General features: G+C 35.8%; 6 protein-coding genes across 7 annotated transcripts; 1 reads left to right on the top strand and 5 right to left on the bottom strand.

The window, feature by feature from the left end:
- Positions 1-10,095: 10,095 nt before the first annotated feature.
- LOC21396912 (brefeldin A-inhibited guanine nucleotide-exchange protein 1) lies at positions 10,096-24,288 on the bottom strand. Of its 2 annotated transcripts, XM_024161917.1 has the most exons (11): positions 22,972-24,288; positions 22,309-22,626; positions 21,438-21,771; positions 20,801-21,223; positions 20,167-20,459; positions 14,080-14,353; positions 13,328-13,830; positions 12,856-13,177; positions 11,958-12,306; positions 11,147-11,823; positions 10,096-10,891 (listed from the first exon to the last, which is right to left on the bottom strand). In XM_024161917.1, the coding sequence occupies exons 1-11, from the start codon at positions 24,006-24,008 to the stop codon at positions 10,283-10,285; spliced, it is 5,139 nt and encodes a 1,712-aa protein (XP_024017685.1). In that variant the 5' UTR covers positions 24,009-24,288; the 3' UTR covers positions 10,096-10,282. The 2 variants fall into 2 exon arrangements, with proteins under 2 accessions (XP_024017685.1, XP_010090724.2); XM_010092422.2 differs by lacking the exon at positions 22,972-24,288 and having other exon boundaries at positions 21,438-21,781; positions 22,309-22,423.
- Positions 24,289-24,829: 541 nt separating this feature from the next.
- LOC21396910 (glutamate--tRNA ligase, chloroplastic/mitochondrial) lies at positions 24,830-29,300 on the bottom strand. Its single transcript, XM_024161904.1, has 13 exons — positions 28,988-29,300; positions 28,786-28,904; positions 28,356-28,477; positions 28,086-28,268; positions 27,535-27,653; positions 27,324-27,372; positions 27,122-27,223; positions 26,821-26,923; positions 26,608-26,671; positions 26,219-26,333; positions 25,825-25,925; positions 25,250-25,407; positions 24,830-25,123 (listed from the first exon to the last, which is right to left on the bottom strand). Exons 1-13 carry the CDS (start codon positions 29,239-29,241, stop codon positions 24,894-24,896), a joined length of 1,719 nt encoding a protein of 572 aa, XP_024017672.1. The 5' UTR covers positions 29,242-29,300; the 3' UTR covers positions 24,830-24,893.
- A 2,185-nt stretch (positions 29,301-31,485) lies between these two features.
- LOC21396909 (protein THYLAKOID ASSEMBLY 8-like, chloroplastic) lies at positions 31,486-32,622 on the top strand. The gene is made up of 2 exons (XM_010092419.2): positions 31,486-31,886; positions 31,981-32,622. Exons 1-2 carry the CDS (start codon positions 31,572-31,574, stop codon positions 32,392-32,394), a joined length of 729 nt encoding a protein of 242 aa, XP_010090721.1. The 5' UTR covers positions 31,486-31,571; the 3' UTR covers positions 32,395-32,622.
- Positions 32,623-33,087: 465 nt separating this feature from the next.
- On the bottom strand, positions 33,088-34,854 carry LOC21396908 (expansin-A20). Its single transcript, XM_010092418.2, has 3 exons — positions 34,180-34,854; positions 33,738-34,056; positions 33,088-33,631 (listed from the first exon to the last, which is right to left on the bottom strand). The coding sequence occupies exons 1-3, from the start codon at positions 34,307-34,309 to the stop codon at positions 33,328-33,330; spliced, it is 753 nt and encodes a 250-aa protein (XP_010090720.1). The 5' UTR covers positions 34,310-34,854; the 3' UTR covers positions 33,088-33,327.
- A 1,952-nt stretch (positions 34,855-36,806) lies between these two features.
- Positions 36,807-39,455, bottom strand: LOC21396907 (receptor-like protein 9DC3). Its single transcript, XM_010092417.1, has one exon. It carries the CDS (start codon positions 39,453-39,455, stop codon positions 36,807-36,809), a length of 2,649 nt encoding a protein of 882 aa, XP_010090719.1.
- A 16,928-nt stretch (positions 39,456-56,383) lies between these two features.
- LOC21396905 (receptor-like protein 12) lies at positions 56,384-61,352 on the bottom strand. The gene is made up of 5 exons (XM_010092415.2): positions 61,202-61,352; positions 59,443-59,677; positions 58,460-58,953; positions 57,310-58,184; positions 56,384-57,136 (listed from the first exon to the last, which is right to left on the bottom strand). The coding sequence occupies exons 1-5, from the start codon at positions 61,350-61,352 to the stop codon at positions 56,384-56,386; spliced, it is 2,508 nt and encodes an 835-aa protein (XP_010090717.2).
- Between the last annotated feature and the right edge of the window lie 358 nt (positions 61,353-61,710).

Genomic DNA, 61,710 nt, shown 5'->3' with positions numbered 1-61,710 from the left:
TTCATGCTGTAGGTAAGAAACCTATCAGCAATTCTTGAAGGGCAATGGCAAGCGGCGGACGAATGGTGGAGATGGGAATGGATACCGCTCACGCAGTTATCTTCCGCAGTAAGTTTAAGAAAAATCATGTATATGTATATATGATTTAAAGGTTTCAAGCATGTATGTTTAAAAAGTATAGGTACATATGTATGTTAAAGAAACCGAGGTTGTAGCTAACAACCCTCGTTTTGAGTATTTAAGTTTTAGAACGTTGCAACAGAGCATGCAACAAATAAATAAATTTTAAACATGACGATTTAAATGATTGATTTTAAAAGGGCTTTAAGATGTACTTGAATTTAAGATTTCTCACGAAATCCGTTTTAAAGTCAAAATTAAATGGCCCGATTGAATTGGCTAGTTTTAGAAAGACTTTTAAAGAGCATTTGAAATAAGAGTTCAAATGCTGCTCTGTTTGAAAGATATTTTTAGAACGTTTTATCTTAACTGAAATTAAGAAAAGCTTTAAGAAATTTAGTGATTCACTTATTTGAAATTATTGTTACAAATTATGAAAGTATTCTTTCTTATATTAAAAAAAAAAAAATCGTCACAATAATAATAATTCTCACATTAGAAGAAATGAAGTATCGGCGTGTTTGAAATTGATCCCGTTTTTTTTCATGTTTTTTGAGAAAGAAAAAATGAAAACGTTTCTAAAACGGCGTTTGGTGCAATAAAGATAAAAAACGAAAATGAAAATGATTTTTTGATTTAGTGTAAAATGAGAGAATAATAGTAGCTAGTAACAATAATAAAAATAATAGTAGTAATAATAGTAGCTAGTAATAATAGTAGCTGGTAATAATAGTAGTAATAAAAGTAACTAGTAATAATAGTAGTAATAAAAGTAGCTAGTAATAGTAAGATTAATAATAGTAGCTAGTAATAGTAGTAGTAATAATAGTAGTCAGTAATAATAATAGCTAGTAATAGTAGCTACTATTAGTAGCTAGTTTTAATAGTAGCTAGTAATAATAGTAGTCAGTAACAATAGTAGCAATAATAGTAGCTAGTAATAATAGTTGCCAGTAATAATAGTAGCTAGTAATAGTAGCTAGTAACAATAGTAATAATAATAGTAGCCGGTAATAATAGTAGTAATAATAGTAGTAATAATAGTAGTGGTAGTAATAATAGTAGCAATAATTAATAGCAGCAATAATAGCAGCAAATATAGCAACAATAATAGCAGCAATAATAGTAGTAATAATAGTAGCAATAATAATAATAATAATGATAATAATAATAATAATTCTCACATTAGAAGAAATGAAGTGTCAGCGTGTTTGGAATTGATCCCGTTTTTTTTTTCATGTTTTTTGAGAAAGAAAAAATGAAAACGTTTCCAAAACGGCGTTTGGCGCAATAAAGATAAAAAAACAGAAATGAAAATGAATTTTTAGTTTAGTGTAAAATAAGAGAGAAATGAAAAACAACTTTTAGTCGTTTTTCATTTTTTATTTTCGTTTTCTCATCTCTCGAGCAGAGAGAGACAGAGACACATTAATTGATTTTTTTACATTGAAAATAATCTCTTGATAAAACTACCAAACACATTTTTAAAAATAATTTTTGTCTGAAATTAAAAATGCTTTTATTTTCATATAGAAAATAAAATTATTTTAAAACGAGATCTAAACACGCCCGTCATCTCTTACAAAAGGTCCCAACAAAGGAAAGAAGACATTACTGTACAAACGCTTAGCTGGCAAAAAGATTAAATCCAATGATGCAAAATGTAAGAGTGTACTCTAGCGTCAAAATAAAATATTTCTAAAAGAAAACATAATAAAAAAGAAAAAGAATGAAAAAAATTAATAGTTCGCAGAGATCCAAAATCATATTCATACGTCAGAAACTTATATATGCCCATGCCTTTGTTTCTTACTTCCTTTCTTTCTTTCTTTCTTTTTTTCAATTTTTTTTTTATCTGCAATTGTATCCGCGGGTAGGACAACAAAATATTGGGGACACTTTTCTTTTTGTTTTTAGTTTTTTTTTAAGTTGTGGTTTAATGATAAATGTTGATTTATATTGTAACAAATAAGCAGCAAGAAAAGATGCATTTTAACTGTTATTCCTTTTGTTTTGGTAGTTCGAATTAATCATCATAAGTACTCTAGTTTTTAATATAACATTCTTTTGCCAAAAAGTTAAATTCAATTTTTTGTGTTACACTGTTTTTTTTTCACATAAATTTACTTTTAAACTCAAATTCTCAATTCAAATCAGATAAATAAACGGGACATGCTTGGAAGAAACATTTTCTATTGTCAGTGATGAAGCTTTAATAAACGCCCACATGTGGAGGCACTCACGAGTTGATTCAATTTTTATAAATTATCATTGTTTGCATTAATTTTTTCGGTTAAATATGTTTTGAGCATGAAAGAAGAATGCCAATTACTTTTCATGCATCTAACATGGATACCATTTCCTAGTTTATTACATATTTTAATCACATTCTGCAGTAGCTGTAAGAGAAGTGCTAAATTCAGTCTCTTTTATTCTAATCTCTTTTCGTTACTTTAGAAATAAGGAATTTAATTCTACTCAAAAGATAGGTTCAATTTTTCACTCAGTGCCGCATCGGCGTGCGTGAGTTTTCAACATAGCGTATACACACACACACACTAATAGACCATAAATATTGGATTAGAATCTTAATTAATTAATTAGTTACCTGATCACTGGAAAGGCCAAGTGTGTCCTCTGCAACAAGTTTCCATTTGCCATTAGAAGTACTAAAAGGCTGTACATTGCCACCCCAATGACTCCAAGATCGCATCTCCTCCTCGGACGGCCCTTGATACTCAATGCTAGAAGCTTTGGTGTTGAACTTTATGTGCTTAAAGCAAATCGAAATGTTGAGCATACGACACAATATACTCAAATACTTGCTGTTGGTCAGGAAATTCCTCCATCGCTGAGGGTGGCCACGGGAAATCGGAGAATTGGTACGACTCTTGCGGGGTCTGAAGCTTCGTCGTCTTGATGGTTTTAGTCCAGACGCCTCCGACGCCGCTCTGGGACTCGAAAACGATCGGACGGAAGCCGATTGAGAGGGTGTATTTGCAGGCCAAGAGGCCACTAATTCCAGCTCCAATAATGGCCACCTGCTTTTCCCTGTTATTGTCCTTTCTGGGGTGTGCTCTTCAAATATTATTGTCACTTATTGCCTATATTTATAGTGGTACTATATAATTGCACTTCTGCAAGTGCTTTTCACCATAAGACGGTAATCGCTCGCCAGAGCAAAAACCTTTAAAAAAAAAAACAAAAACAAAAGTAGTAGTTCAACTAAAGGTGGGAGAGCTATGAAAATGGAGGTGAGGTATGATATCTTAGCTACCACGCATAAATAATAAATGATAGTGCACTTTTAACATCAGATTCCTTCTTATAGATGATCATCAATTTTATTTTTGAATTACTTTCACGTGTACTCCTTGAAAGTCATTCTTACTTTCTCTTCGGAATTTTAATATCTTTAATTTTTCCTCACAAATTTTAATTTAGTCATACTAAATTCCTTCCATTAGAATTTCCGTTAAAAACAAATGAAAGAAGAGAGGTATGTTAGGTCCTGTGGTCTTTTTCCGCTTGCTTTTAACATAAAACATAATGGGTTAAGACTAATTTTTTCTCATTTTCTTGTCAAATTTTTTCATAAAAAGTTTAATAAAGAGAATTACATGGTACTAATTTAAATTAAAAAATTAAAGTGAATGAAGTTCAAGATATGAATTCAAAATGAACCAAAATCAAGAGCACGGGTGAGACTAGTCCTTTATTTTTCAACATTTGGACAGCAGTTTTCTTTTGAGTTTTTTTTTTTTTTTTTTTTTTTTTTTTTTTTTTTTTTTTTCTTTTATAGTTTTGGATTCAAATCTTAGTGAATATACACACATATTCACGCGCCTATTATTTGAGCTAAGCTCAAGTAGTATTAAGATTTTATTATTTTTTTTGTTATTGGTACCATTAGTTCCTAAATTCTTTAATATATGACAGTTTAATCTTTAGTTTCTTAATTTTAACAAAACGGTTTTTAAACTCTTAAAATGTTAGCAATTGAAACCTTTCCGTCCAAAATCATTAAATTTCTTACAGAAAGTTGCATGTGATCATCATGTGACTCTTTTTTTTTTTAATTAAAAGCCAAAAATACCGTCAAAAACTAACACAAAAAGAGAAAAATAAAATAAAATAACAAAAAGAAGAAGACAAAGACAGAGGAGGATGTATAGAAGAAGTAAAAGGAAATCATTGGGTGTCTGAATTTAATGAAAGTATTGTACTGTGATGACGAATTAAAAGCAGAGGTTAGAATGTTTATGGCTAATCTAAAACTAGGTGTTATACTAAAAAAAAAAAAAAAAAAGGGAAATCATGGGGTGTCTGAATATGTCGTTTGTTTGAGTTGATTGTTTCGAGCTTGGATTTCACTTGTGGTTTAAACTGAAAATTTCTTTATCGTTTGTTGGGGACTATGTTGGTCTAATATAAACAATTCTTCTTTTTCTTCTTCTTCTTCTTCTTAGTTTGTTGTTCCATTATCAGAAACTATTCCATTACTATTTATCCATTGTCTCAAAAGCTCTATTCTGATAAAGAGCATATCTGCGAGCATTGTTTAATTCAAATTTTATCACCACTGCCAGGCGCCAACCCCACAGCCTTTACCACCATCACCGTCTGTCTCTCCCCCATCATTGTCACCATCAGGGGTAGGTACTCCCGACGACCCCTGAGGCCACTCCCCTTTGGGAAGCCATCGCGACCTCCCCCTCCATCACGCAAGGCCTATCTCCATTGCTATGGCCACATCTCTGCGAGCCCAGAACTCCGCCTACCGGATCTCGTTAGCCATCGGAAGAAGCAGCCGCTCAGATCTCATTGATTTCCCCTCCCCCGTCGCTGCGAGATCGAAGTGCCCTCCTCCTCCGTTGTGAGATCTAGGTCCCTTCCCTTTGTCATCGCGAGATTGTAGTCACCCCTCCCTGCCATCGCAAGATCGACGCTGCGTCCCTCCGCCCATGGTTGTGCCTGCCCTTCCCTCCCTAACTTTCTTTCTCTCCCTCCCTCTAATTCTGGGTTTTTTTAAGTTAAGTTTTTTTTTCTAGATCATGTATGCAACTTTTTTTTTATTTAAATTATAATCTAATATTATTATACCAATATGCCCTTCCAAATTGGAGCACATGTTGTGCACGTGATCGTTTCTGTTCCAAACTTAACAGAAATAGACAGAAAGGGTTTAATTGTCAACTTTTCAGAGTTTAGAGACCTTTTTCTTTAAATTAAAATAAAAAGGGATCAAAATGTCACCTACTAAAGAGTTTAGGGACCAATAATACTAATTATTATTATTATTATTATTATTTTCCCACTTACTTGTCAACTCACTTTACCATTGAAACCATCATTTTTTGAAATTAATTTATGAGTAGCTTTTAAAGTCACTTTCTACAGCCACTAAAATAGCTTATTTGCTATTAGCCTCGACCCCCACGTGCCTCGGTTCAATGATCATATCTGAACCATAACACAAATCTTGCCATGTGATTAATTTCTGTAGAAAATTGAACGCATAAACGAGGACAAAATCTGTGATGAAAATTTTACATGAAATTGTGAAAATCAGGACAAAATCTATTATGAAAATGAGGGCCAACTGTCATCGTGCATGTGTACAAAATCACAAAAATAAAGGATTGATCGTTATTCCAGTATGGAGGGCATGAAGCCAAGATTTGCTTGAGCGCCACATAGGGATCTACAAAAATATTCAGAAAAAGAGAATCAAACGGAGGCCTCACCTGCCTCAACTTATTTTATTTTTTCGATCTGCTTCAATAATAATGATAATTAATTTATTACCCATTTCATTGGAATATATATATATTATCATTGTAGAGTTGAAAAGAATCACCCTGTGTAGAGTAATATTATTATTTTTGTTACTTAGTGAGACCAGTGTTTTGTATAGACACCAAATCAGATCATATATCTTTTTCTAAAGCAAACGGTTTGTAGCTTTTCTGTAGGAAAATGAAAAGATTAACGTGGTGATCGTTGGGATATCTATTTATTTATTTTATAGACATAATCCAATGATCAAAGAGATTTCACATATTTTTTTCCTAAAGCAAAAAGTTGGTAGCTTTGTTAGAGGAAAATTACAAGATTAACGTGGTGATCGTTTGGGATTATCCATTTATTTTATAGACATATTCCAATCAAAGCGAATTCAAATATCTTTTTCTAAAGCAAAAAGTTGGTAGCTTTTTCTTTTTTAAGAAAATAACAAGATTAACGTGGTGATCATGGTTGGGACGTCTATATATTTATTTTATGAACATAATCCGATCAAATGAGATTTTTCATATTATTTTACTGAAGCATGTGCTTATTAAGAAATTGGAACTCGCACTGTTAACAAATAATAATAAATAAAAAACCCCTCCTTTCTAGCTTAATTTCCAGCTCATACTGACTTAATGTTATAAGTCAAAATTAATTATTCCAGCGAATGATGACGCTATAGCTTCAATCCGATTAATTCTTAACAAATTAGTATTTGCAATTTGTGAGGGTCGTTCTAGCTATATACGAAATTCTTGATTAATAATAAGATAATAATAAGATAAGTAAATTATTTTTGGAACTCCATAGAATAGATTTATTGAATCGCACAAAAGAGATAAAAATAACTGAGGCTATTATGTGATTAGTTGATATTCAAAATATACAATTCAAGTAGGCAAGTCGAAAAAGAAATGGTTGAATCAAAATAATTCCTTTTAAATAAAGTTCTATTTCTTTCAGAGGCGGGATTCCTGATTATTCAGAATTTAATCGAATCTTAGATACGGATCATTCTAATCTCATATTTCCTTCTATTCTCCACAAGGATTCTGATTTATTTTTATTGGCAAAGAGGCGAAGAAATCGATTCATCATTCCATTCCAATGGATCCCCATCCCCGCGCCTCCTAACATTATTCCATCACGCTTTCATCTTCACTTAAGGCGAAGCGGGGTCAGAGATTTTTTCATACCCGTTTTATTCTCCACCTAATAAAATAACACACTACAAAACTATAGCAATCTCAAACAAAAGTCAATGGTTACACAAAACAAACTAAATTCTAAACAGATGCCCACTAAATCTTAACACAAAAACATTAAGAGAAAAAATATGTTTTAAAAGTCAATATTACACATTTTTACTATATATATATATATTGATGAGTTTTCAATAGTTACGTTTCTATCAATGGTTACCAACAAATATAGAAATTTGATGACGTATCATGATAATAATCTAATTTCATTAATTGTCATAATTATTTAGTCAATTTTTTAATTTATTACAACCGTCGGATCAATATCTTATAGTTAAAAAATAACGATAACCATTAATGGATAAATAATGAAGTAACTATTAAAATCACACACATATGCAGAGACTGGTCAAGTGCTTCCCTCGTCCCCACCCGCGATGACTCTTCGGGACAAGTTTTTGTCCCCATTCCCACCTTCATCCTTAATTATTGTCCCTCATCCCCGTCTTTTTCGGGATGGGTTCACGCGGGGCCTTGTCCCCATAAGGAAAATTGCGATCTTTAGCAAAGTTTTTCTTTGATGACCAACAACTTATGTAGTATAATTTTGACACAAGAATTGTTTTTTTTTTTTTTTTATAAAATTATTCCTTCAAAAAAACAAAAGAAAGTACGAATCAATGGCATAGATATAAGAAAATAGAGAAAATATTGCTAAAATTCATTCCATCTGATTTTATTCTGTGTTAATATTCTACAATCTACTGAACAGAAAAAACATCTTTATTCTTTGCTTGAACATTTGCTTGCAAAGTCTTGTACTCAAACTATATAATTAGATGAACAGAAACTTTGTTTTATGGTCGCTTTCTTATCTTTGGAAGATGTTCATTGACCTGCCTTTCCAAGGACACAACCTTTTGTTGTAGGTAAGTTGGCCACTGGTCCTTGATGCAAGATTCACATAGTTTCAGAAACTCAACTCCATTCTCAACCAGCACGATCTTTCATTCCACGTTTGAGAAGTTCCATTGATGGTGCTGTACCGATTATTTCAGGGCCAGTTAAACCCGGAAATCTTACTCCTCCAATGCAGACTTACTTTTCGAAATCAATGTTATGTTTTAAAAAAAAAAAAAAAAACATATCAACCAATAATAATCAAATGTTAAACTAAATTTATCATATGTTATATTTGGTGTAAATTTGGCACAAGAAATGTCACTACATTTGAGAGTATTAAATTCGTCATCGGCACATTAATTATGGCATTCCATTAGAGATACTCTAAATGTAGTCGTTTTCGAGCAAAGAAAAACAAATGTAAAATTTGTATATTATGCAACATGTTTAATTGTTTATTGCAATTGTATTTCATATATATGAAGTAAGCATGTGCATAGTGTTTTTTAAATGGAAAGTTTTCAAGTCAGAGATTTTTCTTTAAAATTTTAGCACAAGCTGATAAAATGACTACTTCTAATGAAATACTGGTGTGAGACTGCAAGATTGAATGGGCACCGGAGGTGGATAGAACTGGTGGACAATGGAGGGTAGTAAATTTTTGAAGTTGAAAGACGGAGATACAAAAGTCATATCAAGTGAGACTGGAAAGCACATTAACTAAGACCAATGTAAATTTATAGTATAACTGACTTCAACTTGATGTTACTCACTTACTTGTAACGTGCGTTGATTTGATTTGCTTTGGATGCAGATCATTTGATTCTGAGTACGATCCTCTCAGTCATAGCCGCAAGGAAGACAAACTAATTTGGTCATTTCGAAGCTCGACGTTCTTATTCAGTCAGAAGTGGATATAGACTAGTGGCACTGCAAGAGTACGAAGGTAATCGGAGTAGTAATTCCGTTGATTAAAATTTTATGTGGAAGTCTTTCCGTGGGAGCTTGCCACTGCAGAATTCTTAAAATTAAAACAGAGGAATCAATCTGCAACATGCTTTCGTCGTGAGGAAGAAAGTGAAACAGATATGCATGCACTACGTCAATCTTTGCCCGAGCGTGTCCTCCGCCTGGAGCTCAACTCCCTTTTTCTACTTGTCTCCATGATTTTGCTCATCAAAGTTTGAATTGTGTCTTGTTGTTGATGAAAGATAGAAATTTGAATTATTTATAGTATTCTGTGGTTTCTAAGAACAAAATAACGCACTTATTCTCCAAGTAGTTAGTAGCTCATTCCATGCTCCAAGACATCCAGGAGGCGGCTTTGCAAGTTTTTGGGTGTAATGAGCGTCAAAGGCAGGTGGGCAGGCAAGAACCCGGTGGCAGCCCCCAGAAGGATTGGAAAGGAAGCTTAATGTGGACGCCGTTGTTTACCCAAACTCTGACTGACGCAATAGAAATTGGAGAGGTAATTAGAGACCGACTCTGACAGGTGTACTGGCTTTTCCGGCGAAGAAGATTGAAGGCAAATTCAGCGTTTCCAAATTTCCAATCCCAAAGCTGTATCGTTTTATTGTACAACAAATCAGCTGCGAAGAATTACCGTCGTTTAGATGTGAAAATAACGTTCTCGTCTCTTATGGTAGACGTACTATCTATTAATTTAATCGTTTATTGGAAACGACAGATCGTTTCAGTATTATACAAGAATACCGTACTACATACTCGTTATTTTATTTATAGATGTTTTCTTTGACGCCGTTTTTAAGTTTGTTTGTTCTGGTGCACAGCTTCTCTTTCCCAGATGGACTATGCATGCCAATTGCCAACATAAATGAAATTTAGACACTCAAACTTTCTGTTCCATCATCACTTTGCGCCACTGTCTGTTACACAACACTATCCGATGAGATCCATCATAGAACTGAATTTACTGATTAGTTAAAAATAAAAACAAATATTTATACATTGACATGCACTGTAACTGATCAGTTAGTTTTTGCGGCCTGCTGCACTTCTCCCTCTTATACAACAATCCTTTGGTCACAAAAAATAAAGAATTCTTTGAACTCTATTGTTAGAAAATTGGCTCATACATTTCTTTAAAATGTTACAAAATCCAGAATGAACTTGGTATATTCAACAAAAATAAAACTATCACTTTGAGCTTCAGGCTCGTGGACCAGCCCAGCTGGTGAAGAAAAGATCAGAAAACAGAGATACCTAATGATGATGGCAACTGTGTATATCACAAAATAATAGAATCATTCCATAACTATAGGGCCTATACAAGATTGGAACAAGTAGCTTAGAACACGCTGAACTTCCCCGGAACTGTGTTCACTGCGCACGAGATCTACCAATAAAGGAAAGATTTGGGAGACGTACCTCTTAAATGAATCATTTTCTAAACCACTCAATACCCGCAATGCAGAGACAACCAAAGAAGTCCTGGTTGCCAATTCTTCCTTCTTTGCTGAACCCAGAGGAAGAATCCAGTGAGGAACCGGTTGATCAACTAGTCTCTGCTGTGCAGAAATGGACCCAGTGCAACTAACGTAAATTTGCAATATTTTTATGCAAGCTGTGATGAGTTCTGCTTCAACATTGATCTCCTTGCACAGCGAGGGATTATTGGCAAGTATGTTTTGGAGGAAGTTGAGGTAGTTCTGATGTGATTCATTCTCGAAATGAACCATGGGTGGTGGGGTGAGCCCCAGTATAGAGCAAGCTTTCTGCAGTTTCTTTTGCAACAATGTCTCAGAATTCAATTCATGCGCATGTGAGGCAATAGAGGAAAATAATTCCAGAATGATAGACGTGTTCGCCACTGATAGGGATTGTAGGTGCATTTTTAGCAAATCAGTAGTGACCTGAACAAAGAACAAAAGAAAAGGAAATGAGATTCGATACCAAAATTGAGAACAAAATACACATTCTCCATGGTCAATTAGGGCATGACAACATATCTTGGTTTTCTTCTCCCCTACTTGCATGTTCTAAATCTTTGTTGTATTTAAAGCGGATAAAACCCAGATAAACAACTACCTAGCAGAAACTTCAAAACATGTGCATACATCAAGAAATAAATCCGTGTACGAGGGGACAAAAGGTACAAATCAGAGAACCTGTATAATGAGAAGCTGCATAGAAATATGACTCTTCAATCTTGAAACTATATATGCTGCCGTTTGCAGATTATCATCCTCAAAATCATCATTTGTCAACTCATGGTCAGACATGTCCATGTCATTATATGATTGTGAAATGCCTGGCACATCGATGTTATCCATACTTTTCAAGACCTTCCTAACTCCAGGCGTTGCAGACGTGGTTGCCTCCTTCAAAGCTAGAAAAATCTGCCTCCATTCATTTTCTGAAAGCCTGCTGCCTAAATCATCAACTAAACGAACCAATGCAGCATACCCAGTGCTAGCCAGACCCTGAACAGGACTTCTTATGAAGCCTGTAAGTATGGACACAACACCAGGCAGTTGAGACCTCAGTACATCAAAGAAACTGACAATCAGATCTATAAGACATTCAGCTGCAACTGCAAAAGTTTCAGAATCCCATGCACTGCCTTCTGCATTTGACGATCTCGAAGTGGGTGAATTTTGGCCATCTCTCCTTGTATCTCTCTTGTCAGATACAGAATCGAATATGGGAAAAACAACAGAAGTGAAAACATCACTCCAAAATTGGCATGAGAAGAGATGGCCGTGATCCTTTAAAATGTTGAAAAGAACTTCCAAAGAACTCTTCCTGATAGCTGATCTAGGATCAGATGCGAGCTTTGACAAACCTGAAACATCACAATGTTTATGTTGTGAAATAAAAGTCGTCAATCAGTTCTTAAAGAGAACAACCAATAAGGTATTTTTATGCATATTAGCATCAGCTAAAAAAATAATCCATTTTTGAAGAAAAGCAAGTTACCTGTCAGCAAAGGAACCCAAAAGGACATGCTATCATCTTTATCACTGGAAGTGTCAACAGCCTTGTTTACTTCTGGAATGGAATCATCGACCACACTCTTATTGTTGCTAACAAGTCCCCCTTCTGCAAGTTTGACTGCGCAGAACCGGAGAAATGCAATAGCATTGAGGCTAACATCACTGTTAAATCTGCTGGTTGTGAAGGTTATGAGACATTTAACGCAATCGGTAAAAGTCAATATCTCTGTCTCAGTTATATATGGGAAATATTCTCGTACTATTTTCTCCATCGTTTCAAAGGCCAATAAAACAATATTTTTTCGCTCATCAGCAGCAGCGGCTGTGAAAATCTGATAAAAGAAAGAGCAACAAGATATGAGGAACGGGACATCCACAATGGAAAAAATTTCCCCTCCAAGCATTGGAAAGACCAGTTGGTCAGATGCTATTTTTCCCACTTTTCTTGAGAAGTTATTTTCATCCTGCTGATGAATGCTATTGTAATGTGTGTGTGTGTGCGCGCGCGCGCGCGTTTTTTTTTTTTTTTTTTTTTTTTTTTTTTTTTTTTTCCTTCTGAAAGATCAACGAGCCAACTAGAAGAAATAATGAGAAGGAAAGATCAAACAAACCTCATAACAAGCTAAGTGGAGTAAAAAGTATTTTCTAAAGTACCAATGGGTACAAATGAGCTTAATTTTAAAATTTTGACAGCATACCCAAGTCATAGGCTCAAAGAATGAAACATTCAAGCATACATAACTTTGAACCTTTTTATTGCCAGTTACTTTATCAAATTGAATTCTTCTTGGATTCCTTCCAGCGGTCCAGCTTAGAATTTCTTTCTAAAAATAGCTAAAAAAATATATACTATATTAAAACTCATAAGGTCAAAGGCTTACCATAAAAACACTTTTCCAGCCAGATTTCACATTACTGACTCGACTAAGGACCATTTGTGAAATGCAACGAATTATCAACTCCCTGATCTCCCCAGAGCTGCTTTTTTGCATAACAATCACAAATGGTCTCAGAAATTCATTCTGGAAGTTGTAATTTGCCAGCTCCTCACGTTCCAAGAATTTCATGGCCAGCTGACGCAATGAATCCATCACAAATATTGCAACTGAGAGATTTTCTGACAACCCAACTGAAACAAAGAAGTCAGAGAGAACATTCCATATGCGAGACCAGACTAATCTGATGCGGTTCATATTATAATGCCTGCAAAAGAAAAAATTCAATGAGTGCAGACTTCTCAAAAACATATAAATTATAATCACCACAACGATCACACCTATACAATAAAATTCTTAAAAGAACCAATTGGGAAAAAGAAAAAAAAAAAAAACCGAGAGTGATAAATAATCTTACGCTATTTCAACTATTTTTGTAAGACTAAATACACGAGGATCTGTTGGAGACTGCAATTCTGAAATTGCCACTTTGCATAAAGCTTTAACAAAAGCCACTATTGCTTCACTATTCAACCTTTGGCTATGGGCAAAAACGTGATTCAACTCAAAGTTGCCAATTTGATCCAGCAGATTCAAGTTTGAGATAAAATTATTGATCTGCTCTGGTGTTACCAATCCAGGAGTATTGCCTCCAGTACTGGTGCTATCATATGATCCCCCACGAACCACAGCCACCATAGCTGGGTTCTGGAGAGTCCCTTTCTTCTTTAGAGCAGGAAAACCCATTGATTTTGATATTTTTTCCTCTGTTTCCACATTCGTTCCTGTCAAAATGGATGCATCAGTTGGCGCGCCCTCTCCCAGCAGTTGCAGATGTTCAATTCGGGAAAGACATGTTAGAATGTGCTCCCATGCTTCCTGAAGAAAATTACCATCTTCAATGGCAATTGAGATTATTGCCTGTAACAAAAAATATGCAAGTTCTAGTGATGTAGGACGTTTAAACGGGACTCACTGGCTTAAGGTGAAAAAAGTAATCAGATCTTCATGCATGATGATCCAATCAATTCTGGAACCATGGAAGACAACTCAAAAATACACAGTTAACATCCTGATATACATTGTTTCTTTTGATGAGCACTAACATCTTCCATGATTTTGGCTCAAACAATACACTCTTTCATTATGATGTATGAAATATGCACTAACCTTCACAGCATCAACATTTTTTTGCTTCATATCTGCCGCACAATGGAGATAAGTAAACTTGGCCATTGATGTGACAAAAGCATCTCGCTGCGTCTGCATACCCATTACTGCAGTAACATGAACAGCATATCGAAATCCCAACAAGCAGTGAGAAGTGGCAAGTCTATCATCACTTTGGTCGAGAGTGACACTGAATGCAGCCAGCATAGGACCCCAGCAAACCTCCGCCATAAACCTTAATATAGCAACATCTGTAACAGCATGATATACAGACCTGCAACAACAAATAAATTGAAGTCCTAAGTGATCCCTAATTTGGCAATTTCACAATTCCTCTGTCATGAAGAAGTCAAATGTCACTAAATGTGACCAAAACTAATACTGATAGTTGAGATACCACAACCATCTGATGGTGATAGGTCTCCTCCCATTAAGTTTGTTTACGCTAGAAGAAGGAAGAATGACAAGCAAGGGCAGGTTGGTAATTTGAATGAGGATTAGTCTTGGGGATAGCAATTCTGTTAGAATCCCTGGTCTTGGGAATAGGGGAGGTGAGTGGCCAGTTGGTTAGAGGAGGGTAGAACAAATAGCCCAAGCCAGGAGTAGGGAAGGTATCGTGTATTTGCTGTAAGTGCTAGTCGTTTGGAGGCTTGAGGGTCCTCGAATTCTCCTCCTATCTGTATTTTCCGTTTTTCTCCAGTAATACAAGGAACCAGACCCATTTCTGGTTATTTTTCATTCAATTGCCTTATTTGTCTTTCGAATACTTAGAAGGAAATTCTTAGTGATCCCGGGAACCTAACAATTTGGTATCAGAGCCCCTATGATCCATGGCGAACCAGCAAGATCGGCTGGGTCAAGTGGAGAGAAGGCTGAACAGCTTCCGGGATACCTTGCAATCCTTCAAGACATTGGTGGATCCGGTGCCACGGTTACAGGAGGAGATGGCAACCATGGGAGTAAGGCTCGGCGAGGTGCAAGGAGAGGTCGCCGCGAAGGGAGCCAAGGTGGACGGTATTCAAGGCACAATCAACAGGCTCGAGGAGCTCATGATCAGACAGGCCCGCAACCAACGCTCTCCTCCGAGGAGGCCTAGGGAGGACTACTCGCCCCCGGGTGGAATCAGGAATGACCAAACTCCACCCAGGCGAGAACCTGGCCGACCGGCCCGAGCAGATCCCAGTCCTCCGAGGAGAGATCAGGCGAGGGGAAGAGAGGGCTATCACCGTTACCGGTCTCCAGAAAGACCCCACGCGGGGGCCGAGCATCGAGGTAAGAAACTTTAACTTCCACTATTCAGGGAGAGGATCCACACGGATTTTTCGAGCCGAACGATACTTCGCCATTAACGGCATCGAAGAGGGGGAGAAAGTGATGGCGGCCTCAGTCTGCATGGAAGGCAGGGCCTTAGGTTGGTATCAGTGGCTGGATGCTCAAGAACCATTCGTGGGCTGGGAAGACCTCCGGGAGGCTATCCTCCATTGTTTCAGCCGTTCTCGGGAAGGAGACCCGACCGAGAGAATAATGGCTCTCCGGCAAGGAAGGATGGTGGCGGAGTTTAGGGAGGAGTTTGAGTCCCTCGCAGTTGCAATGAGGGGAATACCGGAGAGTGTCTTTAGAAGAGTGTTTCTTAATGTGCTGAGAGAGGACATAAGAGCTGAGGTCAAAATGCACAGGCCCATGAACTTGGTTGCGGCCATGGATCTGGCCCAACAGGCTGAAGACCGATTGGAGGCGATGGATCGGATCTAGAAGGCTCGGGCGGGTCGAAATACCCGTACGGAGTGGGGCGGCAGAGCTGGGTTTAGCAACCCGAACCTGACCGACTCCTTTTAGCTCATTAGATAAGTTTGAGAGCTCTCTTCAATCCCAAATACTGCGTGACCTAGGGCAGCCAAACATTTATCGCGATTCGCCCACTGCCGTTGGGGCGACGGCAGGAGGCGGACCAAACTACCAGCGGCTGTTGTACGACGAGGTCCAACAGCGGCGAGCTCGTGGATTACGCTTCAAGTGTGATGAGAAATTTAGCCCAGGCCACAGGTGCCGAAATAGGCAACTACAAGTTCTTCTTGCAGTGGGTGAGGAGGAGGGTAGTGAAGAAGAGTGTCATGAGGAGGGGGAAGAGTCGACCAAAGTTACTAGAGGTTCGACGGAGGAAGCTTTGGGGCTTTCCCTAAATTCCCTCAAGAGGATGGCGACGGCAAAAACTATGAAGTTAAAGGGGGTCCTAGGTGGTCGGGAAGTGATAATCTTGGTGGACAGTGGGGCTTCTCACAGCTTCATAGCCACGGATCTTGTGCACAGTCTGGCTATTCCCACGGATTTGTCTGTCCGCCATAAGATTGAGGTAGGTAATGGAATGAGTTTTCAACAAAGTGGTATTTGCCGTGGGGTTAAGGTGTTCGTACAGGGATTTTGGGTAGTCGAAGATTTTTTTCCTTTTGAACTAGGCAGTGCGGATTTGGTATTAGGTATTTCGTGGCTGAGGACATTGGGGGAAGTCCAAGCAGATTGGGCTAAATTCACCATGCGATTCCAATTCCAGAAAGGGGCAGAGTGGATCTGTTGGACAGGGGATCCCTCTTTGAGTTATTCCCTGGTGAGCTTGCGTTCCTTATCCCGAATCTGGAACCATACCAGGATTGGGGTGTTACTGGAATTTCGCGTAGCCTAGGACGGAGGAGTTGAGGGTGAAATGCGGCCACTTCCGACGAGATGCGAGCGCCTTATCCAGGAGTTCCATACAGTATTCAGCATGCCTGAAGGGTTGCCTCCTCATCGAGCAAGGGAACACTGTATTGTCCTCCAGGAGGGTGCATCCCCGCCCAACATCCGACCCTATGGGTACCCTCAGGTTCAAAAAGCTGAGATAGAGCGACTGGTCGCGGACATGATGGCATCATGCATTATTCGGCCTAGCAATAGTCCTTATGCTAGCCCGGTACTATTGGTCCGAAAGAAGGATGGAAGTCGGCGTTTCTGTGTCGACTATCGAGCCCTAAATCAATTAACAATCCCGGACAAATTTCCGATTTCAATCATTGATGAGCTGCTCGACGAATTACATGGGGCGACGGTGTTTTCCAAACTGGATTTGAAGTCTGGCTACCACCAAATCAGGGGAGAAGACGGAATTTCGGACGCATGAGGGGCATTATGAGTTCCGCGTCATGCCTTTTACCAACGCGCCAGCCACATTCCAAGCCCTAATGAATTCGGCATTACACCCTTTCTTACGGAAATTTATTTTGGTGTTTTTTGATGATATTTTGGTTTATAGCAGGACGTGGGAGGATCATCACACGCACTTAAGGAGTGTTCTGGAGGTGCTGCAGCAGGAGGCTTTGTTTGCTAATTTCAGGAAATGTGTCTTTGGACAAGGGCATATCAACTACCTAGGGAATGTACTGTCAGCTGAGGGCGTGTCCGCAAACCAATCTAAGGTCAGCGTGATGTTGTCTTGGCCTTCTCCACGGAATGTCCGTGAGTTACGGGGCTTCCTTGGCCTTACGGGCTATTATAGGCGTTTTGTTCAGGGATATGGATCCCTCGCCCGTCCCCTCACTAACTTGCTCAAGAGGGGCACTTTCAGCTGGTCTCCCACGGCAGAGGCTGCTTTCCTCCTCCTTAAGCGCGCGATGACAGAGCTTCCAGTGCTGGCCATGCTGGATTTCACGAAATTGTTCGTCCTCGAAACCGACGCGTCGGGCAGCGGTGTGGGCGCGGTACTGATGCAAGAGGGGCGGCCAATCGCTTATTTTAGCAAGATGCTTTCCGCTTCTTCCCATTTGAAGTCAGTCTACGAGCGGGAGCTCCTCACCACTGTTTTGGCCGTTCATAAATGGAGGCATTACCTTTTGGGGCGGCATTTTCTCATTCGAGCCGATCAACGGAGTCTTAAATTTCTCTTGGATCAGTGTGTGTTGCCACTTGAGCAACTGTGCCTCATCACCAAGCTCCTAGGATATGATTTTGAGGTTCAGTACAAACCAAGTGCCGCGAATTGGGTTGCAGATGCCCTCTCGCGGAGGGGGACGATTCTCCAGTGGCGTTCGTAGCTCTTTCCGTTCCTCATCCAATCGACATGTCGACACTCCGGCAGGGTCAACTCGAGGACCCCGACTGTCAGGACATCATCACCGCCATCCGCCAGGGTCGGCCAGTTGGTGAGGGTTATGTTCTTTGCAAAGACTTGATGTGGTTTCGAGGCCGGTTAGTTCTGCCACTCCCATGGACCCCTCAGGTGCTCCACGACTTCCATAGTTTGGTCTTTGGGGGGCATTCCGGGTTTTTGCGGTCGTATAAACGGATTTCGGCGAATTTCTTTTGGAAAGGCATGAAACAAGCTATCAGGGATTATGTTTCCCACTGCGAACGGTGTCAACAAGCTAAGACCGAAGCGCTTTCTCCAGCAAGTTTATTACAACCCCTTCTAATTCCTCGGCAAATTTAGGAGGATATAGCTATGGATTTCATTGGGGGGCTTCTGAAGTCTAAGGGGATGGACACTATCTTGGTCGTCGTGGACCGCCTTTCCAAATATGCGCATTTCTATCCCTTGGCCCATCCTTACACGGCTAAACAGGTGGCCTCCTTGTTTGTTCGGGAGGTAGTTCGCCTACACGAGTTTCCCTGCTCGATCGTTAGCGATCGCGATACGATCTTCATGAGCCTGTTCTGGCGAGAACTGTTTAAATTGCAGGGAACTAAGCTTCAGCCGAGCACTACCCACCATCCGCAGACAGACGGCCAATCTGAGGTGACCAACCGCTGTCTGGAAACTTTTCTCCGTTGTTTTGCTTGTGACAAACCGCGGTCTTGGCTGTTTTTTCTGCCTTGGGCAGAATATTGGTTCAATACGTCTTATAATGCGTCCATTAAGTGCTCTCCTTTCCGTGCGGTTTATGAGCGTGACCCCCCCACTCTCCAGCGTTTCCAAGATGATTCTACCGCTGTCCATGAGGTCACCACCCAATTACAGGAGAGGAATCAAATGCTGGATGTTCTTAAGGAGCACCTCCGCTTGGCTCAACAACATATGAAAGGGTTTGCGGACAGGCATCGCAGGGAGGTACAGTTTTCTCTTGGTGACCTAGTTTTGCTTAGACTCCGTCCTTATTTCATGAAATCCCTCGCTCGGAAGGTTAACGTGAAGCTCAGTCCTCGTTTCTATGGACCATTTGCCGTTCTGGAGAAAATAGGTCCGGTTGCCTATCGCCTAGACTTACCCGCTTCTGCCAAGATTCACCATGTTTTTCACTTGTCCCAGTTGAAGCAGTTTTGGGGGCAACAATACAAGGGCCAACCACTTCCTGAGCAGTTGACAGCCGAATTGGAATTGGTTGTCACGCCGGCCGACGTTTTGGACTCTCGCACCATCCACGTCGGGGGGCGCCATGTGGATAAAATCCTGGTTCGTTAGGAAGGCCTACCCTCTTGGGATGCCACTTGGGAACCTGTTGCTGTGATTCGGGACCAATTCCCAACTTTCAACCTTGAGGACAAGGTTGTACTCGTGGAGGGGAGTAATGATAGGTCTCCTCCCATTAAGTTTGTTTACGCTATAAGAAGGAAGAATGACAAGCAAGGGCAGGTTGGTAATTTGAATGAGGATTAGTCTTGGGGATAGCAATACTGTTAGGATCCCTGGTCTTGGGAATAAGGGAGGTAAGCGGCCAATTGGTTAGAGGAGGCTAGAATAAATAGCCCAAGCCAAGAGTAGGGAAGGTATCGTGTATTTGCTGTAAGTGCTAGTCGTTTGGAGGCTTGAGGGTCCTCGAATTCTCCTCCTATCTGTATTTTCCGTTTTTCTCCAGTAATACAAGGAACCAGACCCATTTTCTGGTTATTTTTTATTCAATTGCCTTATTTGTCTTTCGAATACTTAGAAGGAAGTTCTTAGTGATCCCGGGAACCTAACAAATGTTCAACTTGCTTAGGACAGGTCGTTTGCAAAAATAAAACATAAAACATAACAGCTACTGCCTAAAAGGATGCGAAGAGGAAAAAGCCAACTCATATTGGTGAAATCAAATTATCTCATATCTTGAGATCAAATCTTTAATGCTTAGCAGCTTGGCTTACTCTGATTTTCCTGACTTTGCTTTGAATTGCTCCTGGATGTGCTTTATAAGAAGCCCATTTGCACCCAATGCCTTTTCTTCAGTCTGCTTCCAAGTTACTAGATTGAGGATACCATCCAAGCCCAGTAATTTATTAAAGCTATTTGCCTGCTTGCTTGGTGGTTCAGAAGAGTCCGACTTCATCTTAATTTCATTTTTAACAATTTGATTGTAAAGAGAACCAAGATACTCTTCAGGTAAGTCCTTGCCATCATCAATTCCTCGGTTGTTTCGAATAAAGTCAGCCTTTGTCATCTGGACAACCAACAACCAATGAAGAATATAAATGAAAAGATATTCAAACGTAATTAAAAGTTTTCTTCTGATTTATGAGTGCGACAGAAGACAATGATTTGGTAAGACAATTAGGTATAACAACGAAAATTCTTTTAATTCGTTCACCGAAAATATAACCAACCAAAACAAAAAACAAAAAAAGACATAAGTGAAACTGTGAATGCTACTAATAGAACTTTTTAGCTAATAAAAGAATGTTCAACCTATTACAAAGCTTCACAGTAAAGAAACAGCAAGCCCCGCAGTTTATAAATTTCAATATTAAAACTAAATAAATATATGCGACAGGTTCCACAAACCTTGTCTTTCACCATGTTATTATGGGCATCTGTGTTGAGCAAAATTACAGAGTAAGCAAGAACATAAGCTGTATCCGCACTGGTGAAGGAATTTGGATTGCATTTGCAATAGCGCTCAGCAAACTTCTCCATGATGCGGTCAATCTTTTGTGCCTCTCCGGGCAACCTGAAGCCTCGCAGGAAAAGCCTTATTGCTTCACCAAAATCCATCCCTTTAAAATTAAAGGAATCCACATAAGCATGCATGACTTTTAGAGGAAATTCCTCCCTATCACCCAAATAGTCACCAATCATTGACTCATTCAAGCCATTAGTGTTTTTCAGGAACACGGCCACATCTTCTGCAGAACCACCAATTTTTTTTACGCTTATCAGAAACTCAATGCCCTTTGAAGGTTTCCTATTAAATAACGAGATACCTTTCTGCATAAAACCAGTAAAGTTGTCAATACATAAAACAATATTTATTCTAACAATGGGGATATAACACAGATTGAAGTCGTAGGCAAAATGTGATCGAACACAACCCAAATAAAGGATGAATAAGTATCATTAACGAGAAGAACAGCCATTTGTAAATTAGATTCAGAATAAATAAGGGGCAATAAAACAATACTGCATTGTATAAAGTCTCAACCTGCATTTCGATTTTATAAGCTCGACGCTGCTCAAGGGTAGTAGCATCCGAAACCTCAGAATTTGCTTCTGGATGTAATTCATAATCAGTAACAGTTCCTTCTTCACCATTTTGCGTCAAATGATTCTCTACTGAAGCCTCAGTCTCGTAGCTCCTTGGCAGATATGAGTCTCCTAGTCTCAATTGTTGGTCCATCCAAGCTCCCATTGATTTAACAATAGATACCAAGCACTTAACTGATTCATGTCGAAAGGTAATATCCTGCGCAGGAGACAAGGTTGTGGTCGAACCAGATGGGGGTCCTAGAGCAGTTTTCAAAAGGCCATTGACGATCCTGCAAGTATCTGATGGAATTATAAGGGATTTAATACATTTTACTAAAACACATGCTGAAAGAGGAACAACGATGAAAAGGTTTATGGGTAGGTTGGTGGATCTCTGTGTGTGTGTGTGTGAGAGAGAGAGAGAGAGAGCAGAGGTTTGATGCGTGTAACGTGTTCTGAGTTACAATAAAAACATTGGATATCATAATAACCAACCCTACAAAGTATAGCCCTGAAATTGACTTAAATAAAAAGAATCTAAGCACAATGTCGGACAAAAGGAGCCCTAAATGCAATCGATTTATAAGTAAACTCTTATCTTTCAAATTTCAATCATTAATCACAGGATATAAGTTTTTTCCCTTCTATGTTGATCAAAGGAACTTTCTATATGCTATTCTATGTCATAACGTTCAAATAGACAACAAGACCCCAGCCTTTTAGAAAATGAAATAACTTGACTACCAGGAAATGCAGTAAACGCAGTTTAATGGCATTGGATAGCCAAGCAGATGAAAGCTGAAAAAAATTACAGCAAAGGGTAATACCTTTCAAAGATGTTTGGAGAATCGACGTCGCAGTCATAGTTGACAAAAATGTCGATCATAATCTGTGAATCCTGAGATATTTTCTCCAGTAAGTTGAGGACGGTCATTTTCTGCAGGAAACTAGGCTGAAGAACATTCTCAAGCACCCGGAGGACAAGCATTGGGAAGAAAATACCAATTTCTGCTTTTAACCCCGATCTGAATTTTGATAAGAAGTTTATGAAGATAGAACACTGAAGCTGGAAAATAGCCATTACTGACAATGCACTGTTCTTTAATAATGATAAACACAACAACTGCTTGATAGCGTTTAGGAACCTGCACCACCAAGTGAAACAGAGCTATTGGATTCTTCAAAAATGATTTTCCAAAAGTAGGAGGCATATAAAAACATGAATAAATGAATATGTATTCAGAACAACAAACATTTTGACATAAAAATCATCTGTGTGGTTTAGATATAAAGCTTCAAAGTAGCCCAGAATTAACAGCACAAATGACTTTAAAGCCTTCAAGAACATGAAATTCTACTGCAAGCACCAAAAGGCCATTTGCCCAAGTTGCACAAAAGCGTTCTGTAAGGTTGTTTGTTAAGCATAAATCCAATAAACTAACGTACTCAATTGTTTTCTCATATATTTCGTTACGGATGGAATCACTAACCTATCATTGGATCGCCACATAGGTCCCCCATTGTCCATGACCACCTTAAGCAGCTCCAAGGACAAGATTTTCCCCCTCAAGAGAATCTGATCGTCCGGGTTGTCCGGTGATGAGAATTTCATGGACAACTTACACAAGTTCTTGAAGAGCAGATACCCGTCCTCCCTAATCTTACTACCACCTCCACCTGATTCAGCTCCCTCAATTGCTTCTCCGTCCCCGGATTCGCCCTCTTTTCCATCCGGTTTGGACTCGGAAGCGTCGCCGTTCTGCAATTTTTGCGAATGGTTGACAGCCGGAGCCCCTTCACTCGCATCCATAACCTCATTGATGAAATTCTGGCAGAATTGGATAGAACTCCCTTCGTTCAAGCTCTTATCCGTCAATTCAAGCAATTCGTTGACCGAAACCCTCTTAATAGCAACGCCCATGGAGTCCTCCTCGACCCTGGTGAAAACAATGACCATAATCTGCGCGAGAACCGACTTCGCGCAGATCTGATTGGTACCGCTGAGTCCACCGAGATAGACGTTGTAGCAAGTCCTCACCATGTTCACCAAACAATCGCCGCGGATCAGCACGGACGGCGATCTAACGGCGGAGAGCAGCGCGCGGAGGACGGCAAGCTCGATCGCCTCCTCGCCGAGCCCACAGGACTTGCAGACGGCGTCGACAATCCTGAACGCGACGCTCTGGGGATCGGCGCTGTCGATCTCGCCGCGGACGAGGCCGAGGGAGAAGAGTTTAAAGGCGCATTCCAGAGCCGGCTCCGCGACCTTGGCGTAGCCAGAGTCTAGGGCGAGAAACAGCGGCTGGAGAACGAGCTCCGCATCGGAGAGGGAGAGCCCGAAGAGAGGCGAGCTGAGATCGGAGGAAGAAGAATTGGAGATGGAGTCGAGCTTGTCGAGGACCGATTTGCAGGTGGAGACGAGATTGGAATGCTTACGCCATGCGGCGTTCTTGATGATCTTGTCGAGGGAGGGGCCGAGGACCCGGCCGCACCGGGAAGGCCCGCCTAGGGTTTGCGAGGCCGACATTGTTGGGGGACTTTCTCGGGATCGGAGAATGCCAGAGGTAGATGCATTCACAGATCTGACGGCGTCGTTTCACTGGTTGGTTGTGCAATCATCACAATTGAGAAAAAAGTGAAATCCGGTGAATGAAGTGAGACGACGAAATCCGGTCGGGTTTGTGTGTTGTCGCTGTGCCAACAATTGCGTAATCGGAAATTCTAATAGAAAGGTTAGCGGGAGAGTATTAGTCTGCGCGCGCGTGTCTTTGCATTTTTGTTTTATTTTTTCTTCTTTATTTTTTTTATTTTTTCCAAAGGGAAAATGTTTGTGTTAATCTCTCTCTCATATCTAGTCAAGTCACCTGAGTTTGCGTCTCTGTCACGTGAGCTATAGATCTATGTTTTTGTTTATTTAAAAAATGCTCCCTTCTACTTTGTTCAATCTCATTTTTGTCCACACTTGACTTTTGCCCACTTGTAAAAGGCAAAGCACTTTTTTTGGATTTTGTTTCTGAGTTGGTTCTTGAATTTTTTGAATCCTATGTAAGTTTCTGTTTTGTTACTAGGGGAAGAAAGTTCGAGGAAAATGAACGCTTAATTCAAAATTGAAGTCTGATATTGCCCACCCCACAAAAAAAAAATAATAATAAAAGGACATTTCATTTCACAAGTGCGAGCAAAACACAATGCTTGGATTTTATGAAGATTATTGGTGCATCACAATTTAGAAAAGAGTACTACATTCATTCACACATCTCTCGTATTAGCTAAAATGTCAACATAAAGTATGGAAGGATGAATGCTGTTACATTGAACCGTGCATTGGCCAACATGATGCGACCCCCAAAAAAAAGCGATAATAATTAAAGAAAAAAGTCCTAGTTGAAAAGCCGATCAAAACTGTGAATTCTCAATTAGATGCTGCGGTGGTGGCCTCCACAAGTGGCTCATCCTTGATTAATGAATCCCAGTCGAGTTGCCTCAGCATTTTGAACCTTTCGTTTAATGGCACGAACCCGACTTGAGGAGCTACAACACCACATGTTCCCGCTTTATGGATTAAAGCCACGCTAGATGCCATTTCCGGACCATGGAGTTTTCCAGTCAGCAGCACTCGGAGAGGCATAAACAGTGACTTTTTTTCTACAGAAGCAAAATAAGACTTGGTTAATTATTTTTTATCTTTTTATAAGTACTCAGTTCGTCATGGATAAGGAGTTTTTCGCAAGAGAAAAGAAAAGGGGCATGAACATGAGAGAAAATCCACCTTGCGCTTCAGTGATTTGCCAAAGCTCTTAACCCACTTTTGCCAGCCAGCACTACCTTCTTCAAGTGCACTAAGGATTTCACCATTGTCATAAGCAGCCATCAGACTGGTCGAAAACTCAGAAAGTTTGTCTTCTAATATGGGCTTGGCTTCAGGACTGCAGACAACACCACCAAAATTGAAGTTATCATAAAGTGGACTATAACCTATTTATTTAGAATTCGAAAAGTCTAATTATAGAACAACAAATGAAAAACATTCAGATTTTTTCAGTCGAATAAATATGTAGCAACGCCAACTCCATAGTCTCGAGCAATCTCATAGATAAACTTCATGAGTCTATAGCCACGCATATGTGAATCATGCTGGAACCATTAACAAAAACACGGCTCAATTACATCCAATATTAGAACACTTAAGGCACTTACTGTTAACTAAATATCCTGCTATAAACGTAGTTTTCCCAATGCAAGATACATTATGATAACCAAATCTATTTAGGGTGGAAATTTTGTTGAATCATTTTTCAGTATTCGATTTTCAATGTATTAAAACCAAAATGTAAGGAATTCACCTCTTTAAAGTGTCATGTAAAGGATAAGAAAGCAAGTTTGATAGTGCCTTGTCTGAATGTGGTATCAAGTCAATCCCATCCTTGAGCAGCTGAACTGCTTCCTATTGCACAAAGTCAAATTATAAATATAGCAAATACTCAGCTTTAGACAATAAGTAATGGGACTTCAAAGCAAGCAGAGAGACGCCATGATCCCTAAAGAAATCTGATATCCTATCTAAGTGAACCCCACAACCTAACTCTATCAATTCGCGGCTTAAAGAGAACAATAGGCACAAAACTGACCACATCTCACTAGAGCATAAACGTTTTAGCTAAAGACCATAGATGCTGTGATACTGGAAATGCACAAGCCACAAAAGTGCAATTGCAATTGTAAAAACATGGTTCTTACTTCAATAAATGGCCCTTCTGATTCTGTAAGGATGCCAGTGCTTTTCCATCGCTCACCAATAAGCTTAGTCAGCTCTTCTGAGGGAATTACTCTTAAATGCTCACCATTCATCCACCTTAGTTACAGAAAGAAGAAACAATAAGTAAACTCTGTGGTAGATTAATGCTTTCTGACCTATAACACAGTACCAGCAGATGCGTCATCTATGTATCATCAATTCCTAGTTTTCACATCATAAATGGGAAAGTAAATTCTCAAGAATCAATATATTAACCACAAGCAGACGACGCCTTTCCAAGTGTATAAAAGCAATGGACGGCCAACCATAAGAAAGAAAAACACGTTTTCTTCCTGTGCAGATGGTAAATAAAAAGTCATAACATAATCACCTTAATTTGGTGGCATCAAAGATAGCACCACTCTTGTTAACTCGGCCAATTGAGAATTTTTCAACTGCAAAAAGCGTGAGAATTCAGAATTAAAAAATCAATTACATGTATCAGGATATTTAAGCCTTTATATCTATTATTTGATAGAAAAGTTTTTGGGGATGACAGAAAGAAGAAGAATGAAGGAAAGAGAGGTCAAAAGAGATTACTAACCAAGTTGCTCGAGGGTGAAAAATTCATTTTCTGTGCCATCACCCCAACCTAATAATGCCAGGTAGTTCACCATCGCCTGGGGAAGATACCCCATCTCCCTGAACTGTTTAGATGGCCATTCAAAAGGTGCAAAAAAATTATCATCGCCATAAAAGTGAAAAAGAAAGAATCCGAGAAAAGTGACATATTCTATTAAAGAGAAAACATATGAGGAAAATAATTTTAGGAAATCGGGACTGAATAAGACATGTGCCAAAATTTTTGAATAACAACAACGTGCATATTTATGAATGATTATTACCTGGCCAACTGAAGTTGCACCATGACGTTTAGAAAGTTTACTCCGGTCAGGTGCAAGAATTAAGGAAACGTGAGCAAAGTTAGGCATTGGGAATCCTAAAGCCTGTGTCAAAATGATTATATAATAAAGCCAGTTTCTCCATGTCAATGAAAATATCAAGTACTTTAAAAAGGAAAGCAAAACATGAGAATTTCAAAATTACCTTATATATCAATGCCTGCCTTAGAGTATTTGGTAAGTGCTCTTCTGCTCTGGATTTTAAAAAAAAAGAAAATCAACAGAATAAGGGGACATGTGTACAGTAGGTGAATCCGCATCATCCCACAAGATAAAAATAAAAATGAAAAACAAAACAAATGAATGAATTACGTAGGCTGGCACATAGCATATTCTTCAATATATTAAATGGTTACCGGATAACATGTGAGATTGCCATGGTAGCATCATCTACTGTGACACAAAAATTGTACACAGGCTGTCCATTGCTCCTCATAATAACAAAATCTCCAAGCGTTTCCAAATTCCAACTGACCTTCATCACACTATGAAACCGAGTTAACAGCAACAACTTCATCATAATTCAATGTTTTATGATCCTATTCACCGTCACCACGAGATTGTTCATGCAATTAAAGTTAGAGTCCCAATCCCGTCTTGAAACGTAGCGAAAACGGTACATTTAGATATTCTAACAATCTCATATATGCCATGATTGCAAGCAATCAAATCAGAAAATTTTGAGCGCCGTAGTGTTGCTACTCTTTTCGCAGTTCAAACTTCAGACATAAATGTATAGTTGCTGATTTCAAAGAAAAAGATTCAGCGGTAACCTCAACTAAATTAACATTCACTGTGACGCTATACTGGAGGGGATGTAACAAAAGAATTAAGAGAAAATTAAAAAACTATTTGAAAAAAATTCATTTCTGGAATAATATAGGACCAGAAAGAAAAATGAAATTACCTCTCCTCGGATTAGGTCATTAATTTTCAAACTCCCTTTCTTTGGCACACGGAACCTATATGTATAAGGCGTTCCCTTCTCCAGCTCCTCCTGCATTTCATCATCCATTGCGCTGGCCCACTTTCCTGTGTATACTGGAGGCAGTTGTTTTAGTTTCGCAATCTCCTTCATTTTTTCTAGTTCCTGAAGAGAATGACATTAAGATACAGAAGAACAGCACTATACTCATATCAACACGTATTTCCAACTTCCAAAACTAAAGAGGATTACCTCATTAGAGCAAAAGCATCGATAAACATGACCAGACTCCAAAAGCTTCTCTGCGTAGTGCTTGTACATAGAATTTCTTTCCGACTGCCTATACGGACCATAGTCCCCGCCAACTCCAGGTCCTAAAAGTTTTACCACATACATTAATATTACAACCATGTTGCATCACAGGAAAAACCATCTCCATTTGCCCTACCAAAAAACTTGACAGCAAACCAAAAAATAGTGGGCAAGACCAATTACGACTCAATCAAGTATAATTCAACTCCCTATCCACCTAACCTCAATTTGATTCTTATGAAGCTAAATTAAGTTCATCCAAATTGGCTACAAATAGTGGAATTTCACCGCAATTAAGTTCGAAGAATTAAAGCGTAATGCCGTAAATTAACCTAATTTCCAACAAAAACTGGGCAGCAGCTAGTACTACCTTCGTCCCAATCGAGACCAAGCCAAGACAGATCTTGCAACATTGCTTCCTCAGATTCTTTAGTGGACCTTTCCAAGTCAGTGTCTTCAATTCTCAGAACAAATTTCCCTCCTTTGGACCTGAAAACAATCGACACTTCGAAACTCAGAAAACAACCCCAAAACCTCCAAAAACTCACACAACACTGAAACCAGCTTTAAACCTGGCAAAGAGGTAATTGAAAAGTGCAGTTCTCGCTCCGCCAACGTGGAGGTTCCCGGTCGGCGAAGGAGCGAAACGAACTCGAACGTTCCTTTCTTCGCCAGAATTCTTTGCAGAGACCGAGAAAGTTCTTATCCTTCGGAAATCTTGGATTCTCTTGCTTCTGTAGAACAGCGGAGACCGTCGCAGAAATGGAGGAGCGACCTCCGGGTAAAACCTAATCCTCGTCCATGGCGCTCCCACTATGGTCGCCATTTTCGATTTCTCTTTCTCTCCTCGCCGGGGAGACTGCTTTATTTCTAGAGAGAGGATAACGAAATTATGATGGAATTTGTTCCAAAATATTTTTATTTTTTTTGTATGAAAATAATATTTTTATTTTTATTTTAAAATATTTTTAATAATACGTTTAATAATTTTATTTTGATATTATTTTTAATTTAAAAAAATTAAAATTGTATTTAATGGTTTAATTTTTAAAAATATATAATAATATTAAATATATTAAATAATAATATATTTAATAAATATTAATATACATGAAAATATGTGTCAACAACGAGAAGAAGCTCAACAACAAATACACACATAAACAACAGATTAAAATCAAACAAACACAAATTACCAACACATTCAAGGGGAGAACCACAGACATCGATCTCAACATTGAAGACCGCAAGTACTCAATGGGTTGAGAGAAGACGAGACGAGCGAGCGGAGGATCATCCTCTAGAAGCTCCGCGAAACTGAAAATAGAGAGAGAATTAATAGAGATAAATTAAAAGAAAACTTGAAAATTGAGAAAAAGAGGGAAAGAATTTCTTGCAATCGGGGCTTACTTGACAAAGAGAGGGTAATGGAGCTTGGGGTCCGGGGAGAGAGCAATGGAGTTGAGTTGATCGGAATGGCATCATATGAGGAAGGCCGCTAGGGATTTCACCGGCACCGGAGGATCACCCATTGTCGGTGACGTTGGGCTTGCAGAGACAAAAAGGAAAGGCGATGAAGCTGACACTGAAGAAAATGAAAACGAGAAAATGAAAACGAACCTCAATCGTTTTCAGAAAAAATGAGTTTTTTGGAAAAAATTCAAAAACGTTTTTATTTTTAGTTTTGATACGGATTCTTCCCAAACACATTTTCATTTCCCGTTTTTATTTTTTCTTCTCGGAAAACGTGAAAATGAAAGCGAAAATAGAAACAAATGAGCCCTATAACTGCGAATTGCCACGCGGGGCTATGCTCTTATTTATCCAGCCCCCTCAGAATTAAAAAAAAAATACAAACTAAAAAATAAAATTATTGTTAGATTCTTAAACCTCATATTAAGTTTTTAATTTGAGTTAAAATATAATTTTATATAAAAATATTTTTATTATAACATAAAAAGTTAAATGTAATTTTTTATAAAAAATTTTAACTGTAATAAAATTAAAATTAAAAATTTAAATAGTGAAATAAACGAAATCTTATTTTTCTTGAATCACAAGATTGTTTTTATTATTTTTTTCTAGTACAATGAATTATTTTATATTCTCATTTTTCTTAACCTTTACGGTCACGCGGTTAGGTATTATTAACAATAATTATACTCATCCACCAGAAAAAAGAAAGCAAAAATTATACTTTATAGTTCACTTAAATTACGTAGACACTCTCTTAATCATATATTTTTACAATAAGATCCCTCAAAATCTCAAACCTCAAATTCCATACATCTTCACCTCTAATGCAAAATGACAATATTTATCCTATATATATATATATATAATAATCTTCGTTATTTTACCATTAACGTGCAAATAATGGTTAAGAATCACTTAGTGGACGTTTGGTTCGTGTATTCAGAATTATTCTCGTTTTACGTGTATTTTTTGTGAGAGAAAACACTGTAGAGAACTATGAATTATGATTTAGAATCATAGATAGATATAGGAAACAAACGACTTCTTAATTCATTTTTCTTATTAAATAAGAATAAAATTGTATTTTAATTCTTTTACACAACTAGTCTCTATTAGAGAAAGCTACCTTTATTATAGTTTAACATTAATTATATTTATTTCCATATTAGAAAATTTTTAAATTTGATAAAATGGGATAAATTTTTCAAACTATAGGATAATTTTTAAATTTGATATAAATGGATAAATTACTCAAATAAAGATTTTCTAGTTGCAGGTTGTTGGGCGGGGTATTTTCATTATTTAAAAAATATTTAACGATCCAAGTAGATAGGTTTTTTTTTTTTTTTTTTTTTGAAAAATGTTATGATAGGTTTGACTAAATAGTAGATGTCTCATTATGAAAAGACATAATAGAAGTCTCTGTGTGGACATAAATATATCTGTCAAAGGTATATTTCTACAATTTAGGCAAAGCACGGGGGTGCCAACATGAAATAACAGAAAACTGCCGTCGAAAAACGACGAGTCGTTTTCCACAGAAGACCTTGCAAGACGCGCCGTTTGGAAGCGTCTCCTTAGACCATCACTATATCTTCTTGTTCCTGGTTCAGCGTCGTCGCCGAACATGGTTTTGGCCTGGAATTCCGACGGAAAGTCTCAAACTTTCGAGCCATTAACATGAATTCCTCAGTGTCATTGCAAGCTCTCAGTTTCTTCGTTTCTTCATCTCATTCTCTGCGACTCGCGAGGCCACAGAAATGGCGGTCGATTGTGACGATGAGGGACAGGAGCAACAATCCTAGGCCGTTGCAGAAAGGGAGAAACCTCAGCATCGAAGCGATTCAGACCGTCCAAGCCCTGAAGAGAACGCAAAAAGACCATCGCAGTTTGGAAAAGTTCTTCGATTTGAAATTCCGGCGATTGCTGAAGTTCGACATGATGGCCGTTCTTCGCGAACTCCTCCGACAGAACGAATGTCTCTTGGCACTCAAGGTTTCTGCTTTCGGTTATACATACATAATTTATATATATATATATATATATATATATATCAGCTACAAAGCACTTATTTTGTGTGATTTGGTAGGTTTTTGAGGACATCAGAAAGGAGTACTGGTACAAGCCTCAGGTCTCACTGTACGCTGATATGGTCGGAGTGTTTGGTAATAATGGATTTCTTGAGCAAGTTGAACTTGTTGGCTTGTACTTGAAAAAAGAAGAAGCTAATTTACGGCCTGAAATTGAGGGTTTCAACGCTCTGTTGAGGGCTTTAGTTAGTTTGAACATAGCTGAGCTAGCTATGGAGTGTTATTGTTTGATGAAACAGGTCGGTTGTGACCCAGATAGGTCGACTTTTAGAATACTCATAAATGGCTTGGAATCAATGGGAGAAACAGGTGCTTCAGCTATTGTGAGGTTAGATGCTCAGAAGTTCTATGGTGAATCTTTGGAGTTTTTGGATGAGATTGAAGATTTAGCACCAAAATTAGCAAATGTATAGGATTATATATTGAACAATTATTGAAATCTCTTTCTTGCTAAATTGTATATTGTCATATTGAAAAAATATTTTGTTACCGGTTGTCTACTGAAAAAAGGAAATGCTTTTTGTAGGAAATTGATTCCCTGGAATTCCATTTTGAGAAGCATTTGATGATGTAAATAACCCTAGTGAACCAGGAATTATGAGCATTTGATGATTTTTAAGCCACATATATAAGTTTTCAAAACCCACCTCTTTCTCCATCACCTATTGGGATGGTAAAATGAGCGCCTAGCCATGTGGGGATCGCTAATTAACCTCTTTTTAGTTTTACTCCATGTTAGATGTTGCATTTGCCTTTTATTTGTTTAATTAACGATACATACTGCCTAGTTGGTTTGAGAAGAAATTGTCAGGAACTTTTCCTCTAATCGTTTTCTGTCAGTTTCTAACCTTTTAGTTTACTGTGTAAAATTGTCCGTCTTTGAGCTCTATGTCTATGATGCTCTGCTGAGTTGTGGTTCTTTTAGATGCTGTATTGAGGGCTAAACCAATTAACAATGCATTTATAAAGCAAGTGTAAAGCAAGTGCAAGGCTAAGCTTAGTAAGTTAGTATACTGATAGTTTTTAGGTGATTAAAGATTCCATCCACAATTAGTCTTTACTTTAATAGCATCGTATATAAAGAGACAAAACTGGGACCTCGTGTTCCAAAATTTTCAACTATGTTATACAACTTTCGCGCTTCTTTTTGACTACAACCTGATCTTTTCGGGATAGATGAAGATAAGGCATGCCGGATCACCGTGTGAGTAAACATGTAAATAGAAGATTCAACAGTCATGAACTCGTGAACAGGATTTCCCAAAGTTTAAAGTTGGGAATTCTTGTTTCAAAAATGAGATTTTGATGATAGTATTTTAGCATTCAACTTCAAAAGATTTTCCACATTAGAATTGTTTCCCCTCAAATGTCTGACCGAATTGCCAGTCTACTGGAGCAACATTGTAAGATGTGAGTGTTCTTCCGCCGCTGGATGTTACTTCAAAAGACAGAGGTTGACGTTTTAGGTTGAGATTGCTTTGCCAGTTCTGTCCCCAATTTCTTGCCATCGGAATCCACCCTGTTTTTGACCCCTTCACTTTCACGGCCACCACTTCACCATCCAAGCCAACATTTGTAATCAAGACTTGGTAGAAGTGAGAACTTCCACTGACTGTGAATCTCACCCCACCCCTCCTCGCACATTTCACCCTATCCAAAACAAACAGTAATTCAATCAGTGCAAGATTTAAGAACAAACAAACTTTAAGATGACAAAATCTCTTTGTATTGTTTCATGATTTTCATCTTATGTTACCTCCTATACTGAACAGGAACAATATCTGCTTTCCTCTCCGCAATCTCAGCAAACGCAGCCTCCGACATCTCAAAGTGCTCCTTGGGGAAATTGCACCACCCACCATAATCGGCTGAAAGCCCGAAATTCGGGGGGCAGAAATCCGCAGCAGTGAGAACAATAGAAGGGCTTCCTTGGAGGCACCACAAGATGTGATCAACACATCTCAACTCATAGCAGGCCCCACAGGTACTCCCTCTATTGAACAAAATGCTGCTTAGTCCTGCACTATACTTCCCATAGGTGATCCTCTGAAGGTCCCCATAACCACAAGCTCCTTCTGTAACATGAATGAACACTAAAGCCTTGAGTAATAAACACTAAAATTGCAACAGCTCTGAACTTTAAGCACCATTATCAGAGAAAAGATGGCATATTCTGTAAATAGAAAGAAGAAAATTACCATTAATAATGGAACCATCTGTTTCCTTGGTATATGTTGCAGTGGCAGTTTTCCACTCTTCAGTGTTGGCAGCAGCAATCCATGCTTTAAACAGAATCAACCAAAGAATCTCTACTCTGAGGGCAGCCATGTCAGAGCGCAATGTATATGAAAGTTTTTCTGTACTTCAAATGGGTTTCTTTTTTCTTTCTTTTCTTTCTTTCCCCCTCACTCTTCTCTTTTCTTTCGTTCCTTTTTATGCAAGCTGATTGCAGGATGAAGGAAAATGACCTAAATCATCTGGCGGAGATGAAGCAAGACTTTTTGTTTTGTTGACGGCTCAAGCCTAAAAACTCTATTGTGATTTGTAAGTAAAGGTGGTAGCTCTGTCAAATGCACAAAACAATAATGTCCATGGTTCACATTGTGGGCACATTCTGCGAGGGAAATTAGGAGGCGCGTTGGTCCACAACTTAGACCATGGTAAAGAGAAGTGCTTTTTACTTTTTATTTTTTTCATTCTTCTCTTCTTTTTAGCAGGGAACCAAAACGCAGACAAGCACCAGAAAAAAATAAAAGGAAAAAAAAATGAATAGAAAAAAGTCGCCGCTTGCATTTGGCTATATATGAGAAGGGTTTCGAGGGTTTCTTGGTGTTGGCAGACAGATAAAGCAGAAGGCCCTAGAACAAGTAATTAAGAACAAAACTTTTTGAAGTTTTTTAGGTTTATTGGTTATATTTTTTAGTTACGGTAATTTAAGTGTAAATTTTGAGTTAAATTTAAGTTATAATTTAAGTTGAAATTGTAACTTGAGTTTGTGTTTAGATGTATACAATTGAGTTATGATTTGGATTGAGAATCTATTTGAGTTTGTGTTTGAGTAGGTAAAAATTTAATTTTGTATTTAAATAGTATTTTAATAAAAACTCGATGATGATAAAAAATTATAATAAGATATATGGGTGAGATTTTATTCTTCTCTTCGTTGTGAATGCATAGAAAAAATCATCTCAATCGGAATTAAAACGAAAATATTATGATGTTTTTAATAATAAAAAAATATTATTCATTAACTTGAGTTTGAGTTTAAGAACTTAAATTGAAAGGGAAACTTGAATTCAGATTTTAATCACAAATTCAAGTTAAAATTTAAGTTCAAATTTAAATTTTATAAACGAATATAAACTTAAATAAAATTGTAACTTAAATTTAAATTTTTTAAGTTTTACTCTCTAAGAGAACAAATCCTTAATTTCTTCTTTGAATTTTGGAAGAGTTTGGAGGAAAATGTCGCTTTTGTTTCGGCTCGTCTTTTAATAAATTTGTGAATTTATAAGTAATGTAATATAGCAGCCATAAGCTAGTGGCCCCATGGCCATAGTTTTGTGTTTTTTTTTTTCCTTTTTCTTTTGAAGCTTGTGTAATTTAATATGTACTACTCTCTTCAAAGGCAAAAGTTGCTTCTTCTTTCAGAGAAGTTTTCTTTCAAGCGAACGTATCTGGTCAGAGACTTTACTGAACTTCGATCAACACGTGCAAAATCCTTTCAGTTTTCATCCCTGACATAAGAGAATTATGCTACAATGGGATATAAAAATAGTTACGAAATGATACTCTACCAAGAGTCTGAAGCCCCAAATATGTTTAATGGAGGGAGAAGCCGATTGTTGTCACATTACAAAAAACGTATAATCTTAACAAAAAAACGTATATGTAGAGCTTGAACGAGACTCGTGAGGCCACATTACAAGAGTTTCAATCCACTCAATGTGAAATATGTATATGTATATATATATATATATATATATATAGAAAAAGGATTAACGTTTAGCATTCATTATTTTTACAGGGAACTAAACCAGGTAGGCACCCAAAAAAAAAAAAAAAAAGTTCGCCTCTTGCATATAACTATTGTTTTGGAATATTTTAACAATAACAAAGCTAACCAACAATTATCGTACTAATTTTGGCATTATATGCTATAACTTGCGTATAGAATTTTAGTGATTTTAATTTATGATGTTTGTAAGATATTCTAACTTTTTTGGTTGCATTTCAACATAACTAATACGGATATAATAGATTTTGTCCTTCACGTAAGATTCAAATTGGATTTTTTTTAATGTTTCACATGTACTTATTTATTTTCAGATTAGGTTTTTGCTCTTAGTCTTACATATAAGAGCCTTTCTGACTGCATATGTATCTTACTTTAATCTTGAGTGTCTACTATGAGTTTAAAATAAAAGAAACCAAATCAAATTTGAGAGGAGACTGTCACTCATTTATATAACATGTTAACATAATCGATAAGTCTCATGTTTTGAGCACTTATAATTGACCAAAAGTTTAATCAAGAATTCCATGAGAAAATAAAGAAACCGTAAATAGAAAAATAGAAAATGGCACGGAACGAAAAAGAACAAAGAAAGTGAAGAACCAAAGCATATAGTAATGGCTACATTGGAATTCACTAAAGACATACGGAATCACAACTACAAGCAATGGCATAGCCTTTGACATGTAACTTCACACAACAGGATTTCAACACAAACAAGAACAGAGCAATTTATTTAGTACATTAACTGCTCTTTCACACTAACAGTACTAAATGAAAGTAAAGTACAAAGCACAAATAGAGTCGGAATCAATTCCCACGTTTCGACCTTGGCTTCCTTTTCACATGCAAATTCTTCACACAAAAAGTCATGGCAAACCACCTGGATTTTCTTGTAATCACGACATGCCCAATAAACACTCCAACAACAAAGCCGCAGCCGTACCCCATCGCCACAACTTTCCAACCGAACTGAAAAGGAGACCCTGAGTGATCTTCTTGCTCTTCATCAAACGACGGAAGCGGCACCAGTCCTGAGGCCTCGGAGTTTCCACACTTGTTTGGCAATGGAATTCCACACAATCCCAAGTTGCCCTCGTATGAACTGCTCCCGAAGGTCATCAAATGGTTTGCTGGTGGTATAGGCCCTGCGAGGTTATTGTGAGAGACATTGAAGTACTGAAGAAAACTGAGCTGCTCCAGCACCGGAGGGATCCTTCCCGAAAGCTTATTTTGCGAAAGGTCCAAGGATTCCAATCTTTTTAGGTTTGCCAAGGCCGATGGTATGCCACCCGTGAGATTGTTGTTGGATAGATCGAGAGCATAAAGCCCATTTAGGTCTCCGAGGACTTCTGGAATTTCTCCACCGAAGTTGTTGTTTGAGAGGTCTATGAATGAAAGATCGTCATTGATTTCCGGATAATATCTCCTCACCCCTTTTATTGTGATAGTAATTGTGAAGCCAAAGAGAAAAGTCACTTCATTACCACCGCTTGGCCTTAGTGTATATGTTGTCTCCATGTAACGCAAATCCCCAACGCTACTGCTTTTCATGGCCTTCAAATTCTGAATGAAATTAGACGGTAACATTCCAGTGAAGTTATTATAAGATATGACAATTATACGCAACTTTACAAAACCAAGGTCGGTTTGAGGTGCCTTGATTACTCCATGGAATTTATTCGACCCCAACACTAGAATTTGCAGCTCTGGAAGAGACTCCAACCAATAGGGGAAAACATCATTGAGCTGATTGTTTTCCACAGAAAGGGATTCAAGCATCTTGCAATTCGCCAGTGACCGTGGCAATTTCCCTTGCAACTGATTATGACTTAGATCTATTATCCTCAATTGGTTACCCTTTGCAAATGTAGGAATGCTGCCGGAAAAAGAGTTATCTCTGAGATCCAACGCCGCCAGCGAATCACTGAAGTTTCCCAAACACAAAGGAAGCTCACCAACCAACTTATTTCCGGACAACCTAAGGACCGAAAGGGAACTAAAATTGCAAATGGCTCGTGAAAGTTCCCCAGTCAAGGAATTTTCAGCGACACTTATGCCTAACAATGTCTCCGTGCTCATGTTCATCAGCCATGCAGGAATCGGGCCACCAATATGGTTACCTTGAAGCCGCAAATTCTCCATTCTTACTTGATGCGTCAGGAAGTCGGGGAAACTGCTTAAATTGCAAAAGGACAATCCTAAAAATATGTATTGTGGAGGAGGTCCGTCTACACTAGGTTTAATGATCAGTGAGAGGTTGTTGTTCGACAGAGATAGCACTGTAAGATTTTTGAGGCGAAGAAACATATCAAAATCCACCGTGCCACTCAACTCATTTTTAAACAGGTAAAGAGATTCCAAATTTATGAGTTTTGAAAATGATAATGGAATTGGCCCGCTAAAATGATTTGAATCAAGGTCTAATTCAATGAGTTGGGTAAGGTTTCCAATAGAGGAAGGGATTGGGCCGGAGAAGTTATTTATAGAAAGGTCTAGATATTTGAGATGCGTAAGATTTCCAATGGAGAATGGAATCTCCCCGGATAGGCCGCAGTCGTAAGCATGAAACTCAGTCAAGGAATTCAAATTCCCAATTGATGTAGGTATTTCCCCCGAAAAGCTATTTGATGCCAGGTTCAATACGTTTAAAGCACTGGTTTGGTTAAATTGAGGCAATTCACCAAAGAAATTATTTGACTTCACATTGAGAATTTGTAGGCTAGGCAATTGAAAGAGCTCGACAGGGAGCTTACCTTTCAGTCCGCACCCTTTTAGGATGAGAGATGTCAAAGAAGAAAAGTTTGCGAGTGAAGTAGGCACTGTGGATGATATGTTGACAAAACTCAGAGAAAGTTCTTCTAAGTTTGTCAAGTTTCGAATGAGGCTACTGAAATCAGGTCTTTTGAGTTCCAACAAGCCCAACAAGCCTTCTCGAGAATTAAAATCATAATTGCGAGACAGATCAAGAGAAGACAAGTGGGATAGTCCTGAAATTTCAGATGGGATTTGGCCAGAAAATAAGGAGTATGAGAGGTTGAGATAAGTCAGCATAGGAAGATGGCTGATAGCAGTTGGTATTTGAGAGTAATTGAAATTGTTATCAGCAAGGTTAAGCCTCTGAAGGTGAACCAGTTTGAAAAGGCTGCTGTTAGAGTCGATGTTGCCATAGAGAAAGCTGCTGCTCATGTCGAGACTGATCACATGGCCGGTATCTTCGTCGCACTCAACACGGTCCCACAAGCAACAATTGCTCGTCGTCCGTCCTTGTGCCCAGGAAGCAACCTTCGAATAAGCAGAAGGATCACTAGAAACAGACTTGTTAATGGCAAAGCTTGCCTTAAAATCCAACAAGGATGACCTTTCATGAGCACGGCAAAGTGGGTGCGCGGAACTGAAACGTGAAGTGAACAGGAAATAAGCAAATATGAGAAGACCAACAAAGCGCTCTTTTAACATTATGAAAAAAAAAAAGGATCCTTTGATATGCGATTTGTGCTTTTAAGTTAGAATTGAAACTTAAAGCTGGTCTTTATAAGGGGAAAGATGCTAGTGCCTAGTATGCATGGCTAGAGGAATTTGCGGTATTTTAAAATATTGGGCAGACAAATATGCCCGTTGACGTTGTTGACCTTTTCTCAAGCAGTGAAGAATTAACTACTACAGCATTTTTCTACCATTTTTCTTGGCGTAGGGAAGAAAGTCTCAATAATAATAATTAATTAATTAATTAAAATTCAAAGTCTTTATTGAAAATTGCTTGACAATGTCAGCAAAGCAAGACAAAACGATTATAAATGTACATTTGCAAAAAAAGAAAAAAAAAGGTTTAAAACCGGAAAGAGAGAATAGAATGTAAAATAGAAGTTTTTTTTTTTTTTTTCGAGAAGAGAGGTAAAATAGAAGTTGTATACCAAGAGATTAAAAAGAACGAAAATAGGAAAATGTTTGGAGAGAGAGACTTATTCAACCGCGAAATAAAAAAATAAAAAAAAAAAGGAAAGGGAGAGAGAGAGGTGATATAATGATAGAGGGACAAACGGTTATATGGAAGCATGAGTTTTAGGAATTTCTATAGGCATTTTTTCTTTAGGAGATTTTTTGGTACGCCTGATGTATCGATAGATTATGTTTTTTTTAATTGTTAAATTTGTATATTTTTTTTTAATTTTTACGTGATTTTATGTTGATAACATAACCTACTAATATGTTGACGTACTAAAAAAGGTTAAATTTTCTTTTCCAAATGGAGCTTGAATTAAACTAAAATAATAGTACAATTACATATTCTCGTATAAATTTTTTTATAACTATCTTTACAATATCCAAAATTATAAACTAACTAAAAAAGTATTTTAAAAAATTGTTGGAGAAACATTTTAATATCTATTTGATTTACGTGTTTAAGTTAATAATTCTAATTTAGGAGTAAAAAAAAATACTATAACAAAATTAGAATCAGGATTTGAATAAAGCATAAAGCAAAATGATAGGCATGCGATCATAATTTAATACTGTAGAAGACACAAATCGTTATTGACTTTTCATCTATACATAATACCTTAGATAAATGAAAGGTGAGTTTGTGATCGAAATTTATCACTACAAAGATACAAATCAAGTCATTTCCCTGTTATTTACGGAGAAGAAGGAAGGGTACACTAGACTTGACAAGTGAATAATTTGTTGACAAGTGAGTTTGACATGTCATCTCAAATACTCTTTAATCAAGCTTTACTTGTCCCAATGAGATGTTAGTAGGAAATTGGAAGTCTAATGATGCTAAAGACCTAGACAAGTCAACCTAGCCAAATGTTGACATGTCGACTTCTTCAGCAATTAGTTTGATAATTGTTAAAAGGGAAAAATAAATGAACAAAATTATGAGGATTAGTTTGGCCCCATTTAGACATTAGTAGTTCCACTTTTGTAAGAATTTCAAGTAAAAGGAAAAGCATAAGCAAAAATAAATAAAAATTAAAATAAAAAAACAAAGATGAAAACAAAAATAAAATAAAAAACCAAAAAACAAAAGCTAAAAATCCTAGTTATTTTAAATAACTAATGTGTTCAGTTTTTGAGCAAATCACTTTCAAGACATTATGTGCACAGGGCTTTTAGAACTTCCAGAAATAATAATTTCATCTCAATGCATTCATGTTTAGTTTTTGACACTAGTTAGAAGCACACACGTGTATATTTCAATTTATTAATTTTTTGAATATGAGAATCTAAAATTTCATTAAAAGTTTTGGTTCTTTTTTAATATAATTTATGCAGATTCGGCGGATAAAAAACTTGACCTATCGATATGTTGTCGCTCTGGAGAAAATCTCTTTTTCTTTTCCAAATGGAGCATGAATTAAACTAAAATAATAGTACAATTACATATTTTCGTATATATTCTTTTTATAACTATCTTTACAATATCCAAAATTATAAACTTGTATAATAATATTATTGATTTTGGTTTATTTGGCATTTTAAAATTTTAAATAAGAGGTACGTAAAAGTTTTTTTTTCGAATTTGATACTTAAAAGTTAAAACTTGAGGATTGAAAGTTTTTTTAAAAAGTCTCCTATATATAACGTAGTTATAAAAGTTAATGGGAAGCAAACTAACCAGAAAAGTGTTTAAAAAAATTGTTGGGGAAACATTTTAAGGTCCATTTAGTTTATGCGTTTAAGTCAGTGATTCTGATTTATTAATATAAATTTTGTGAGAGAAAAAAATTTTAAATTTAAATATTTTTGAAATATAAAACACTATAATAAAATCAGAATCAAAATTCAATGCATAAAGCAAAATGATAGAAGATACAAGACTATAAAAACTTTAAGTGGGCATGCGATCGGAATGTATCACTATAGAATATGAGTATCTAAAATTTTTCGTCCATAAATAATACCTTAGATAAATGAAAGGTGAGTTTGTGATCAGAATTTATCACTACAAAGATACAAATTAAGGACCCGTTTAGTTTGCTGATTCGAGTTTTTAATTCGAGTTGAAATGTGACTTTATGTGAGAGCTTTTTACTTAGCAAAAAAAGTAGATGTGACTGTTTCTGAAAAATTTTTACTGTAGCAAAACTCGAATCGGTGAAATGAACAGAACATAAGTCATTTCCCTATTACTTATGGAGAAGAAGCAAGGGTATTTTGACATGACATGTCATCTCAAATACTCTTAAATCTTATTTTTTTTTGTGAGTCAAGCTTTACTTGTCCCAATGAGATGTTAGTAGGAAATTGGATGTCTAATGATGCTAAAGACCTAAACGAGTCAACCTAGCCAAACGTTGAGATGTCGACTTCTTCAGCAATTAGTTTGATAAAGGGAAAAATAAATGAACAAAATTATGAGGAATAGTTTGGCCACATTTAGACATTAGTAGTTCCAGTTTTGTAAGAATTTCAAGTAAAAGGAAAAGCATAAGCAAAAAAAAAAAAAAAAAACAAAGACAAAAACAAAAATAAAATAAAAAACCAAAAAACAAAAGCTAAAAAATCCTAGTTATTTTAAATAACTAATGTGTTCAGTTTTTGTGCAAAAGACTTTCAAGACATTATGTGCAAAGGACTTCCAAGACACTATGTGCAAAGGGCTTTTAGAACTTCGATAAATTTCATCCCAATGCATTCTTGTTTAGTTTTTGACACTAGTTAGAAGCACACACGTGTATATTTCAGTTTATTAATTTTTTGAATATGAGTATCTAAAATTTCTTTAAAAATTTTGGTATTTTTTTAATTTATTATTCTCTTAAGAGTTTAATTTTATAAAATTTATTTTTAAGTAGAGCACATTTAAATGGAAAAAATAGATTTTTATTGCAACGAATTACCCATTGAGTAATTTATTGGATACGTATGGAAAAAAGTAATTGAGAGCGTTTGAAGAAAAAAAATGTTTGAGTAGGGTAATGATTTAGAAGAAGTTATAACTTGTTTCAGTAGGGAAATTACAGAAAAATAGTTATGAGGACCATATTTAAGAAAAATGGTTACCTACAAGAAAAATGTTTAGGCAACCACACATTTGAGAAAAGTTATTTGATGATACACATTTCAAATAAAAATATATGGAGATTCTCTGGTACATCGACGTACTAATGTGTCAGATTTTTTTAATTATTAGATCTGCGTACTTTTTAATTTTTACTTGATTTTATGCAGATTCGACGAATCAAAAATCGGTATGTTGGTGTACCGAAAAATGTCTCAAAAATATAAGATTGCAAATGAAAAGAAAAAATCGAATAACATATGAAGAGAAACAAAACAAGCCCGAGGAAAAAAAAAAAGAGAAGAAAAAATTGACATAAACAGGTATAAATAAAACTCTAAAAACCAATTAAAAAAAATTGTAGATGTTGAAGCCTCTCGAGGTGAACCAATTTGAAAAGGCTGCACCGTCCCACAAGCAACAATGAAAAAAAAAAAAAAAAAAAAAAGGAAAAAAACATAATAGAATTTTTTCAAAGAAGGATTCGTTGAAACAAATGAAATCTAGTCCTGGCTCAACTAATTAAACTTCGATCAACACGTGCAAATCCTTTCAAACAAATGAAATCTAGTCCGGGTTCTACTAATTAAACTTCGATCAACACACGCAAATCCTTTCAATTTTTATACCTGAACATAAGAGATTTGTGCTACAATGGGATCTAAATATATAAATCTTAGGAAGAGTAATCAAGTCAACGGAGAGAGCTAAATCCTTGAAAAAATAGTTACAAAATGGAGCAATGCTAAGGACGTCAACTCAATTCTCAACTTTTGTGTACCACTAATGTAGCATGTGAGTTGTTATTTCTAAAATATTTTTAATTGATAGGGTACAAGAGATTGACGACCCTACATATGTGATTGTCACGGTACTTTAACATTTACATTACTGAAATTACTTAAATTTGCGGAACATTTTTTTTAGATAAACAATTAAGTTAAATTACCACTTTCCTTTATTGCAACAAAATTATAACTTATCATATTGATATATTCATCATACTTACATTAAGTCTTACTATTTACGTATATTCTAATAGTCATAATTATTAAAAATATAAGACGATATTTTTCAAAAAAAATCTTTAACTTAAATTATATTATTTAATTTTAAAATTTTTTCGGTCAGTACAAGAGAAAGAGAAAGCTTAGAGAAGGTTATACATCTTAAGAACAATCAACCACCCAAGTTTCTATCAATAGTCCTGATTTTCAAGTACAAATAATAATAATAAATAAATAAATATAATCCAAGGTCTTTGTTGAAAATTACATGACAATATTAGCAAAGCAAGACAAAACGATTGTAAATGTATATTTAAAAAAAAAAAAAAAAAGTTGAAAACGAGAAAGAGAGAATTGTTCCAAGAGAAAGAACGAAAATAGGAAAGTGTTTGGAGGGAGAGACTTATTCAACCGCGAAATAGAAAAAGGAAAGGAAGAGAGAGCCAGGTAATATAATGATAGTGGGGGCACAAACGGTTATATGGAAATTTCAATGTAAGTCACGATACGATAACACGAAACACACAGATTAATTTTAGATTGGACCCGTCTAACCTGAACATGACACAAAATTTATAAAAAATTAAAAAAATATTTTTTTTTCATCACATATTTTAGATTTTATTATAAACTTGTGATATCATGATAGTTATACTCAAAATCTTATTATATTATTTGCTTAATTTTGATAGATGTTATTTGCTCGTCGTCCGTCCTTGTGCCCAGGAAGCAACCTTCGGATAAGCTGAAGGATCACCAGAAGCAGACTTATTAATGGCAAAGCTTGCCTTAAAATCCAACAAGGATGACCTTTCATGAGCACGGCAAAGTGGGTGCGCGGAACTGAAACGTGAAGTGAACAGGAAATAAGCAAATATGAGAAGACCAACGAAGCACATTTTTAACATCATGAAAAAACAAAAAGGATCCTTTGATATGCGATTTCTGATTTTCCACTGATTGATAAGATAGAAGTGAAACTTAAAGCTGGTCTTTATAGAGGGGAAGATGCCAGTGCCTAGTATGCAAGGCTGGAGGTATTTGCGTTATATTAAAATATTGGACAGACAAATATGCCCGTGGACGTTGTTGACCTTTTCTCAAGTAGCGAAGAATTATTAGTACGTGTAAGGAGATTCCAACCGTAATTTAAATTATTATTCATAATTTATTATAATATTTTTTTTATAAAAAATAAATATAAATTAAAAATAATTTTAAATTCATAAACTAAACATTCACATAACTATTATAATTTTCTCCACGATTGTCGGCGTACCAAAAAAAAAAAGTCTCTATAATAACAAATAAATAAATAAAGGAAATTCAAAGTCTTTGTTGAAAATTGCATGACAATGTCAGCAAAGCAAGACAAAACGATTATAAATGTACATTTGCAAAAAACGGAAAAAAAAAAAAAAAAGGTTCAAAACCGGAAAGAGAGAATAGAAGGGAAAATAGAAGTTTTTTTTTTATTTTTATTTTTAGAAGAGCGGCAAAATAGAAGTTGTATACCAAGAGATTAAAAAGAACGAAAATAGGAAAATGCTTGGAGAGAGAGAGAGAGATTCAACCACGAAATAGAAAGGAAAAAAAAAAAAGGAAAGGACGAGAGAGACATGTGATATAATGATAAAGGGACAAACGGTTATATGGAAGCGTGAGGTTTAGGAATTTCTATAGGCATTTTTTTCAAGAGATTCTCTAATATGTCTAATGTATTAGTAGGGTAAATTTTTTTAACCGTTATATTTATATTTTTTTTATTTTTATGTGATTTTATGTAGATTTAACGGATAAAAAACCTGACTTACTGGTATATTAACTTATCGGAAAAGATTCATTTTTTTTTTTTTTCAAATGGACCTTGAATTAAACTAAAATAATAGTACACCTACATATTCTCATACATATTTTTTTATAACTATCTTTACAATATCCAAAATTATAACCTTGTATAATAATATAATTGATTTTGGTTTATTTGGCCTTTTAAAATTTGAAGTATGAGGTACTTAAAATTTCTTTTCCTGAATTTGATACTTAAAAGTTGAGGGTAATTGAAAGTTTTTTTAAAAAGTCTCATATAAATATCATAGTTATAAAAGTTAATGGGGAGCAAACTAACTAAAAAGGTATTTAAAAAAATTGTTGGAGAAACATTTTAAGATCTATTTGGTTTACGCGTTCAAGTCAATAATTCTGATTCAAGAGTAAAAAAACACTATAAAAAAATCAGAAAAACGCATAAAGCAAAATGATAGAAGATACAAGACTAGAAAAACTTTAGGTGGGGCATGCGGTCATAATTTATTACTATAGAAGACAGAAGTCGTTATTGACTTTTCATCTATACATAATACCTTAGATAAATGAAAGGTGAGTTTGTAATCAGAATTTATTACTATAAAGATACAAATCAAGTCATTTCCCTGTTATTTATGGAGAAGGAAGAGTATTTTGACATGACATGTCATCTCAAATGCTCTAAATCAAGCTTTACTTGTCCCAATGAGATGTTAGTAGGAAATTGGAAGTCTAATGATGCTAAAGACCTAGACGAGTCAACCTAGCCAAATGTTGACATATCGACTTCTTCAGCAATTAGTTTGATAATTGTTAAAAGGGAAAAATAAATGAACAAAATTATGCCCATCTCAATTAGTTTGATAATTGTTAGACACAAAATGTTTATCAACTTCATTCCAGTTCATCCTTACTCAAAATGATTATTAGAATTCTCAGTTCATCTAGTACATAGGTGCATTTGCTCTTACTTTGATAATTGGGCAGACAAATATGCCCGTGGACGTTATTGACATTTTCTCAAGTAGCGAAGACTTAACTACTACACCATTTTTCTCCACGATTGTTGGCCTACCAAAACAAAAAGTCTCTATAATAACAAATAAATAAATAAATAAATTCAAAGTCTTTGTTGAAAATTGCATGACAATGTCAGCAAAGCAAGACAAAACGATTATAAATGTACATTTGCAAAAAAAGGAGAAAAAAAAAGTTCAAAACCGGAAAGAGAGAATAGAAGGTCAAATAGAAGGTTTTTTTTTTTTTTTTTTTTTTTGAGAAGAAAGGTAAAATAGAAGTTGTATGCCAAGAGATTAAAAATAACGAAAATAGGAAAATGCTTGGAGAGAGAGACGAGATATGTGATATAATACAACTAAAGATACTTAAAAAATTATAAAATTCATAAAAATTATAAATATATACATAAAAAATTACAAAATTCTCACAAAATCTAATAATACTAAATGAAATACACAAAAGTATAAAGGGACAAACGGTTATATGGAAGCATGAGTTTTAGGAATTTCTGTAGGCATTTTTTTAAGAAATTCTCTGATACGTCTAATGTATTAGTAGGTTAAATTTTTTTAACCGTTATATCTGTATTTTTTATATTTTTATATGATTTTATGCAGATCTAACGGATAAAAATCCTGACCTACCGATATATTGACGTATCAGAAAAGTTTTATTTTTTTTTTTCAAGTGGACCTTGAATTAAACTAAAATAATAGTACAATTACATAGTCTCATACATATTTTTTTATAACTATCTTTACAATATCTAAAATTATAACCTTGTATAATAATATTATTGATTTTGGTTTATTTGGCCTTTTAAAATTTGAAGTATGAGGTACTTAAAATTTTTTTCCTGAATTTGATACTTAAAGTTGAGGATACTTAAATCTGGTTTATCACTAAATCAAGTCATTTCTCTATTACTTGCGGAGAAGAAGGAAGGGTATTTTGACATGGCATGTCATCTCAAATACTCTTAATCAAGCTTTACTTGTCCCAATGAGATTGTAACGACCCTCACAGATCGTCACAATTATTTTAACTTTCAAACATTTACCTCTAAAAAAATGCGAAAAATAGTTAACCTTGAAACACTTTACTTTGAATGACTTGAAGAAACCTTAATTTTTTTTTTTGAAACATATTATAACTTTAAAAATTTTAAAACCTCTTCAAAGAAAAATAATCTTTAGGTTCAACTCACTTATTAAAATCCATACCGTAAAATAAACAAGAAAGAAAAAGATCTTAAGTATTCTTCAAATCAAAACCACCATAAACCAAAGGTCCAAAACAATAAAAATAAAAATTTAAAAACTTTGTTTAACTTTAAGCACTTTCTTTCAATGATCGTTTCTCCTGTTTTCCTATCACACATAGCTCGCATCCGCTCCAATATTCTCCATGGCTACATCTTACCCTTTAGATTGTCTGCAACATGAAATAACTTATATAAGCACGGGCTTAATAAGACACTTAATCTCACAAACTTAAATGAACATTTTTATTCATCAACAATAAACATCATCATGAGAATAATTATTTTTGAACATGTTTAAACTTTAAAATCCATCATATATTGGGTCCGATGTTGTACCATCATAGCGCGCTAGCCACGGAAAGCATGGGGTAGCAAATCTCATATCAACCATGGCAATAAGACCACTCACCGGTCACCATCAAGGGTGTACAACGCCATTTAAAAACATAAAAATACATATATACATTTTTCTTTAAAACGTCATCATAAGAGGATTATTAAAAACGTCATAACATCATCATAAACATCAAAATCATATACTTTTCAATTCTTCAATTCATGTTGCAGGTGAGAGTGTACTTACTTGAGCGCCTTACTTAACTTTTTTAAATTTCGCAACGGTGACGCGACGAATGAGGTCTTTGGGTGCTCGCTTCTAGAACCGTTCATGCCATAAATCATAAATAAGATTACTAAAAAGCCTTAACAACTCATCAAATACATTGATCACGTTAAAACAGCATTTAATATACCATTGTCACCATTTATTAACATCAAGACATAAAAACCCACTGATTACACAAAATCACAAAACTTAACAAAAACTGGCAGCCTGACCTTTACTACTTTAAAAACTCATAACAATTCACATATAACTCCAAATGACCTGAAACTAATTTTAAATTAAAGTAGACATCTAGAGTTTTTCAACGGTATCTAATTTGTTAAAAACGGAGTTCGTTTGCTCTCTAAAACCCTGTTTTAAAATCAGACATGAAACCTAAAAAAATTCCAGCACTCGAACTAGGACGAAAATTCACCAAAAAATCTACAAAATACAAAACCATTATCCTCAACAATATAAACAACACTCCATCTATTATTCAACCTTATGACATATTTTTAATACACAGAAACATAGAAGTATGCATGTAATCACCCCTAGACACGTCCAAAATTTTTGACTTCTTAAACTAGGGTGCAATAAGGCCAATGAAATAAGATATCCTAGCATCTGACACAATATATATACAAGTCTATAAATGATTCCTCTAAATAAAATTAACAACTTGAAAATGATTAATTAAATAAATAAGAATACAGTGGTCTAAAAATTATAAAAAAAAAAAGAAAACAAACACAGCCACCCATCCACCCATATACGTAATACCATAAGCATAGTAGTGATATAGTCTCACTCAAACATCATCTCATGTCTCTCCTCCTCAAATAAAAGTCATTATTGACAATCAAATCCGTACCTATAAAGAATTCGAAATCAAAAGAATAAATAATAAGAGGAATCATACCTTAACAATTTCCTTTATCTTGATTGCTAGGAGAATTCAAAAGAAAGTTTAAGAGATGAGCTTGATGGCTGATTATGGAGGTGGGGGTTTTTTTTTTTTTTTTTTTTTTTTTTTTTTTTTTTTTTTTTGTCGTGAAAGAGAGGATGAGAGACAGAGAGACGTGAAAGAGGTATTAAAGGATTAGGAAACTGAAAAAAAAAATGATAAAGCTGGCTGCTTAAAAAAATAAGATTTGTATTGGTCAACATGTATATAAACAGAAATTACTCACAATTTGATTCCAAATGAATTTTGGGATTAACTTGAATGTTAATTGACTTAATTTGGGTGATTATAAGCTGTCATTGAGGTGGAAAATGAATTGCAAATCATGATTGATGTCTCGTTATACTTTCATTGACTCAAAAGACATAATGCAATTCCTCACTCTTAGCTATTCGGCATAGAATGATCAATTATCAGCAATAAAGTACAATAACATAACAATGGTTGACTATTGATGCTTATGTGTGTGTATATATATATATAAATATAAAATTGACAGTGTAAGTATGTTTTTTTTTCTTAATATAACATATAACTAATTTGTATTTAAAACTTGACATATATATCTAATATGTATTTTGTAATATTATATATCTGCATGATCTACTAATGATATTAAATCAACACACATTTCCATCAAATCATCATATAAAATTTAACAGTTTGGCATGAACTTGTTCTTACACCACGAGCCATTGTCGCGTTCACCTACAGATATGATGTTAGAATTAACTAATTATAACACCATAACATCATTCATGTTAATTCCTAACGTCTATTTTTACGAATTTGTCAGTTAGAAAAATGGGTGTTACAGAGATGTTAGTAGGAAATTGGAAGTCTAATGATGCTAAAGACCTAGACGAGTCAACCTAGCCAAATGTTGACATATCGACTTCTTCAGCAATTAGTTTGATAAAGGGAAAAATACATGAACAAAATTATGAGGTTTAGTTAATTTGGCCACATGTAGACATTAGTAGTTCCACTTTTGTAAGAATTTCAAGTAAAAGGAAAAGCATAAGCCAAAAAAAAAAAAAAAAAAAAAAACAAAGACAAAAACAAAAACAAAAATAAATAAAAACCAAAAGCTAAAAAATCCTAGTTATTTTAAATAACTAATGTGTTCAGTTTTTGTGCAAAAGACTATCAAGACATTATGCGCAAAGGACTTTCAAGACATTATGTGCAAAGGACTTTCAAGACTTCGAGAACTTTCATCCCAATGCATTCTTGTTTAGTTTTTGACACTAGTTAGAACCACACGCGTGTATATTTCAGTTTATTAATTTTTTGAATATGAGAATCTAAAATTTCTTTAAAACTTTCGGTTTTTTTTAATTTATTATTCTCTTAAGAGTTTAATTTTATAAAATATATTTTTAAGTAGAGCACATTTAAACAGAAAAATAGGTTTTTATTACAACGAATTACCTATTGAGTAATTTATTGGGTACATATGGAAAAAATTAATTGAGAGCGCTTGAAGAAAAAAAATGTTTGAGTAGGGTAATGATTTAGAAGAAGTTATAACTTGTTTCAGTAGGAAAATAATAGAAAAATAGTTATGAGGACCATATTTGAGAAAAAGGGTTGCCTACAAGAAAAATGTTTTGGCAACCACACATTTGAGAAAAGTTATTTGATGATACACATTTCAAATAAAAATATATGGAGATTCTCTAGTACGCCGGCGTACTAGCATGTCAGATTTTTTTAACCGTTAAATCTGTATATTTTTTAAGTTTTACGTGATTTTATGTAGATTCGATAAACGAAAAATTGGTATGTTGTTTACCGAAAAATGTCTCAAAAATATAAGATTGCAAATGAAAAGAAAAAATCAAATAACATATGAAGAGAAACAAAACAAGCCCGATGAAAAAAGAAAAGAAGAAAAAAATGACGTATACAGGTATAAATAAAACTCTAAAAACCAATTAAAAAATTGTAGATGTTGAAGCCTCTCCAGGTGAACCAATTTGAAAAGGTTGCACCGTCCACAAGCAACAATGAAAAAAAAAAAGAAACGGAAAAAAACATAATAGAATTCTTTCAAAGAAGGATTCTTTCAAACAAATGAAATCTAGTCCTGGCTCTACTAATTAAACTTCGATCAACACATGCAAATCCTTTCAATTTTTGTGCCTGAACATTAGAGATTTGTGCTACAATGGGATGTAAATATATAAATCTTAGGAAGCGTAATCCAGCCAACGGAGAGAGCCAAGTCCTTAAAAAAATAGTTACAAAATGGAGCAATGCTAAGGACATCAACACATATTCCAACTTTTATGTACCAACTGATATAACATGTGAGTTGTTATCTTTGAAATATAGTTAATTGATGAGGCATAAGAGATTGACAACCCTACATACATGACCCTCACGGTACGTTAACATTTACATTACTGAAATTACTTAAATTTGCGGAACATTTGTTTAAATATACAATTAAGTTAAATTACCACTTTCCTTTGTTGCAACAAAATTATAACTTATATATCATATTGATATATTCATCATACTTACATTAAGTCTTACTTTTTATGTATATTCTAATAGTCATAATTAGTAAAATATAAGGCGATATTTTTCAGAAAAATTTTTAACTTAAATTATATTATTTAATTTTAAAATTTTCTCGATCATTACAAGAGAAAGCTTACAGAAGGTTATACATCTTAAGAACATTTAACCACCCAAGTTTCTATCAAAAGTCCTGATTTTCAAGCACAAATAATAATAATAAATAAAATCCAAGGTCTTTGTTGAAAATTACGTGACAATATTAGCAAAGCAAGACAAAACGATTGTAAATGTATATTTAATAAAAAAAAGTTGAAAACCAGAAAGAGAGAATGGAAGGTAAAATAGGAGTTGTACCAAGAGAAATAACGAAAATAGGAAAATGTTTGGAGGGAGAGACTTATTCGACCACAAAATAGAAAAAGGAAAGGAAGAGAGAGACAGGTAATATAATGATAGTCGGGGCACAAACGGTTATATGAAAATTTTAATGTGGGTCACAATACGATAATACGACTTGAAAATGGCACGAATTTTGTGGGTTAATATTGAGGAAAAAAAGAGGTTCGGGTCAGACATTGGTAGACTTGAATTTGACACGAAAAACACGGATTAATTTCGGATTGGACCCGCCTAACCTAAACATGACATGAAACTCGTAAAAAACTAAAAAAAATGTTTTTTTTCATAACATATTTTAGATTTTATTATGAACTTGAGATATCATGATTGTTATACTGAAAATCTTATACTATTATTTGCTTAATTTTGATAGATGTTATTGTATTAGAGCGTGTTATGAATTTTAAGTTGTTTCTAATGTGTAAAAAGAAAAATATATAATTTTTGTGTCAATTTCAGGTTCACAAGCCAATTTCGTGTCACGAATTATTTTCGTGTCGTGTCGTGTCAACCCGTAAAGTATAGTTTTGTGTTCGTGTTGTAGTTTTTAAAAAATTTCGTGTCACGAGTCATGTTTAGGTTAACTGTAAATTTAAAAAAAATGACCAAAACACGACACATGACACGAATTGCCACGCCTATATAGAAGCATGAGTTTAGGAATTTCCATAGGCATTTTTTCTTTTCCTGCAGTTGGAGTATGAATTAAACTAAAATTTTAAATTAAAATAATAGTACAATTATATGTTTTGGTATATTTTTTTATAACTATCTTTGCAATACACAAAATTATAAACATGTATAATAAGTTCTTTTCTGAATTTGGTACTTAAAAATTAAAACTTGAGGGTAACTGAAAGTTTTTTTAAAAGTCTTATATAAATGTCATAGTTATAAAAGTTAAAGGGGAGCAAACTAACTAAAAGTGTTTAAAAAAACTGTTGGGGAAATATTAAAGCAAAATGATAGAAGATACAAGACTAGAAAAACGATAGGTGAGCATGCGATCGAATTTATCACCACAAAAGGCACAACTCGTCATTGACTTTTTGTCTATATATAATACCTAAATAAATGAAAGGTGAGTTTGTGATCGGAATTTATCACTATAAAGATACAAGTCAAGTTATTCCCTAATTCCCTAAATTATAAAATAATGTTATAGGACACCGATAATGTTTAGCACTATTTATTAATAGATAGTGGGTTCCGTAGTGTGAGACCCATATAAGTGGGACCTACCGTCTATTAGTAATAGTGCTCAACACCGATAATACCTTTAAATATTTTTCTTACTTACGAGGAAGAAAGAAGGGTATTTTGACATGACATATACTCTTATAATCGTATTTTTCTATGAGTCAAGCTTTACTTGTCCGAATGAGATGTTGGTAGGAAATTGAAAGTCTAATGAAGCTAAACACCTAGACCAGTCAACCTAGCCAAAATGTGACATATTGACTTCTTCAGCAATTAGTTTGGTAATTGTTAAAAGGAAAAAATAAATGAACAAAATTATGAGGATTAATTTGGCCACATTTAGACATTAGTAGTTCCAATTTTGTATGAATTTCTACTTTACTTATAACAAAGGAAAAGCATGAGTAAATATAAAAATAAAAAACAAAGACAAAAACAAAAATAAAATAAAAAAACAAAAGCTAAAATTCCTAGTTATTTTAAATAACTAATGTGTTTGTGCAATGGACTTTCAAGACGTGCAAAGGGCTTTTAGAACTTCCAGAAACAATAAATTTCATCCCAATGCATTCATGTTTAGTTTTTGACACTAGTTAGAAGCACACAGGTGTATATTCAGTTTATTAATTTTTTGAATATGAGAATCTAAATTTCTTTAAAAGTTTTGGTTCTTTTTTTATTTATTATTCTCTTAAGAGTTTAATTTTGCAAAATATATATTTAAATAGAGCACATTTAAAAGAAAAAATAGGTTTTTATTGCAACAAATTACCCATTGAGTAATTTATTGGGTACATATAGAAAAAAATAATTGAGTGTTTGAAGAAAAAATGTTTGGATAGGGCGAAGAAAAAATGTTTGGATAGGGCAATGATTTAGAAGAAGTTATTTGAATAGGTAAATCATAGAAAAATAGTCACGAGGATCCCATTTGAGAAAAAATATTACTTGTAAGAAAAAATGTTTAGGCAACCACACATTTAAAAAAAAGTTATTTGATAATACACATTTCAAAATGAAAATATAAGATTGCAAATGAAAAAAAAAATCAATAACATATGAAAGAAAGAAAACAAGCTCGACGAAAAAAGTAAAGAAGAAAAAAAGTGAATGAAATGACGTAAGCAGGTATAAATAAAACTTTAAAAACCAATTAAAAAAATTTTGTAGATGTTGAAGCGAGGTGAACCAGTTGAAAAGGCTGCTATTGGAGTCGATGTAGCCATAGAGAAGCTGCTTCTCATGTCAAGGATGATCACACGGTCGGCATCTTCGTCGCACTCGACACCGTCCCAGAAGCAACAATGAAAAAAAAAAAAAAAAAAAAAAACGTTAGAGAATTCTTTCAAAGAAGGATTATTTCAAACAAATGAAATCTAGTCTGGGCTCTACTAATTTAACTTCAGTCAACACGTGCAAATCCTTTCAATTTTTAAGAATTGTGCTACAATGGGATCTAAATATATAAATCTTAGGAAGCGAAATAAAGTCAATGGAGAGAGCCAAGTCGTTGAAAAAATAGTTACAAAATGGAGTAATGTTAGGAACGCCAACTCAAATCTTAATTTTTGTATACTAACTGATATGACATGTGAGTTGTTATCTTTGTAATATTCTCAACGAGCCATAAAGGCCAAATCCTTCTATATCGCATCAGTGTTTCATCAACTCAAATCACAATTGCATGAATCAGTAGTTAATTTGAGGCTGGGCGATAATGATTGAATAAGTATAAGCCCTTGTTTGGAATGCCATAAGAGTGTCATATGTTAGAGATAATTATTAGTCTTGTGCGGTGCTATGATTTCATATCCTTAATAAGTTTCATTACATTAAAATCTTGACATTGCAGGGTCTCCATTATTGAAATATTATTACTGATGCATGAGAGAAATTAATAATTAATTTATGAAATTTCACTGGCAACATAGGAAATAAATGATATGATTAATTTTGAACTTAGATAATTTAGAATATTTATTTTTTTGTCATTTTTTATTTTATTATTTTCATTTTAAAATCCAATCATTTAAATAATCTTTTAAGCTGACTAATTTTAGTACTTAATTAAAGTTGATGCAATTCTCATAGGACCACTTCATACTTACTTATTATATTATAATTCTTGTTATGATATCGTCACTTGCGATTTTCCACAACAACCAGATTAAAATGCAAGAAACCAAATCAAATTTGGTTGGGGCCACTCACACACACACACACACATTACTTGTTAGCATAATCAGTAGGTCTTAAGTTTTGAGCATTTATATAATTGACCAAAAGTCTAATCAAGAATTCCATGAGAAAATGAAGAAACAGTAAATAGAAAAATAGAAAATGGCACGGAACGAAGAAGAACAAAGAAAGTGAAGAACCAAAGCATATAGTAATGGCTACATTGGAATTCACTAAAGACATACGGAATCACAACTACAAGCAATGGCATAGCCTTTGACATGTAACTTCACACAACAGGATTTCAACACAAACAAGAACAGAGCAATTTATTTAGTACATTAACTGCTCTTTCACACTAACAGAACGTAAACAACAAAGCACAAATAGAGTTAGAATCAATTCCTACGTTTCATCCTTGGCTTCCTTTTCACATGCAAATTCTTCACACGAAAAGCCATGGCAAACCACCTGGATTTTCTTGTAATCACGACATGCCCAATAAACACTCCAACAACAAGGCCGCAGCCATACCCTATCGCCACAACTTTCCAACCGAACTGAAAGGGAGACCCTGAGTGATCTTCTTGCTCTTCATCAAACGACGGCAGCGGCACCAGTCCTGAGGCCTCAGAGTTTCCACACTTGTTTGGCAATGGAATTCCACACAATCCCATGTTGCCCTCGTATGAACTGCTCCCGAAGGTCACCAAATGGTTTGCTGGTGGTATAGGCCCTGCGAGGCTATTGTGAGAGACATTGAAGTACTGAAGGAAATTGAGCCGCGCCAGCACCGGAGGGATCCTTCCCGAAAGCTTATTTCGCGAAAGGTCCAAGGATTCCAATGCTTTTAGGTTTGCCAAGGCCGATGGTATGCCACCCGTGAGATTGTTGTTGGATAGATCGAGAGCATAAAGCCCATTTAGGTCTCCAAGGACTTCTGGAATTTCTCCACCGAAGTTGTTGTTGGCGAAATCTATGAATGAAATATCATCATTGATTTTCTCATAATATCTAGTCACCCCTTTTATTGTTAGATTAGTTGAGAAGATGGCGGTTATAGTCACATCACCGCTTGGGCCTGGATTTTCATATGTTGTCTCCACGTAACGCAAATCCCCAACGCTACTGCTTTTCATGGCCTTCAAATTCTGAATGAAATTAGACGGTAACATTCCAGTGAAGTTATTATAAGATATGACAATTATACGCAACTTTACAAAACCAAGGTCGGTTTGAGGTGCCTTGATTACTCCATGGAATTTATTCGACTCCAACACCAGAATTGCAGCTCTGGAAGAGACTCCAACCAATAGGGGAAAACATCATTGAGCTGATTGTCTTCCACAGAAAGGGATCCAAGCATCTTGCAATTTGCCAGTGATCGTGGCAATTTCCCTCGCAACTGATTATAACTTAAATCTATCAGCCTCAATTGGCTACCCTTTGCAAATTGTGGAATGCTTCCAGAAAAAGAGTTATTTCCGAGATATAAGAACGCCAGCGAATCACTGAAGTTTCCCAAACACGAAGGAAGCTCACCAACCAACTTATTTCCAAGCAACGCAAGGAGCGAAAGGGAACTAAAATTGCAAATGGCAGGTGAAAGCTCCCCTGTCAAGGAATTTTCAGCGAGGCTTATGTAGAACAATGTCTCCCTGCTCATGTTCATCAGCCATGCAGGAATCGGGCCACGAATATGGTTGCCTTCAAGCACCAAATCCTGTATTCTTACTTGATGCCTCAGGAAGTCAGGGAAAGTGCTTAAATTGCAAAAGGACAGTTCTAAAATTATGTATTGTGGAGGAGGTCTGTCTACACTAGGTTTAATGATCAGTGAGAGGTTGCTTTCCGACAGAGATAGCACTGTAAGATTTTTGAGGCGAAGAAACAGATCAAAATCCACCGTGCCACTCAACTCATTTTTAAACAGGTAAAGAGATTCCAAATTTATGAGTTTTGAAAATGATAATGGAATTGGCCCGCTAAAATGATTTGAATCAAGGTCTAATTCAATGAGTTGGGTAAGGTTTCCAATGGAGGAAGGGATTGGACCGGAGAAGTTATTTTCATGAAGGTACAGATATTTGAGTTGGGTAAGGTTTCCAATGGAGAATGGAATCTCCCCGGATAGGCTGCAGTTATAAGCACGCAACTCAATCGAGGAATTCAAATTCCCAATTGATGTAGGTATTTCCCCTGAAAAGCTATTTGATGCAAGGTTCAATACCTTTAAAGCACTGGTTTGGTTAAATTGAGGGAATTCACCAAAGATATTATTTGACTTCAGATTGAGAATTTGTAGGCTAGGCAATTGAAAGAGCTCGACAGGGAACTTACCTTTCAGTCCGCACCCTTTTAGGATGAGAGATGTCAAAGAAGAAAATTTGCGAGTGAAGTAGGCACTGTGGATGATATGTTGACAAAACTCAGAGAAAGTTCTTCTAAGTTTGTCAAGTTTCGAATGAGGCTACCGAAACCAGGTCTTTTGAGTTCCAACAAGCCTTCTCCAGAATTAAAATCATAATTGCGAGACAGATCAAGAGAAGACAAGTGGGATAGTCTTGAAACTTCACATGGGATTTGGCCAGAAAAGGAGGAGTGTGAGAGGTTGAGATAAGTCAGCATAGGAAGATGGCTGATAGCAGTTGGTATTTGAGAGTAATTGAAATCGTTATAAGCAAGGTTAAGCCTCTGAAGGTGAACCAGTGTGAAAAGGCTGCTGTTAGAGTCGATGTTGCCATAGAGAAAGCTGCTGCTCATGTCGAGACTGATCACATGGCCGGTATCTTCGTCGCACTCAACACCGTCCCACAAGCAACAGTTGCTCGTCGTCCGTCCTTGCGCCCATGAAGCAACCTTCGGATAAGCTGAAGGATCACCAGAAGCAGACTTGTTAATGGCAAAGCTTGCCTTAAAATCCAACAAGGATGACCTTTCATGAGCACGGCAAAGTGGGTGCGCGGAACTGAAACGTGAAGTGAACAGGAAATAAGCAAATATGAGAAGACCAACAAAGCGCTCTTTTAACATTATGAAAAAAAAAAAAAAAAAGGATCCTTTGATATGCGATTTGTGCTTTTAAGTTAGAAGTCATTTAAAATAACTAGGATTTTGTTTTTTGTTTTTCATTTTTTGCTTCTGCTTTTCCTTTTCAGATAAGTAAAAATTCTTGCAGAAGTAGAATGTATAAATGTGGCCAAACTAATCCTCATATAATTCTGTTCATTTATTTTTCCCTTTTGGCAATTAGCAAACTACTTTCTGAAGAAGTCGATATGTCACATGTGTCTTTAGCTTCTTTAGATTTTTTCCAATTTCCTTCTAACACCTTATTGGGACAAGTAAAGTAGATGACTGACTGAAAACAAAAAAAAAAAACAAAAACAAAAAAAAGTATTTGAGACGTGTGTGAAAGCCTTTCTTCTTCCCTTAACTACTTTCTTTCAATGCAAACTGGGAAGGAGACTTGCTTTGTGTTGATCTCTCAATATCACTCGGACCTGGAACCAAAGGACTTGCCGTTTTCGTTGAGCTAGGCCTGTGAACTCTTTTGGGAGTTCTAAAGACGAAATAGATGACCGATTCCAATATAAATATGGCCAAGTCACTTTGATAGCTATGACTTTTTTTCCCCCTTTTCAGGGCAATGACTTGACTTGTATAGTGATAAATTCCGATCATATACTCACCTACAAAGATGAAAATATCAATATCAGTCGAAACATCGGTACTCTAGTTTTATAAAAATTTTAAAGAAAATATCGATTAGTGGGAATATAAAAAAGAATTACGAATATTGTAGAAATTTACATTATAACATATTTTTAATATTTTATGATAGCGTAAACATTAAAAGGATATATAAAATAAATAAGTTTGTTATTAAAATACATGTATTATATTTTTTTCTTAATATCAAAAGAAAGTTATGAGATCCAAATGTAATCGGGATCACATCTTGATTCAAATAATATTAGTGTCATGATATGTTATTTGAATAATGTTGACTATAGATATGAATATGTCACATATAGGTTTGTTAATTCCTTCCCATTTTTTTTACATGAATGGGAAACTGTGAATTTTTTCTAATCATTTGCTCGAGATGACAATGGTATGCTAGGATGAAGAAATTGAAAATTACATATCTATCATAATTTCTACAATCATGATTGCGTGGACAATAAATGTGAGGAGCCTTACTTGAGGAGATGCTATAATTAGATCCCAAATTCATTGATCATAAATTCATGGAATAGATTATCTTCGTCAAATGTCTTATGCTTGATATTTCTCACTCAAATGCACTATATACACTCGTGAATGTAGGGGTGGTAATTTGTATCACGTTGTAATGACTGAGAAAATTTCAGACCTTAAATAATACAATTCATGTATTTTTAAGCCAAGGATTTTCTTAGAAAATATTATGTTATATTGTGAATGGAGGATTTATGGAATTAATATATGTATTCCTAAATTCCATAGCAAATTTCATGTTAAGTTCATGTTTCGATCAAGTAAATTCGATCGATAAATTCTCGCCGTATTTTAAGGCAGAATAATTTTCAGTACAAGTATAGTTTGAGAATCTTAATTTCAAGAATCTCTAAGCACAGCACGATGTTAGCGGCATATAAAAAAAAACGCACTGACATTTTAAAAGAAGAAAAAAATCCTTAATTGCCAAACAGTTAGGTTAAAGTCACAAGATAAATACCTATAGTAGATGGATACAATATGAGCTCGGGAGTTGACACTGTCAGAAACGTCATTCTTGGGATAGAATACAGAAAATTAAAATTTAGAATTTGTTCAGTCTAAAATTAATTTCAAGACTTGAAACAGTTTGAAATATTACGCGAGTAAGAATATAAAACATTATTGAATTATTCAGAAATTGATATTGGACTGTAAGTAGTAGATTAACTTACGTGAGCTAAACTAATTACCTCTAATCAGTATAAATTTAATCTGTTTAGAGGAAATAATTGAGGATAAGATCAGGCACGTAATCTTGCCTTAATCAGATACTTTATATAGTGAAATCTTTCTTTCTCTTATTCTCGCTCATTCTCTCTCCTCTCACGTTTTCTCTCACACAAACCATCAATGGCCAAATACTCAAGTTAAGATTCCGACCTCCATTTTTGACACCACCGGTGTCAATAGAAAGATCTCGACGAGCTGAGTTCAACGACATGCGGCACGACCTCCAACCCCGCCGGAATCAGCCGCAATCGCCGGCGGAAGTTTCGAAATTCCCTTTTCTTCCCGTCGTGATATCTCCGCCATCCGACCTCCGATTGAGATGATTTCAGTCCCTATGGACTCAGTGCAGCGAGACGAAGAAAACCCATCCATTTTCACAGCTCGATTCTGGCCGGAGCACCGCCGTCCGTGGTGGTCGGAATCGCCGCCGCCGTCGCCGTCGTTTCTCTCTCTCCAGGCCGTCGTGGATGTCCCCGCCCCCACCAATCAACTCAGAAGCCGACGTCCAGTAGATCCCGACCAGTAGCCACCGTCGCCGTCGCAGTTTGGCCGGAAAACGGAGCCACTACCGTCGTCCGTGGAGGGAAGAGGTGGTTCCGACGATCTAACCGTTGGAGCGTAGTGAATTTGGTGTCACAACACTCAGAAGGAAACGGGTAAGAAAACCCCTCATCCAATTTTAAGAATTGATGACCGGAATTGTGAGATTTGAGTCGTCAGATTTTACCGA

The sequence above is a fragment of the Morus notabilis genome, unplaced genomic scaffold (assembly GCF_000414095.1).
Source record: "Morus notabilis unplaced genomic scaffold, ASM41409v2 Scaffold338, whole genome shotgun sequence".
Taxonomy (NCBI): Eukaryota; Viridiplantae; Streptophyta; class Magnoliopsida; order Rosales; family Moraceae; genus Morus; species Morus notabilis.
This window is presented reverse-complemented; position numbering and strand designations above follow the sequence as displayed.

Coding starts and splice junctions, on each gene's coding strand:
- LOC21396910 (XM_024161904.1), bottom strand. CDS start 29,241: ATGGCGACCATAGTGGGAGCGCCATGGACGAGGATTAGGTTTTACCCG. Junction 28,478..28,785: donor TGGTCTCGATTGGGACGAAG/GTAGTACTAGCT, acceptor TAAAACTTTTAG/GACCTGGAGTTGGCGGGGAC. Junction 26,672..26,820: donor TTTCACCCTCGAGCAACTTG/GTTAGTAATCTC, acceptor CGCTTTTTGCAG/TTGAAAAATTCTCAATTGGC.
- LOC21396907 (XM_010092417.1), bottom strand. CDS start 39,455: ATGTTAAAAGAGCGCTTTGTTGGTCTTCTCATATTTGCTTATTTCCTG.
- LOC21396905 (XM_010092415.2), bottom strand. CDS start 61,352: ATGGATGGGTTTTCTTCGTCTCGCTGCACTGAGTCCATAGGGACTGAA. Junction 58,185..58,459: donor ACTCAAAAGACCTGGTTTCG/GTAGCCTCATTC, acceptor ATAGCTTTTCAG/GGGAAATACCTACATCAATT. Junction 57,137..57,309: donor AAGACAATCAGCTCAATGAT/GTTTTCCCCTAT, acceptor AATTTCATTCAG/AATTTGAAGGCCATGAAAAG.
- LOC21396909 (XM_010092419.2), top strand. CDS start 31,572: ATGAATTCCTCAGTGTCATTGCAAGCTCTCAGTTTCTTCGTTTCTTCA. Junction 31,887..31,980: donor AATGTCTCTTGGCACTCAAG/GTTTCTGCTTTC, acceptor GTGATTTGGTAG/GTTTTTGAGGACATCAGAAA.
- LOC21396912 (XM_024161917.1), bottom strand. CDS start 24,008: ATGTCGGCCTCGCAAACCCTAGGCGGGCCTTCCCGGTGCGGCCGGGTC. Junction 20,460..20,800: donor ATAACATGGTGAAAGACAAG/GTTTGTGGAACC, acceptor TTGGTTGTCCAG/ATGACAAAGGCTGACTTTAT. Junction 14,354..20,166: donor GCAAAGTCAGGAAAATCAGA/GTAAGCCAAGCT, acceptor TTGTTGTTGCAG/GTCTGTATATCATGCTGTTA.
- LOC21396908 (XM_010092418.2), bottom strand. CDS start 34,309: ATGGCTGCCCTCAGAGTAGAGATTCTTTGGTTGATTCTGTTTAAAGCA. Junction 34,057..34,179: donor AGATGGTTCCATTATTAATG/GTAATTTTCTTC, acceptor TTCATGTTACAG/AAGGAGCTTGTGGTTATGGG. Junction 33,632..33,737: donor GTTCCTGTTCAGTATAGGAG/GTAACATAAGAT, acceptor TGTTTTGGATAG/GGTGAAATGTGCGAGGAGGG.